Here is a 71,117-nt window from a genome sequence, read left to right as displayed (position 1 = left end):
GTTTCCAGAAGTTGCACCAGCCTCCTATTTACGTACTCCTGCCTCTACCTATGCAACTGCAACATGATTAAAGTCTAGATCCAAGGAAATTTTCCCTGGCGTTCTCTTGACACTGTACCTTCACTTTGGGGTAACTAATCAATCAAAAGGAGAAATGAAACAAATTACAAAAAGACATCAAGTTGGTAATTGAATTTTAATGTAAACACTAGATTTGGTGGGAGACAGATATCTAGCTATTGTAGAACAAAGATTTTCCAGCAATCGCTAAATGTTACTCCTCAGTTAACAAAACTGTAAAGGAAGCAAGCCCAGCTGTCCAGAGAGCTATAATTGAAGAAGTATACAATATCTGTTTCACAAAACTTGACAACATCACATCTAGAAAATGCCTATGGTCCTGGTAGCCATTTTATAAAAAGGTGATGGAAGCACTGGAAAGGTTTTACAACAATTACAACAAGCTTGTTGGGGTGTGTGCTTCAGGGCAAGATAAACACTGTATTTGTTTAAGAAACTGAGTGGTTACCTAATTGAGGTCTATAGCATTGTACTTCGCTGTATGCTGGGAGAAGAATGTCAGCCATGTGATTGGATTTTTCAAAGTGTGGGCATGGATGTCATATTAAGTGCTCTTGATGGTGATTTAACAGAGGTCAAGTGTGTTAGCTTCTCTGGTTTCAAAGGTGATATGTTGGTGGTAATTGGTCAGAGACTTCCTCAGTTAGGCTGGGGTTAAATTGGTGGGTTGGTTGGCAGGAAGGGCCTGTTGTGTGCTGTATCTCTAAACAAATAACATAAATACTGTACAGCTGGCCTAGTAGAAGACCCCCGGCATGATCAGGAAGGCATCAGGGTGCACTGTCATGTGAATATGTGCAAAGTCTTTAAAAGCCTTCATTATATCTTGATAGTTACCTAAAGAGGAGGTGTTTTTTGACGAGAAACCTGGAAATTTAGCTGAAAGGCATCATCAAGAAGGTTTTTGCAGGTTTCTACCTTGACAACCAGCATGTTTGGCACACTGGCTACCCCACCAGGTGAAAAGTCTGAAGCACTGGAGCCACAACGAGAAAGAAAACACTCACGTCCTCAGAGTCTCTGTGTGTACATTTGTGTTGAATAAAGGGGTATGGTAGGAAGGGGTGTTGACAGCTGAGTAAGATTAATGTTGCTAATTTTAAATCTAGAAGTAGGCATGTTTTGCATGTTTACTGGACCAGTTGGAAACATTCCTGCTCCTTGTGGCCCACAGACAATATGTAACCGCAATTCAGAACCTGCCCATCTCATTTTATCGACCTTGTTTGATGGAGCAATAAACTCGAGAGAGTTTACAGATGCTGGAAATTCACAGCAGCACACACAAATGCTGGAGAAATCCAATGGGCCAGCCAGCAACTATGAAAATGAATAAACATCTATATTTGGGCTCAGACTCTTCATCAGGACAACCAATCAAATAGGTTAACAAATACTTATCCTCCTTAAAAACTTACAAGTCGATCCATCACCTGACATATTCCTTTTCAGCTTCCGTTAAAACTGAAAATGAGCAGGTTTGAGGTTGGCCGGAAACCTTTAAAATGTTTTTGAAAATTTCTTGCCCTATTCAAATGTACTTGTTCTGAGCGTTAAAATTTGGGAGCTTCATGACAAAGGCTACACAAGTTCATTGAGTAGTAAAGAAGGTATATGACTTGCCTATATTAGGTGAGGCATTGAGCTTTACAAACCCCTTGCTCAGCTACATCTGCAATATTGCACTTGCCACATTATGGGAAGAGTATTGAGGCTTTAGAGAAGGCATAATAGATGTTTACTAGGATGCTGCCTGGATTATAGGGCATATGCTATGAGAAGGTATGGATAACCTAGGTTGTTTGTTCTGAAGCAGTGGAGGCTCAAGTGGAGATCTGATAGAGGTTTATAAGATGATGAGAGGCATATGTGGATTAGACAATCAGTCTTGGTTCCCCAGGTCTGAAATGCCTGATACTAGAAGGCAGACATTTAAGGTGAGAGAGTAGGGTAAATTCAATGGAGCAAGTTATTTTAAATACCCAGAGAATGGTGGGTGCTTGGAATGTGCTTCCAAGGGTGCTAGTGCAGGCAAATAGGATAGGTGCATTGAAGAGGTTCTTAGATAGCAACATGAATATGCAGAGAATGGACGGATGTGGTCAAAAAGGATTATTTAAATTAGGCATTTAATCATTAAAGTGAAGTTCAGCACAACATCATTGCGTGAAGGGCCAGTCCTTGTGCTGTACTCTTTTATGTAAAGTATACTTTAAAAAATTCTGTTTTAACAATATCCATAAGTTTCTTCAAATAACAGACAATTTTACAGAAGTGAAAGCTGCTTCTCAAAAATGGTAATGGTATAAAGGTACTTGTTTATTATAGCATAAAATGTAAGCAAAACTCTTAAAATTACTTTTATATACCCTAAAATCAAATCTTCAATATTTTTTCATCTGTGAAATTTACTTAAGTAACCCATTTCCTTCAATGCTTGCAATGGAAAGTCATCTTACATCCAGTACATACATAATTATCTTTATCCAATATCCTGTCCAATAAGCATGCTTTGAATCATACATGAATAAACATGTGACATGCATACAAGCAAAACACATGCAGCATGCATTCATACATTAGTATAAACTTGTCTTTTTCATTATTCGTAAGAATTCTTGCTCATTCACTTCCCCATCTCCATCTCGATCTGCTTCATCAATCATTTCCTGTGCAGAGAGAGGGAAAAGAGAATTCAAAGTTCAAAGTAATTTTATTATCAAAGTACATATATGTCACCCTATTCAACCCAGAGGCTCATTTTCTTGCAGGCATACTCAATAAATCCAAACAGAATAATAACCATAACAGAATCAATGAAAGACTGCACCAACTTGGCTTGAGAGAGAGAAAGGAAATTATTCAGTTATTGCCAATGGTGCAAGTATAAAACTCTGGTATAAGCTCCTTGGTATAGAACAGGATCCAAGCAAAAAACTTTTCTCTGTGAAAGTGAGGAAGTTTTCTCACGTCTTAAGACTATCTGGTTTTAATTTTAAGGTCTTAAATTCTTCCACCAGGGGTAAAAGGTTCTCTGTATCAATTTCTTTCAAAATCTGAAGGGCTCATTCAAGTCATGACTGAGTATTCTAAAGTTCAGAGTATAAAAGTTTTATGTAAACTCTTTTCATAATCTTAACAGCCTGGTGCATTTCTTCCAAAATCCTAACTAGAAAGTGTAAAAAGGAGCAAAACACTGAAATCCTTCAACTGTTAAAGAGATCGATTAGAGATGTTTCATTCTTTGAGATCAGAAGAAGATATTTAAGTGCATGAAACAAGTGACATTTGTCCCAAAGAAACCAGGATATTTGTCATATGTACATTCTGTCCTTACTCACAGTACAAGAACAGACCAACAAGTTAATCAACTAATTTAATTTTTTATCAGACCTTATTCTTATTGGCCATCATTCTTTCTTGTACACCGCGATCATCTGTTTTACGTCAAGTATGTGACGGATGTCCTAACTTTTATCAAATGTCCAAGAAATTCACCTGTAACTCTTCATCTGTAAGGTTTTCCCCAAGTTCCTTTGCCACACGTTTCAGGTTTTTGAACGAAATTCGTCCAGTTTCATCATCATCAAACAACCTAAAGGCTTTCAGAATTTCCTCCTTTGTATCTTTTTCAGCCTGGAAATGAATAAATGTAAAAATATTCAATTGACAGTTATGATAAAACCAAAAATAATTGTCATGCATCAGTTAAGGTCTGCAGGTATTGTACTATTACATAAATGCGAAGATTCTGTTCAAGTGGTATTAACAACAAATTCAGTTGCAATTCTACATATTGCAGCAAATTTACTGATATTTGAATGTTAGCATAAGCACAGTTTGTCAAAATGAACGCAATTCCAGAGTTACCTGTCCTTTTCTATGTTGCAAAATGGTCCATTACTTAATGACTTGGTTAATCAGCCACCTCAGATTACCTGCCAAAGGGTTTCAGCCCGAAATGTCGACTGTACTGTTTTCCTAAATGCTGCCTGGCCTGCTGAGTTCATCCAGCATTTTGTGTGTGTTGCTCGGATTTCCAGCATCTGCAAGATTTTCTCTAGTTTGTGATCAAATTACCTCCTGTAGCTGAGGAGACCAAGTTACCAAGGATATTCAGTATATCCTAAGGACTCATTGATGGATCTGAACGAATACACCATAGCTGTCATGGACTTTATTAAAACAGTTGCAGTTAAGTATGTCCCCACAGAATCATTTACAGTCTCCCCTAACCAGAAGCCCTGGATGAACCATTAGATCCGCAATCTGCTGAGGTCCAGATCAAAGACATTCAAGTCTGGTGACCAAGAAAGTTACAGCAGGTCCGGGTACAATCTCCAGACAGCTAACTCACGGGCGAAGTGGCAATTTGGACTAAACTTGAATCAATGAAGGATGCTCAAAGGCTGTGGCAGGGCTTGAATGCTATCACCTCTTATAAAGTAAAATCAAGCAACGTAGGAGACAACAGGGCTTTGCTTCCAGTTGAGCTCAATGCCCTCCATGCTCAGTTTGACTGTCAAAACATGGAGGAACCATTATGAACTCCCACTGCCCCAGAAGATCCTGTGATTTGAGTCTCTGAGGCTGATATGCCAGCAGCCTTCAGGAAGGTAAACCCACAAAATGTATTGGGCCCAGAAAGGGTACCTGGTCAAGTACTAAAGACCTGTACTAATCACCTGGCTGGAGTGTTCACTGTGACCTTTAACATCTCACTTCAGCAGCCTGGGGTACCCATCTGCTTCAAGCAGACTTCACTTCTACCGGTGCCTAAGAAGAACGTGGTAACCTGCCTCAATGACTATCATTAAGTAGCACGTACATCCACAGGGATGAAGTGTTTGGGAGGTCGGTGATAAAAAACCATAAACTTGGAACCACTCCAATTTGCCTATCAGTGCAACAATTACACAGCAGATGCCATCTCATTGGCTCTTTACCCAATCATGGAACATCTGGTCAGCAAAAATGCATACATCAAGAAGCTCTTTATTGACTACAGCTTAGTATTCAATACCATTATCCCCTCAAAACTAATCAATAAGCTTCAAGACCTTGGCTTCAATAACTCCTTGTGCAATTGGATCCCCAATTTCTTCACTTGCTGACTCCAGTCAGTTTTGATTGGCAACAACATCTCCTCCACAATCTCCATCAACACAGGTGCACCACAGGATGTGTAGCCCCCTGCTCTACTCACTTTACGCCTATGACTGCGGGACTGAGCACAGCTCCAATGCCATATTCAAGTTTGATGATGACACCACTGGCTGAATCAAAGGTGGTGATGAATCAGCGTCTCGGAGGGAGGATGAAAAGCTGGCTGAGTGATGTCATAACAACCACCTCTCACTCAATTATAGCAAGAGCAAGGAGCTGATTATTGACAGTTCAGGAGAAGCAAATCAAAGGCCTATGAGCTAGTCCTCATCAGAGAATCAGAGGTGGAGAGAGTCAGCGACTTTAAATTCCTCACGTTATCATTTAGGAGAACCTCCCTGGGCACAGCACACAAATCCAATTACAAGGAAAGCACAGCAGTGCCTCTACTTCCTTAGGAGCCTGCAATGGTTCAGCAGGACATCTAAAACTTTGACAAACTTCCATAGATGTGTGGTGGAGAGTGTATTGACTGGCTGCATCGCAGCCTGGCATAGGAACAATAGTGTATACGGCCCAAACCATCACGGGTAACTTGAGCGCATCTAGCTGAAGCGTTGTCACAGAAAAGCAGCATGCATCATCAGGGATCCCACCACCCAGGCCCTGCTCTCTTCTCACTGCTGCCATCAGGAAGTTACAGGAGCCTCAGGACTCACATCACCAAGTACAGGAACAGTTATTACTCCTCAACCATCAGGCTCATGAACAAAAGGGGATAACTTCACCCAACTTCACTCACCCCATCAATGACAACCACACTGACTCATTTTCAAGGAATCTTCATCTCCTGTTCTCAATATTTATTGCTTATTTGTTTATTATATTATTTCTTGCTTTCTAAATTTGCAGAGTTTGTTGTCTTTTTCACACTGGTTGAACACCTAAGTTGGTGTGGGCTTCCATTGATTCTGTTATAGTTATTATTTTGTTATGGATTTATTCAGTATACTGCAAGAAAATGAATCTTAGGGTCATATTTTATTTACATTATATATATAAAAATTTACTTTCAACTTTTTAAAGTACAAGGGGTGATTGATAAGTTTGTGGCCTGAGGTAGAAGGAGTCCATTTTAGAAAACCTAACACATTTATTTTTCAACATAGTCCCCTCCTACATTCACACACTTAGTCCAGTGGTGTTGGGGCATATGGATCCCTTCTTTATAGAAGTCGGCGTCTTGGACCTCCAGAAAGAGGTCCACAGGGGGTGATTGATAAGTTCGTGGCCTACAGTAGAAGGAGATGAGTTATTAACTTCGAACTTTCTGCATAATCACTCAAAAAGTTGAACTGCAAGTGCCTGTAACGAGAGCTGTATAACTCACCTCAGGCCACGAACGTATCAATCACCGCTGCTGCGAACCATTTTCTGGAGGTCCAAGACGCCGACTTCTACAAAGAAGGGATCCGTATGCTCCACGACCGCTGGACTAAGTGTGTAAACGTAGGAGGGGATTATGTTGAAAAATAAATGTGCTAGGTTTTCTAAAATTGACTCCTTCTACCTTAGGCTTCGAACTTATCAATCACCCCTCTGTTTAGTTGCTTGCTTTTATTGTTTGCACAATTTGTGGGGTTTTTTCTCTCTGTGCATTGACTGTTTGTTAGTCTTTTTTTTAAATGGGTTCTTTTGGGTTTCTTGTTTCGTGGCTGCCTGTAAGGAGACAAATTTCAAGGTTGCATAATTTATACATACTTTGATAATAATAGTAAATTGAAATTTGAGTATACAGAATTCAGAATAAAGGGAAAGTAAGGGTCATGAGAGCACCTGAGAGTTGTTGAGGCTAAAATCTAATCAGTCATTATTTTACTGGTTGGAAGAGGTTTCAGGGCTAAAAGACCTGCTCCTGCTTCTTTCTGTAGGTTCTCATATTTGCTAAAGCGAAATCCAAATTTACAGATCGGACTTTAATTCTTTCTTGTCATGGAAGTGTTTTCTTTTTAGGAAGGATACAATAAAGCTTTCTTCGTGTTATAAGTTACCATTTTTTGTGTGATTGCAGCCAAAAATTCATTAAAGTCAATCTTCCCAGTGCCTTCCTTATCGATTTCTGCAATCATCTTCTTTATTTCTTCTTTCTTGGGTTCAAATCCTAAAGCTCTCATTGCAACCTGGAACATAAATTGGAACAAAAGTCAGTTATTTGTTGTAGTGGAATGAACAGTGCAAAACAATTAGGTGATAGTTGTTTCTTCTCAATCAGCTAAGTGGATTAAATCAAAAATTGAACCTTAATACTTTTTTGAAAATTTGACACAGTAACAAAAAAAAATGCAGCTTCATGTTTATGGGAAAGTTACAGGGCACTGTGTAGAAAAAGAATAGATGTTGCAGTTTTAGTATATTATTGGTGACACTTTCAGGTCAGCAATATATCTTACATGTGCTTCATTGTATTCACCATTAATATTACATCTGCATATTTAAACTGCATTTTTCAATAACAAACCCAGACTTGCTACAGTGATTCACAGGGTGACTAGATGCATCACTGCATAATGTTCAGCTATACAAGGGAAACATAGAAAACAATGACCCGCCAAAGGAAACAAGAAATGATAATTTCTGGACTAAAGAACCAACTGAAGCAGATTTGGAAATATACCTTTAGTTCTTTTACGTCAATAGATCCAATACCATCTGTGTCAAACAAATCAAATGCTTCTCTTATTTCCTGCTTTTGATCTTCAGAAATTTCTGGTTTTGGTCCAGGCTTCTTCCGCTGAACTGTTGCACTCAAAGGAGTTTTTTTATACACAGGGGTCTGCAACATTGCAATGTTATGTCTTTTAAATTAGAAAAATATTTTTAGTCAATGCTTTTCAAGGCAAGCAAATATTTCTGTGAATATCATGAACTGACATTCATAAACTTCATTTCATATAAGACAAACATCCCATGCACCACAAACAAAAAATTGGATACAGGGAGATTAAGAGAGACAATGAGAAGCTCAGTTCAGTGTGGGATTTTAAAGGAAAGTTTTAAAGAAGGATTGAAGAAGTGGGAGTGGATGATTCTGGCACATTGATAGCTCATGAATGGTGGAGCAATGGTGAATAGAGTGTCTAAAACAGAGAGACACCGGTCTGGAGGAAGTCGCGTATTTAAAAAACAAAGATGATAGTTTCAAATGTGAAGCTGTCTCTGTGGAATGGGGCGTTGGGGAGGTGGTTGTGGGGGTCTAAGTAGCTGGAATCAAAGAGTGTGACATCTTTTACAGAAACAAAGAAGTGAAAGCATTTTTCACCCCTTAACTTTTTTCTATCAATTCCCTCTCACTCCATTCACCACAGTGTGGAGTTTTACCTACACCAGTTACATTCTTGTACATGCCTGTTATCCATAGAGTCACAAAGAAAGGAGCTGTGACATAATCCTTGCATGATCCTTGATTTAGGGATATTGTTAGTAAAATAGAAAATGGGCTCTTCTAGCCTACAGTAAACTTCTACTCATTTCATGTGAAGCACGGAAATGAATGCATGAATTCTCTAACAAATACTTAGCTGGCAATATTTATCCTTTTATTATAAGAAGTATCATGAAAATAATTGTCTATAAAATGACCTGAAAGAGACAAGTAACATAAGAAACAAGCCAAGTTTAAGCAAACGAGACAAAATTAAGCAGCACAGTGATGGTGATAATGTACGTCTAAGGCCTGTGTCATGTAACATCTGTCACGCCAATGAAAATATGAAAGACAAACAAAAACTTCTGGAAACAAAGCAGATCAGGTTGCACTGTGGAAAGAGAATTGGAGTTGACGCTTAGGGATGACGAACGTTCATCAACCTTTGGACAACTCTAATGACCTTGTGCTGCCTGGGTGGAGTTTGTGTGTTCTTTCCCTGACCACATTAACTTCTTCTGGGTGCTCTGGTCTCCTTCAGCATTTAATAAAAACCATGCAAAGCAATAAGTTTAAACTGTCCCTGGTGTGCATGAGTGAGTGATAGAGTCAAGAAGGAGATGAAGGAAGTGTGGAGGGAATAAAACAGGATTAGTGAAAATGGGTGTTTGAATATCCAAAGAGTCCTGTTCCTGTGTTCTATCATTCTATGTCTATATTAAACTGTGTGGTAAAACCTTCAAAGACAGTTCACACAACTTCTCTACAAAAAAAAATGGATATCACATCATAAAAGATGAAATTCTCTTGATTAATTGTGACTAAATCCAGCGCTAAGTAACAGTACATTTGTCTCCTAAAATTACAGAAGAAACAGAATAAATGATAAAGGTTTGTTAGTGTTGCATCTTGGTCCTTAAATAAAACATATCTGCAACGTAACACACACAAAAAATGCTGGTGAACGCAGCAGGCCAGGCAGCATCTATAGGAAGTAGTACAGTTGACATTTTGGGCCAAGACCCTTTGTCAGGACTAACAGAAAGAAGAGATAGTAAGAGATTTGAAAGTGGGAGGGGGAGGGGGAGGGGGAGGGGGAGATCTGAAATGATAGGAGAAGACAGGAGGGGGAGGGATGGAGCTGAGAGCTGGAAAGTTGATTGGCAAAAGGGATACCAGGCTGGAGAAGGGAGAGGACTATGGGACGGGAAGCCTAGGGAGAAAGAAAGGGGGAGGGGAGCCCAAAGGATGGAGAGCAGGGAAGGAGTTATAGTGAGAGGGACAGAGGGAGAAAAAAAGGGGAAAAAATAATAATAAATACATAACAGATGGTGTACGAAGGGGAGGAGGGGCATCAACGGAAGTTAGAGAAGTCAGTGTTCATGCCATCAGGTTGGCATTCACGTCCCATTCCCATTCTGATATGTCTATCCACGGCCTCCTCTACTGTCAGATGAAGCCACACTCAGGTTGGAGGAACAACACCTTATATTCCTTCTGGGTAGCCTCCAACCTGATGGCATGAACATTGACTTCTCTAACTTTTGTTAATGCCCCTTGTTCCCTTCGTACCCCATCCCTTATTTATTTTTTCCCCTTTTTTCTCCCTCCGTCCCTCTCACTATAACTCCTTGCCTGGTCTCCATCCTCTGGGCTCCCCTCCCCTTTCTTTCTCCCTAGGCCTCCTGTCCCATGATCCTCTCCCTTCCCCAGCCTTGTATCCTTTTTGCCAACCAACTTTCCATCTCTTAGCTCCATCCCTCCCCCTCCCGTCTTCTCCTATCATTTCGGATCTCCCCCTCCCACTTTCAAATCTCTTCTTTCAGTTAGTCCTGACGAAGGGTCTTGGCTGGAAATATTGTCTGTACTTCTTCTTATAGATGCTGCCTGGCCTGCTGCATTCACCAGTATTTTTTTGTGTGCGTTGCTTGAATTTCCAGCATTTGCAGATTTCCTAGTGTTTACCCACAATGTAATTTATTCTTGAACACCTGTCAATTTATCCAGTGTACCATTTATCCACAAATAAATATGCTACCCCTCTTAAATTACTTGGACAATGAAAGAAATATGGCACAATAAATATACCTGAAGAATATATGCTTGCTGTGTTACTGATTAACTTCCAATAATAGTTAGCTATCAAACTCTTGGTACATATTTAGCCTAATCCTATAAATGACTGCCGCAAAGTTCAATATTTATAAGAAATAAAAGCAAAGAAATACTGAAGGTACTCAGTGCCTCAATCAGTTAGCTGAAAGAGAAACAGTGGTAACATTTCTCGTCCATGGCCTTTCATCAAAGCAAAGAGATTCTGAAGAATTATCATATACCCTGAACATTAATTATTTATTTTATTTTTTTTTTACAGGTGCTGACTTATCTGCTGAGACCCCATACATCTCCAGAAACTGTGGGAGTTTTTGTTTTGATTTTCAATCTGTATTAATATGATTACTTGAGGCTCCCCTTTGGGGTGAGATGTTTAATCGTCCCTACATGTTTCTTATTGGTTGAGACAAGGGGTCCCGTAACATTCAAAGAATAAGGGCAGATATCCTTGTCAACGTTATGTCCCTCAACAAATGATTAACCATTTTCTTTCCTGGTATTGTTCAGTGGCGAGTCTAAGCTTCGTCTGGTAAGCTGAGACTCTCACAGCAATTCAACCAGTGTGGGGCCATGCCGCTGCCAATAGCAGATCAGTAGTTTAACTGTTACTTATTTTATGTGAGATGATTTCAATGCCAGTGAACTGTTCTATGCAACAATAAATTCTATTAGCATATCAGCTTAAAACTTTCTACCTGCCCATTTTTCCTCAATATGTCTATGTGCTGAGGGTGAGTGGGTCGGGGGAGAAGGAAATGCAGAATCATATTCAAGGACCTTATAGCTAATATTAAATTGGCTCGGATGCTTGCATTGATCCAGTGTTTGTCTTTTTTAATACTCAATATTCACCTCCTCCCGCCGCCCGAAAATTGTGCAGTTTCCGTTATCATCTCTTGATTTACAGTTTTTATGAAAATCCTCCATTCTCAGTCTCAACACCATTCTCCCTTTCTATTATTCACCTGCTACCGCTGCCAGGTGTCCAGTGACCCCCTGACAGAAGGCTTCGGCCGTCCTCTCAATGCAGTGATACACGCGGGCTAAAACACAGGAGCAGAAAGGCCGCCACTCACCTTTGCAGCCATTTCGCACCCTCTAAGCAATGTATTGAGAATTAGATTCCAACGCCTGCGAGGGCGGTCGTTTCATCAGACACCACAACTAAAGCGAACTACCATAACAACCGCTCCGCCAATCACAGTACAATAATTCCGGCAGCCGCTCTGTACTTCCGCCAATATAATGGCACGCAGACGCCAATCATCTACGTCGACGGCAAGTTGTCAAAAGTGTTTGCCATTCACACCCCACATTCCGCCTCTAACAGCATCCGATGATTCTGATTGGCTGAAATCTCCCCTCATCTCAGCTTGGTTGGCCAGATTTGTATGCACCAATTAATAACTCCAACTCCAACCCCAACTCCAGCTATCGTTTTAAAGGCGATATTAAAACTGATGATGAAAAGAGAAAAAAAAGGTATACGGAACTTTGTAGAAAGCACAGGTAAAACAATAGAATGTGATAAGATGGATAAAAGCAGTATGGTGTTTCACAATAATCTCTTCACTTGTCACACCAGCTTGTTAGAACTTTTTTTTTGCTTTTAGATTTCTTGACCTGGCTAATTATTTGCTTCAGATAACTTCACATCTCTGCCTGTACCAATCGCCTATCTGTGATATTGGTTCACAATTCCAACCCCCCACCACCACTTTCTTCCTCTGAAAATGAAGGACAAGTTCAGTTTGACATTTGACATATTAGCCATGTTTTCCTGCTCTGCATTTTACATTGTCTCTACATTGTCTTCTCAATCTCTAACTGCTCCTGTTGACTCATTGATCAGATGACCCTGTTTACAGCTTATCAGCTGGTCATGATCAGCCTGGTTTTAGTATCAGAGATTTCCCCATCTCCCTGTGGTATAATGTATTTATTTTATCTTCAGCAGTTCAGAAGAATAATCATTAATTTAAAACATTAGTTCTGTTCCTCTTCCCACGAATGTGACCTGACTTGATATTTTGATTTGTTTTTGTAGTTTGAATAGATTGATTCCAATTGTTATAATTTGAGACAGTAATTATAATGTTTCAAAATATTAACAAAAGGTTGTGAGACATCCTAGGATCATTGAATCTCATAGGAGACCAATTTGGCCTATTGCATCCATGCCTGTTAAAAACAAAACCTGTCTAGCCTAATCTTATATTATAGCATTTAGTCTTTAGCTTTAGCGGGACATGGCTCTTCATATTAAATTACAAATACTTCTTATGAGATGAGAATTTGTCAGGCAATGATTTTTCAGGCTCTGAGAGTTAAGAACCTTCCTAATCTCACATTGTGGTGGATATTTACTGCCCAGGGGGCATTTTTCTTTTTTGCCAAGGTCAGCTTTCTAAACACTAGCTGACACTTCTAAACATAAGACCATAAGACATAGGAGCAGAATTAGGCAATTTGGCCTATCGAGTCTGCTCTGCCATTCAATCATGGTTGATCCTTTTTCCCGTCCTCAGCGCCACTCCCCAGCCTTCTCCCCATAACCATCCAATCAAGAACCTATTAAGCCCTGCCTCAAATAAACCCAATGACATGCCCCCCCAAACAGTTTCCTGTGGTAAAAAAAAATTCCGCAAATTCAGCACCCTCTGGCTAAAGAAATTTCTCTGCATCTCTATTTCGAATGGATGCCCCTCTATCCTGAGGCTGTGCCCTCTTGTCCTAGACTCTCCCAACAATGGGAAATATCCTTTCCACATCTACTCTGTCTAGGCCTTTCAACATTCAGAAAGTTTCAATGAGATCCCCCTCTCATCCTTCTAAATTTCAGCATGTACAGATTCAGAGCTATCAATCGTTCCTCGTGTCATAACCCTTTCATTCCTGGAATCATCCTTGTGAATCTCCTCTGGATCCTCTCCAATGCCAGCACATCTTTTCTTAGATGATGAACCCGAAACTGTTCACAATACTCAAGCTGAGGCCTCAACAATGCTTATCACATCCCTGCTCTTGTATTCTACACCTCTTGAAATGAATGCTAACATTGCATTTACCCTCCTCAACATTAACTCTACCTGCAAGTTAACCTTTAGGGTGTTCTGCACAAGGACTCCCAAGTCCCTTTGCATCTCAGATTTTTGGATTTTCTCTCCGTTTAGAAAATAGTCTGCACATTTATTTTTACTACCAAAGTGCATGACCATGCATTTTCTAACATTTTATTTCATTTGCCACATTCTTGCCCATTCTCCTAATCTGTCTAAGTCCTTCTGCAGCCTACCTGTTTCCTCAACACTACCTGCCCCTCCACCAATCTTCATATCATCTGCAAACTTGGCAACAAAGCCACCTATTCCATCATCAAAATCATTGACATACGGCATAAAAAGCAGTCCCAACGCTGACCCCTGCGGAACACCACTAGTCACTGGCAGCCAACCAGAAATGGATCCTTTTATTCCCACTCGCTGCCTCCTACCAATCAGCCAATGCTCTAACCATGCCAGTAACTTTCCTGTAATACCATGGACTGCTTGATAAGCAGCCTCACGTGTGGCACCTTGTCAAAAGCCTTCTGGAAATCCTAATATACAACATCTATTGCCTCACATTTATCTATCCTACTTGTAATTTCCTCAAGGAATTTGAAAAGGTTCATCAAGCAAGATTTTCCTTTAAGGAAACCGTGCTGACATTGTCCTATCTTGTTCTGTGTCACCAAGTACTTCATAACCTTATTCTTAGCAGTTGAATCCAACATTTTCCCAACCACTGAGGTCAGGCCAACTGGTCTATAATTTCCTTTCTGCTGTCTTCCTCCTTTCTTAAAGAGTGGAGTAACATTTTCAATTTTCCAGTCCTCCAGCACCATGCCAGAGCCCAATGATTTTTGAACGATCATTATTAATGCCTCCACAGTCTCTTACGCTAATTTTTTCAGGACTCTAGGGTGCAGTTCATTTGGTCCAGATGGCTTATGTACCCTTGGGTCTTTCAGCTTTGAGCACCTTCTCCCTTTTAATAGTAACTACACTCACTTCTCTTCCCTCGCACCCTTCAACACCTGGCACACTGCTAGAATCTTGCACAGTGAAGACTGATGCAAAATACTCATTTAGTATTACAATACTCGTTAATCTCTTGTTCCCTGTTATTATTTCTCTGGCCTTATTTTCTAAAGGTCCTGTATCCACTCTCATCTCTCTTATTTTTTATGTACTTGAAAAAGCTTTTACTATCCACTTTGATATTGTTTGCTACCTTGTTTTCATATTCATCTTTCCCTCCTAATAATTCTTCTAGTTACTCTCTGTAGGTTTTTAAAAGCTTCCCAATCTTTTATCTTCCTGCCAGTTTTTGCTTTGTTGTATGCCCTCTCTTTTGCTTTTACATTAGCTTTGACTTCCTTGTCAGCCATGGTTGTGCTACTTTGCCATTTGAGTATTTCTTTGTTTTTGGAATGCATCTATTCTGCACTTTCCTCATTTTCCCAGAAACTCATGCCACTGCTGCTCTGCTGTCATCTCTGCCGGCATCTCCTTCTAATTTACTTTGGCCAATTCCTCTCTCAAACCATGGTAATTTCATTTACTCCACTGAAATACTGCTACATCAGACTTTGCTTACTCTCAAGCTGAACTCAATCATTAGAAATGAACTCGATTTCATTGCCTGCTCAGGGTTTTTTTTACCTTAAGCTCCTTGTAGGTTTTTAAAAGCTTCCCAATCCTTTGTCTTCCTGTTAGTTATTGCTTTGTTGTATTGTATGTCCTCTCATTTGCTTTTACATTAGCTTTTTCCTTTGTCAGCTACGGATGCACGACTTTGTTTTTGGAATACATCTATCCCGCACCTTCCTAATTTTTTCCAGAAACTCATGCCATTGCTGCTCTGCTGTCATCCCTGCCAGCATCTCCTTCCAACTCCTTTGGCCAACTCCTCTCTCATACCACTGTAATTTCCTTTACCCCACTGAAATACTGCTACATCAGACTTTACTTTCTCATTATCAAATTTCAAGTTGAACTCAATCATATTGTGATCACTGCCTCCTAAGGGTTCTGTTACCTTCAGCTCCCTAATCACCTCTGGGTCATTACATAACACCCAATCCAGTACAGCTGACCCCCTAGTTGGCTCATTGAAAAACTGCTCTAAAAAGCCATCTGGTAGGCATTCAACAAACTCACTCTCTTGAGACCCATTACCAACCTGATTTTCCCAATCGACCTGCATGTTCAAATCTCCCATGACTATTATCACGTTACCCTTTTGACATGCCTTTTCTATTTCCCATTGTAATCTGTGGTCCACATCTCAGCCACTGTTGGGAGGCCTGTATATAACTGCCATCATGGTCCTCTTACCCTTGCAGTTTCTTAACTCTACCCACAAGGATTCAACATCTTCCAATCCGATGTCACATGTCCGTACTGTTGTGATGCCATTCTTCACCAGCAGAGCATGCCATTCCCTCCACCTACCTTCCTATCCCTCTGATACAAGACATAACCTTGGACATTCAGCCCCCAACTACAACTATCCTTCAGCTGCAATTCAGTGATGGCCACAACATCATACCAGACAATCTGTAATAGTGCAACAAGATCATCTGCCTTATTTTTTATAATCCGTGCATTGAGATATATCACTTTGAGCACTGTATCTGCTGCCCTGATTATTCTGTATTCCTAATGCACTGATACTCAACCTACTGGCTGTAATTTTGTCCTAGCATTTGACTGCCCTTCCTGATGGTCTGACTGCATGCTATCTTTGCTTTTTTACCATCTGTCCTATCCTGAGCCCCTTCACTCTACACTATCCGAGTGTCCTGTTTACGTCCACAGAATCTCCTGTCTGTTCCCCTGACTAGGGAGTCCCCTATCACTACTGCTCCCCTCTTCTCCCTCTTTTCCTTCTGCGCTATGGACCCATGCTCAGTGCCAGTAACCTGGTCCCAGTGGCATTCCTCTGGGAGGTCACCCCCCACAACAGTATCCAAAATGGTATACCTGCTATTGAGGGGATGGCCACAGGGGTGCTCTGTGCTAACTGGCTATTCACATTTCCATTTCTCCTGACAGTCACTCAGCTATTCACCTCCTGTAACATAGAAGTGACTACTCCCCTGTAACTGTGATTGATTATCTCCTCACTCTCTCCAGCTGCTGCTCCAGATCCCTAACACGGTCTTCGAGGAGCTGCAGCTGGATGAACTTCATGCAGACGTAGTTCCCTGGGAGACTCTTTAGAGCCAAATCCTCCTCTGAGCCAAAGCCTGACACTCCTACTTTCAGCACTGGCCTACTCCCAACAATGTTCCTTCTGTACTTTTAAACAAGCATTATCGACCTGCAAGAAATCACGTTGCTATAGCCTGCTCCAGCCAATGATTGGACTGTCAAAATAAACCTGAACACCCACGAAACTCTCCTTTTAAACAAGCATTGCTGACTTGCAAGAAACCTCGTCACTGTGGCCGGCAACAGCTACTGATTGGGCCACCGGAATCAGCCCAAACGCCCACAAAGGTCTCCTCTTAAACAACATCTATGAGGTTCTTGAGTAAGTTAAACTTCCAACTAATATTCTTTGTTTACCTACTTGTCGTACATGGGGTCAGTCTTCAATTCTTAATGTAAATTGCAATCAGTAATCAGTTTGAAGTTAAAATGACAGCTTTGCAAACAAGTGCTGTCCATAGCACAGATTTACTGGCCCCACAGAACCTGGACTAACAGCTGAAGAGTTGCAATAATGGGTTATTTAATTTGGCTTGTTCAAAATAGACAATGCTGGCTAAGCTGCTTAGTTCAAGGAAGCTTGCTGACCAGATTGATATTATCACTTAGCATATCAATAGCTGATCTACAAATAGTTGGAAGGTTTGTACACTCAAAAGAGCCAGCTTCACAGCATTTACTATGGGTACCTGGGAACCGTGTAGCTTTGTTAGCTGGAAGTATCTCCTCCTTGGAAGGGAGGGGGATCCCTTCACTCAAAAAGTGGGTATTGGTAGCTATACTCAATGTGGAGAAGTAGCTTTTGAAGTTTGGATAGTTATGGTTTTACTCCCTTTAGTGAGGGTACTTATAGCCATCCATATCAGATGGGTCTTAAGGACTTCGTCTGAGTTTAGAATTTCACAGTCAGCAAACCCATTACCATCATAACTTTAGATTCTTTCCCCAATTAATTGAAATCTTTGCCCCTGTTTTCTAATTAACTCAAGTCCTTTCTATCTTCTCTATCTGAGCCCCCTGTAAATTTATACTCTTGCTTAAGTTTCTCTGTAGCCTTAACAATTCCAAAGAAAATAAAGCTACATTATCCAATCTTTCCTTGCTGTTACAACTTTATAATCCTGGCAATATCATCCTAAATGTCCTCTGTCCACTCTTCAGTGTACTTCCATCTTTCTCATGGCATCGGGGCCAGATCTCTGAAGTAGTCGAGCTCCTTTCTGTTATTCAGGCTTACTTTTTCAACTTTGTTCGGCTGATGAAGGAAACCACCGCATTTGACACTGTAACCCCCTTAGTAACTTGGCTGGCCACCTTTAAGCATTTGTGGATATATGTATACTTCCAGATCTCTCTCTATCTTTCCACATCGTGCAAACCCTTGACTAATTCCTCTTTGGTGAGCACATGGAACTAAATGGGAATATTAGTAGTGGTGAGGATGCTAAGGGCAATGGAGAAGCTGAGTGGATGATCTCTGATGGATATTTACATCCAGGGTCAGGAGGCATTTTGCTAAACTCTGTTTCTTTAACTCCATAGAAGAAACTGTTCAAGGTCAAGAAGTTTATAATTATTTTTAACTAGCATTATTTAGCCAACCCCTTCAGAAGCACTATTGTCCAGGCTCAGGGAGCCTATTGTTGACGTGACTGAGACTGCAGCCTATTCAGAAAATAAGAACATTTCCCATTCACCCACAGCTCCTGACATCTGTCAGATCAAAACACTTCTGGAAACATAACATGCAGGTGAAGCTGTCACTAGATGACTGGCAAAAAAAATCTAAATGTTATAAGGCAGTAGTGGGGTGGGGGGGGGGGCAGTTGCAGAGATAAAGACGTAGAATCACTTCTCAGCCTTGACCTGAGCAGGAATTCTTCCAAGAGCTGCCATTTTGTTTGTCTGCAGCTCATTGGTATGGTTTTCTAGTTTGTAAGAATTATACTTGTGTTTGGAAATACTTTGTAGAATTATAATCTGTTGGAATTATTCCCCAAAATAGAGTTCCATTTAAAACATCTATTTAATTTGTTTCATTAGCTGGAATTTTTTTTACCTGTTTATCTGTCTATTTATTTGTTTGTTTGTTTGTTTATTTAGCGATACAGCAGAGAGTAGGCCCTTCCAGCTTTTCTTGTCAGGCTGCCCCAGCAACCCCCACAATCCTGATTGAGGTAACCCAATTACAGGGCAGTTTGCAATGACCAATGAACTTACACGGTACATCTTTGGACTGTGGGAAGAAACTGGAGCACGCGATGATGGGTAGGACGTACAGAGATTCCTTCCAAAGTGGGAGTGGAATTGAACTCTGAACTCCAGAACACCCTGAGTTGTAATCGTGTCATGCTAACCGCTAGACTACTGTTTCTCCTCCTTGGTTGGGACCCTCCACTTGAAATGGTGACAGCTAATCCCCTTCAGAAAATAAGCTAAAGTAGTTAAGTACATTAGATTTTTTTTGAATTATAGATTGATATAGAATAATCCTCCTGAAGTGAGGGTGCTCAGAGACACTAGAATGGGAGCACTCAATATCAACATGGAGCCAAATTATGGCACTCAGAATATGATATAGAAAGTTGAGAAGTTATCCACGTGAGTAGAAAAAAAAACTGAGCTTTTTTGAAAATATGAGCTATTGGAAAATGTTGCTGTTAAAAAGAACTAGGCTGCTCTTGTAAATCAGTCACTAAAAGTGAACATGTAGATACAAGAGTAAAGATGGAGACACAGGAGAGACTGCAGATACCGGAAATCTAGAGCAAAACACACAAAATGCCCCTATCTCTGGCTCCATTATACCCTCTGCATCACCCAGCCCCGCCCCGCTCACCCAACCTGCCTTCTCCTTCTTCCTTCTGGTCCCTCCACCCCATCCCTTCCTTTTATTCCATAGTCTATTGTCCTCTCCTATCAGATTCTTTCTTCAGCCCTTTGCCTTCCCCAATTATCACCTCCCAGTTTCTCATATTATTCCCTTTTCCCCACTTTCCCCATCCTCCTGCCTTCCCTCTCTCACCTGGATTCATGTATCACCTGCTATCTCCTGCTACTCTCCATCCCCCTCTTCCCCCAACCCCCCCCCCCCAAGCCAAACGCTTTTACTCTGGTTTCTGCCCACTTCCTTTCCAGTCCTGATGAAAGGTATTAGCCCAAAATGTCAACTGCTTATTTTCCTCTATAGGTGCTGCCTGACCCACTGAGTCTTTCCAACCTTCTAAGTATTGCTACAAGAGTAAAGATGTCTTATTTACATCAAGTAGAGTCTTGCTAAAACCATACCTGAAAAATTATAGTCTTGATTTACTTATCTAGGAAGATGTATTTGTTACGGAGTAAATATTCACCAACCTGGTTGATGAGGTGGCGGGCCTGTCACCTTAGGAGAAATTGAGTAGGTTAGAACGTTCAGACTTGTTGAGAGAAACATTTATAGAGCTAAATGTTGGATGGTTTCCAAGGCTTGAGAGTCTAGTACTGTACTGGAGCTCAAAATATGCGTAGGTTATTTAAGATTGAAATGGGACGGTATCTGTAGAGCACGTGCGTCTTTGGAAGGCTGTTATTAATTGCTTTTGAGCATAGAACGTCACACAGTACAGAACAGAACAATCCCTTCAGCGGACAGTATTGTACTGACTTTTTAACCTGTTCTAAGATGAGTCCAATATTTCCCTTCTGTATAGCTTGCATTTTTCTTTCATTGAGGCGCTCATCGAAGAGTCTCTGAAATGTCTCTAATCTTGCAGCTGCCTATCCGTCCTCACAGTCTCTCTCCCCACTGTATCTACCTTTACACCAACTGCCTCATCCTCTGATCTATCACATTGGTGCCCATCTCCCTGCCAACCTAGTTTAAATCATTCCCAAAAGCTCCCGTAAACCTGCCCGCTAGGAGATTAGTCCCCCTTAAGTTCAGTGTAACTCGTCCCTTTTGTACAGATCATACCTTCCCCAGAAGAGATCCCAATGACCTACAAATCTGAAACTTTACCTCCTGCACCTATTCTTCAGCCGTCACCCATTTATCTGCCGTATCATCCAGTCTTACCCTCACTATGGGTAGAATCCAGAAGTTACTACCCTTGAGGTGCTGCTTTTCAGTTTTCTACCTAACTCCTTTTATTCAGTCTTCAGGACCTCTTTGTTTTTCCTGTTTATAACGTTGTGTACCATTATGTACCATGAACTCTAGCTGCTAACCCCCTGCCTTAAGAATGTTGAGACGTCCCTAACCTGGGCATCTTGGAGTCTCTTTCATGTCCATAGGGTCTCCTGTCTGACCCCGAACTATTGAATCCCCTCTCACCACCGCTCTCCTCTCCCCGCCCCAGCTCCACCCTTTCTGAGCGAAACTGTCAGACTCGGCGCCAGAGGGTTTTTGCTTGGTAGATTGGGGATGGAGTCAGAAAATGGAGAGGTGGACGATCAGTCATGATATTGTTGAATGGCAGAGTGTCAGAGTAGGCTGGGTGGGTTCCTCTTGCTTGATATATTCTCGTGTTTGTATCAGTTGAAAAGAGATCAGCTGAAAAATCCTCAACATAAAACTAGAAGCATGTTTCTATCTTCACCTCCAGCATTTTCTGTTTTTAATTGGTATTATAGCTGACTTCTGTCGCAAAGTAATCATTTCAAAGGCGCCGCACAGCCTATTAACCAGAATTATATTCCTCGAACATTTCTTTTGACTGTCCCTCCAACCTGATGGCATGAACGTCGACTTCTCTAACTTCCGCTAAAGTCCCACCTCCCCCTCGTACCCCATCTGTTACTTATTTTTATACACACATTCTTTCTCTCATTCTCCTTTTTCTCCCTCTGTCCCTCTGAATATACCTCTTGCTCATCCTCTGGGTCCCCCCCCCCCCGTTGTCTTTCTTCCCGGACCTCCTGTCCCATGATCCTCTCGTATCCCTTTTGCCTTTCACCTGTCCAGCTCTTGGCTCTATCCCTCCCCCTCCTGTCTTCTCCTATCATTTTGGATCTCCCCCTCCCCCTCCAACTTTCAAATCCCTTACTCACTCTTCCTTCAGTTAGTCCTGACGAAGGGTCTCGGCCTGAAACGTCGACTGCACCTCTTCCTACAGATGCTGCCTGGCCTGCTGCGTTCACCAACAACTTTGATGTGTGTTGTTTTGACTGTCCCTGACATTTTAAAAAAGTAAGTTTCAGTAATGTTAGCATTCCATTATAAATATTTAACAATCGATACACGAATCGATTTTATTTGACGCTTATTCACAACATAAAGGTTCAGCATCAATTTATCTTGTGAATGGGTTCCAGGGGAACATTGAACCTGGTCACAACCGGCGAGTGGAGCTCAGCCCAATTTCAATTGGTTACTGTTATACGTCATCACGGCCCATGATCACTCGATAATTTGATTGGTTTATAGACCAGTCACCAGAGCAACGACGCGCCGCTTTCCAATCAGAAGGGAGAGAACCTCCGTGGGCCAATGAGGATTGCGGTCGCACTGATACCTTTCCGTCCCAGGTGGGCTGAGAGTTTTGGTGAAGTACTGTGTACATTGTGCTGTGCCGCGGGAGAGATGGCTACACGTTTGCGAGTGAGTATTCAATTGGCAATGTTTGCGCCGGGAAATGGAGATGCGCCTGATATAGAATGAATGAAGTGGGTAGGGTAGGGAATGGGGGCGGGGACATTTTTGGTGAAGAAAACCATGCATTCGTGGGGCAGCCTTTGTACCTTGGATGACAATCACCTGTTTGGCCAAGAGCTGGTAAGAATCAATCTTTCCTATCCTGTTAGCAGCACAACAAATGCACTGTTATCGGGGGCTCCGGCTTTTTGGGCCAACGTCTGGTGACAAAGCTTCTGGAGAAAGGGTACCGTGTTAATATTTTGGATATCCGAAAACCATCCGCGAGTGAAGGAGTTCCGTTTTTTAGTGCGGATCTCTGCTGTAAAGAGGTCAGTATAAATAAATAGAGTTCTACTTTTTTAAACTATGAAAAAAATGACTGCATTGAACTTTTATAGCTCTTTGGTTTTAATGCGGTTTCGTTAAAAGAAGAGGATGGACTGGAAATTAAGGTTTTGAAATGGAATCAGAATCGGGTTTAATTATCATCGGCATATGTCATGAAAGCTATTAACTTAGCCGCAGCAATACAATGCAATACGTGATAAATATAGGAAAAATAAATCGATTACAGTAATATATGTATATTAAATAGTTAAAATAGAGCAAAGACTGTAAAAAGTGGGATACTGTTCATGGGTTCACTGTCTATTTGGAAATCGGATGGCAGAGGGGAAGAAGCTGTTCCTGAAACTTTGAGTGTGTGCCTTCAGACTTCTGTACCTCTTTCCTGATGGTAACAATGAGAAGAGGGCATGTCCTGGGTGCTGCAGGTCCTTAATAATGGACGCTGCCTTTCTGAGGCACCGCTACTTCAAGATGTCTTGGATACTGCGGAGGCTAGTACCCATGATGGAGCTGACTAACTTTACAACTTTCTGTAGCGTCTTACAATCCTGTGCAGTAGCGCCCCCATACCAGACAGTGATGCAGCCAGTTAGAATGCTGACCACGGTACATCTGAGGAAGGCTGATGTCAATCTGATAAAACAGAACCTTACAAAAGTAGATTGGGAACAGTTAGTCTTGCAGATAATTCTGTGTCTGACCAATGGAAATAATTCGAAAGTGAAATAGTGATAGTTCAAACCCAATATGTTTCCACTGTGGTAGGGTCAATAAGTCAATGAATCCATGGATGACCATGGGTATGATAGGTAGCATAAAGAAAGGAAATTATTGAAAACTGAAAGCAGGAGAGATCCAATAGGCATAGGGGAAAGTAAATGGGTTACTGAAATGCCATTAGGGAATGTAAAAGGAGGAACATCTCCAAACATCTTGTAACATCTTGTACTTGGCTGAAGTACTGTGCAGTCTGGTTGCCACTCAGTGAGAAGGATGTCATTATACTGAAGTGGAGCAGGGGAAGTTCATCAGGATGTTGTCTGGGACAGAACGTTTCATATCAGCGACTGGGCAGGCTGGAATAGAGAAGACTCCGGAGTTACCTGATTGACGTATATAAATTTTCAGGAGCAAAGTTAGTGGAAAAACTTTACCCCTTGTAGCAGTATCTTTAAGAAAGGGAATAGGAGGCAAGGGATCTGAGGAAGAATGTTTTCTCCAGTGCAGGGGATGCTGAAATCTGGAACTTGCTGTTTCAAGAGATGGTGGAGCCATATCATAGTCATACTTTATTGATCCCGGGGGAAATTGGTTTTCGTTACAGTTGCACCATAAATAATAAATAGTAATAGAACCATAAATAGTTAAATAGTAATATGTAAATTATGAAAGAAGTCCAGGACCAGCCTATTGGCTCAGGGTGTCTGACCCTCCAAGGGAGGAGTTGTAAAGTTTGATGGCCACAGGCAGGAATGACTTCCTATGACGCTCTGTGCTGCATCTCAGTGGAATACGTCTCTGGCTGAATGTACTCCTGTGCCCAACCAGTACATTATGTAGTGGGTGGGAGACATTGACCAAGACGGCATGCAACTTAGACAGCATCCTCTTTTCAAACACCACCATGAGAGAGTCCAGTTCCATCCCCACAACATCACTGGCCTTACAAATGAGTTTGTTGATTCTGTTGGTGTCTGCTACCCTCAGCCTGCTGCCCCAGCACCCGACAGCAAACATGATAGCACTGGCCACCACAGACTCGTAGAACATCCTCAGCATCGTCTGGCAGATGTTAAAGGACCTCAGTCTCCTCAGGAAATAGAGATGGCTCTGACCCTTCTTGTAGACAGCCTCAGTGTTCTTTGACCAGTCCAGTTTATTGTCAATTGGTATCCTCCACCATGTCCACACTGACCTCCTGGATGGAAACAGGGGTCACCGGTACCTTAGCTCCCCTCAGGTCTACCACCAGCTCCTTTTTCACATTAAGCTGCAGATAATTCTGCTCACACCATGTGACAAAGTTTCCTACCGTAGCCCTGTACTCAGCCTCATCTCCCTTGCTGATGCATCCAACTATGGCAGAGTCATCAGAAAACTTCTGAAGATGACAAGACTCTGTGCAGTAGTTGAAGTCTGAGGTGTAAATGGTGAAGAGAAAGAGAGACAAGACAGTCCCCTGTGGAGCCCCAGTGCTGCTGATCACTCTGTCGGACACACAGTGTTGCAAGCACACGTACTGTGGTCTGCCAGTCAGGTAATCAAGAATTCATGATACCAGGGAAGCATCCACCTGCATCGCTGTCAGCTTCTCCCCCAGCAGAGCAGGGCGGATGGTGTTGAACGCACTGGAGAAGTCAAAAAACATGACCCTCACAGTGCTCACTGGCTTGTCCAGGTGGGCATAGACACGGTTCAGCAGGTAGACAATGACATCCTCAACCCCTAGTCGGGGCTGGTCGGCGAGCTGGAGGAGATCTAAGTGTGGCCTGACCATAGGCCGGAGCAGCTCCAGAACAAGTCTCTCCAGGGTCTTCATGATGTGGGAGGTCAATGCCACCGGTCTGTAGTCACTGAGGCCGCTGGGGCGCGGCGTCTTCCGCACAGGGACGAGGCAGGACATCTTCCACAGCACAGGAACCCTCCGGAGCCTCAGGCTCAGGTTGAATACATGGCGAAGTACTCCACATAGCTGAGGGGCACAGGCTTTGAGCACCCTGGTACTGACACCATCCGGTCCTGCAGCCTTGCTTGGGTTGAGATGTTTCAGCTGTCTTCTCACCTGTTCAGCTGTGAAGCCCACCGTGGTGGCTTCATGTGGGGATGGGGTATAGTCATGAGAGCAGGGTGGGGGACTGTGAGGAGGGGTAGGAGGGGAGAGTGGAATATTTGTTGGTTGGGGGCCGACAACAGATGGCTCATGTGGGGGATGGACAGGGGCCACAATGTCAAATCTGTTAAAGAACAGGTTAAGTTCATTGGCCCTGTCTACACTGCCTTCAGCTCCTCTGTTGCTAGTTTGCGGAAACTCAGTGATGGTCCTCATCCCCCTCCAGATCTCTCTCATGTTGTTCTGCTGGAGTTTCCACTCAAGCTTCCTCCTGTACCTGTCTTTAGCCTCCCTGATCCTGGCTTTCAGGTCCCTCTGTATTGCCCTCAGCTCCTTCCTATTTCCACCTCTAAATGCCACAGTGAAGTATTAATTAGATAAGCACAATGTTGTTTCATAGAAATTTCTGCAGTGAGCTGGAAGTGGGATTGGTAGAGTTCAGAGACTTGATGTTTGTCATTGTGGTTGGACAAGGGGTCTGTTTCCATTGGTATGTCTGGTGAAATCACAGGACCACAAGCTGTTCATTGAAACTTACAGGGATTAACAGGCTGGGTGTAGGGAGATTTTGTTCTCCCATTTTGAAGAGTCTAGACTTCGAGGTCACCATATTAGTATAAGAGGTAAGCTGTTATGAATGAAATGAAGAATAATTTATGTGGATAGTGCTGAATTGTAATCCTGTACCTAAGAGGGTTCTAGTTGTCCAGTCATAGAGTTTGTTCAAATCCAAGGTTTCTGGAATTTTATGGCATAGTGCAGAAAAGTGTATTGCAGAAGTACATTCTGTAGCCACTTCATTTAGTACGCCTGCTCATTAATACAAATATCTAATCAGCCAATCATGTGGCAGCAACTCGATGCATAAAAGCATGCAGACATGGTCAAGAGGTTCAGTTATTGTTCAGACCAAACATCAGAATGGGGAAGAAATTTGATTAAGTGACTTTGACTGTCAGACGGGATGGTTTGAGTATCTCAAAAACTGCTGATCTCCTGGGATTTTCACACACAGCAGTGTGTGTAAAAAAAAAAAAAAAAAAAAAAAAAAAAAAAAATTCAGTGAGTGGCAGTTCTGTGGATGCAACCATCTTGTAAATGAGATATTCCAAAGTTACTGACCAAGCAATACACACAAAATGCTGGAGGAACTCAGCAGGCTAGGCAGCATCGATGGAAAAGAGTACAGTCAACATTTCAGGCGAGTCTTGGCCTGAAACATCGACTGTACTCTTTTCCATAGATGCTGCCCAGCCTGCTGAGTTTCTCCAGCATTTTGTGCGTGTTGCTTGGTTTTCCGGCGTCTGCAGATTTTTCTCTTGTTTGTGATTTCAGACTTCTCTAGTAACATTTATGTCCTTGACTTTTGAGGAAAAAACTTTCTGCTTGTTGGTTAAATTAGCTTTTTAATTTGTCACATGTACGTTGAAACATACAGTGAAATGCATTGTTTGGATCAAATCAAATCGGTGAGGATTGTGCTGCACGGCCTGCAAATGTCGCCACACTTCTGACACCAGCGTAGCATACGCACAACTCACTAACACTAACCTAGGGAGGAATCTGGAGCACCTGGAGTAAATTCGTGTGGTCGCACAGAGAACGTACAAACTCCTTGCAGGCACCGGTGAGAACTGAACCCCAATCTGTGATTGCTGGTCTGTAAAGCAACGCGGTGACCACTATGCTACCATGCTGCCACACATCAATATCAAAGTGATTCAAGTTGAAGCCTTTAAATTAATGCCACAGTCATTAAGAAACTAGTGTTGAATTCTTTCATAAGAATGTTTCAATTCTCACCTGTTTAAAAGAAATATTTTCATTTTCAAACTGCCACATGTAAACATGTGAGGAACTTATTTTGATATTGTGTATCCTAAGCTTATTTAATAAAGGTATTTAAAAGAAAGAAATCGGCAGTAGAATTACAAATAAATTAATTATGATTTTTTAGGATATACTGCCAGCAATTCAAGATGTGAATATCGTATTTCATTGTGCTTCTCCACCACCTTCCAGCGACGACAGAGAACTGTTCTACAAGGTCAATTACACAGGGACCAAAACAATAATTGAGGCATGCCAGGAAGCTGGTGTTCAAGTAAGAATCAGTTCACCTGACACTTTAATGTCAGCACCCCAAACAAAAATCTTTCGTGGCTTAATTGTACTGTCTTCTTGCACACAGAAACTGGTGCTGACTAGTAGTGCAAGTGTTGTATTTGAAGGCAGAGACCTAAAGAATGGTTCTGAGGACCTACCATATGCTAAAAAACCCGTTGACTACTATTCACAAACAAAGATCTTGCAGGAAATGGTAAGTTTTGTAACTTTTGAATCACAAATTTGAAAGTAATGATTATTACTTTTATTCTTGGAAACTAACTTTGTGGGGAATCGAAATATGAAACAACATTTTAATTTGGTGGTAAAGATGAAGATATGTGTTTTATAAAGAACATCATCTCCACATGGAAGGGTCTATTTGTACCTTATCCCATTTAGCACACCAATGTGTGTCTCCTGTACAGTTTTGGGAGATCATCCCTGTTCACTGTTGTAAATATTTTTATTTTCCATTTTGCCTGTGATTATAGCCTTGCAGAGATTGCCTATTTGTCCCACTTTGTGTTGTTACATTATCCATCAAATGACAACCAGCAACCAATGGAAAATGTTAGATGCTTTATCTACTTTACACAGAGATGCTCTTAATCATTGTGACAATCTTGTGTGCCATTCAGTTTCTTTAATCTCCCTTCTAAAAATTATAGTCCTAACTTTCACCTGTCGGTCAACCGCTTTGATTTTTTTTTAACCTGTCTTTGAGGGCAATTTCATTCTTATCCTGTCAATTGAAACTTACTTATACGTTGCCCATCCTAAACTGAAAAGGCTTTTTCCCTCAATGCTTTCATCAGTAAACGGTGTAATACTTGCATATTTAATCTCCCGATGACATGACTAGTATTAAGGAGAAACATTGCTGAGCATTTGCCTCCAATGTAAATTTCTTGTTTCCTTACTTCGTAAGTTTTACTGTCTTATTCTTCAGAGGAAGTTTTTTTTCTGGTTTTGAGCTTGTTCAGTGACATTTCTAAAAACTGTTTATGAATCTATCCAAATTCCTACTGTGCTGTTTTAGCTGTTGCACAAGAATTGTAAACAAATGTGCATTAGTTACAATACTGTACTCATTCAGTTTGGTACTTCTAAAATGATTTCATATGATAAGTTGATTAACCTTTAAGTGAATTTGACGCCATTTATTGTTAAATTTGATTTTGTTCAAAAGTGGTTATAGTTATTGTTATAATTTATGTACTCTTTTAATACATTTATATCCCCTTTGACTGTTACAGTATTTTTGAACATCCAGTAATTGTAAAAGGTTCGAGGTGATTTGGCAACTGCGTTAGTTGTTCATCAATTTATGTCACAGTGGGCTAAGGATTATTGCCTCTTGTGAAAACGGAAATACTTTTATTTTCTTCTACACATATCCATGATTTTTGTATGTATTTTATCTTGCAGGAAGTTCTCAATGCTAATGATCCGGAAAAAAACTTCATGACAATTGCAATTCGTCCTCATGGCATATTTGGACCACAAGATCCACACTTAGTACCTGTCCTTGTACAAGCTGCAAGGAGTGGCAAGATGAAGTTTGTGATTGGGTTGGTAATATATGGATGTAGTAATGCATACAGAATAAATATTTGCTCCTTTTGGGAAAGGTCAGAAGTTAGGATTATCTTATTTATAAAATGTGGATTAGAAGTGAGATGGGAAAGTAGTAAACAATACAGCAATTTGTTTGAGATTAGTTGTCATCAAAATACTGAAATCTGTTGTTAAGTATGTGATTACATCCATTTAGATGGCACTGATTAGAGTGCTTTTATGAAAGGGAAATTGTTTGGCAAATAATATCCTGTTAGTCTGAGGGTGTAACTTGCAGGCTCATTAATAATGGGTGGAGGACAATTGAATGAGGTATTTCTGGATTTTAAGATATCACATGAGGTTTTGCATAAATCAAAGGATCACAGTGACAGATTCACTAGGCAGAATTCCTGGTGTAACTCCGAGGAACAGCAGGAATCAGTTACTCCACCTTTGTACACCTTTTGATGTCCAGTATTGGGGTGTAGTTGGGAAATTGCAGGCAAGCATTCTTCAGAATGTTTGGGATTCTGTGTCTTTGTATACTTGAGTAGAAATTTTTTAAAAATCATGACAATTGCAGAGTGAAATGCCAACAGCTTCTTGCACTATTGTAGAGAAAAATTGAGGATAACATTCTGTTTTCAATGGTGAGAGGCTTCTTGATGTTGGTGCACAGATGGATCTTATTGTGTGGTTTTATAACATGCATAAAGTAAATGGGAATGGTATTGCATAAGGGTGGGGGTACAAAGGTAGAGGTTTCAGCATCTCGGCAGGGTCTTATTTAAAACACACTTGGAGGCCTGAGCCTAGATTTGATCTCCATACCTAAAGGAAGTGTGTTTTTGTCTTGGAAGTTGTGCAGTGCTAATTCACTGGACTGATTGCTGTAATGGAAAGGGGTTTTCTTTTGTGATAGGATTGGGATCAACCTAATCCTGATTGTTATTTAAAAGGACAGATAATGTCCTCAAGATATTCAAGTTTCTCAGAGGGCATTGATGGGACATTTGTCATTGGTAATATAGCTGTCACTAATGCTACTTTGCGTGTGTAAGTAGTGTTGTGTTTGTTGTTATTTCATGGTCTGGTAACTGCTTGTTTCTTTTACAGTAATGGTAAGAACCTGGTAGATTTTACCTATGTTGATAACGTCGTACATGGGCTAATCCTAGCAGCAGAAAATCTTCACTCAAATTCACACATCTGTGGAAAGGTAATGACTAATATTGTGAGTCTACATAATTATTTCCAAAACCAAACTACAGTAATATTGCTTTAAAGGCTTCACTGTAATTGGTTGAGTTGCTCTATTGCTACAGTAGCCTTATGTCAGTTTGTCACTGCCTTTTTTAATAATAGATGCAATCTGTATAATTGGAGACCTACTGTAATGGCCACTTAAACAAACCAACACCACATAGAGATTAAGAGGGGGCCGGGGTGGGGGTTGATTCTGTATGACTTGCTTTCCAATCCAATCCAGTAACACAGCTCAACTCCAAAGTCTGATCTTTAATTAAGAAATTAGGAATACAAACAATCTTGATGTGATTAAAATTAGTGAAACTAAACTAGCAATATAACAAAATAGTCTCAGCGTATTAAACATACTTGAGCTTTATTTAATGTAATTAAGCATAATTAATCAAACTTAAAGGATTTTAAATGTAGTTAAGCAGTCAACTAAAAAGATGTCATTACCTAGCTCACTCCCTGAGCTGTACTGGCACCAAGGCTTTGGATACTTCCAGAAACACTAGATAATGGGTAATACCTCAGGGATAATGACCAGAATATTGACAGAATTCTTTGGCTCCTTATTCAACATAGTGCTGTGAAATATTTATCCTGAGATGATAGAAATGGCAACTTCATAACTTAAACAAAAGTAATTATCTCTAACAATGTACTGCATTCTTCGTTTGTAATCAGATCTTTGGAATAGGACTTAAACTTATCTCCTGGCTCAGACAAGAGTACCACCATCAATCTAAGGCCAACGTTTAAAAACAAAATCCTATAATATTAAAACTAGTTTGGCCATCATAAAAATTTCCCACTTTCTTATTCTTCCCTCTCCCCCGTTAACTTTCCTATTTGTCATTGTGGACACAGGAAGAAGGGAAGTATTATAGCAACTTGGCATTTAGCAGTATTGTTGTCATGATGATTAGTTGATTTAGAAAAGTTTTTAAATGTCTTCATTGATTTCAACTCTCTTTTATTCCAATAGGCTTATCATATCACAAACGATGAACCAATTCCCTTCTGGACTTTCTTGTCGGAGCTATTGGTTGGATTAAATTATGATCGTCCAAAGTATCACATACCTTACCTGTTTGCATATTACCTGGCTGCCTTGCTCTCAATTTTATTATTCCTGCTGAAGCCATTTTTAACCCTTAAACCTACCTTCACTCCCATGAGAGTGGCATTAGCAGGAACATTCCATTATTACAGTTGTGAAAGAGCAAAGAGAGATCTGGGGTATAAACCTGTCATCTGTCTGAGTGAAGGAATAAAGTTTACAATTCAAAGTTTTGCATACCTCAAAAGATTAAAAGAATGATAGTTTCAGTCAGCCAAATATCTGATGTATTACCTATTTGACAGTCAAGTTGTAAATAGATTTAATTATTTGAAATAACCATTGCTATGATTGGTGCCCTATTTGAAAAATTCTTTACTCTTGAGTGAATCCATGCATGATCTGACTGGTGTCCTTTTGGGATGTAGACCCAATATGAAAGTACACTATTGGTTGTAAAAGAGCCATTGGTTACAAACCAAACCATGTATATTCTGTGATATCCAGATAGAGGATGTTTGCTGGTGCAGTGTTTTGATGAATTCTCGAACTACAACTGGTATACTGAAACAAGTTAATGAAAAGCTCAACTCCTAAACTGTAAAACTACATTGCTGCTTGTATTGGTCTTGTAAACTTTGGTAGAAAGTCTTCCATGTTGGGGCAGGGGTTAGGGTGAGGAGGAACTGATTGTCTTATTGTGATCCTTTAACTTTTTTAAATTAAAATACTTCCAAAGGACAATTTGTGGTTTCGGTGCATTAAGTTTTAAAATAATTAACCTCCCCGAATGACTCACCTGAATTTTATTTTGAAACATTAGCATTATTGAACTGGCAATTAATGTATTATTTCTGATCTTTTAAATAAAATATTCACAAAAATTATTTCTGCCAAATTTGTTTACTATCTAAATATCTTGGACCAGATTAATGATATTGCACCTGTTCTGAGGTTTTGTGCAGGCATTATGTGTTAATTATTCCATTTAAGATGTTGCACAATTTCTTCATTTCATGTTTTTTTAATAAATTGTTTAACAATGGATTTATAAATAAAACATTATGGATGGGATCTCATTGAAATGGGAACAAAACAGCTGGAATAATAAGGTGGTAAATGTTACCCTTTCCATTAGAACACTTCTGAATAATATCTGGAAAAGTTTGTGTCTGCCAAACCATTCTCATTACATTACGTATTTCAAATGATCACCAAATGCACAAATACAAAGTGTAATTATTATCCATGACTACTCTCTTCACACTTTTGTTATAAGCAAATACTATTATGAAATTTTCATAGAGTTTGCTACCTAAGCAGTAAAATGGGTGGATATATTGCACTTCTCAGGCTAAAACATGCCCGTGTTACAGAATTTTTATTTTGCAAGCTATGTGTTGAGGCTGTTACATAAAATGGTTGTTTGATAAGCATCTTCTAAATTAAATGTGAGATGTAACAGCCTTCCATTTATATTTTCAAGTAACAATAGAAAGGGTTCTCAATTTGGGAGTATGCCATTAAATCTTTACCTTCATAATTTCCTTAAGACAATGCAAGACACAAAGAAGAAATGTAAAATGAAGACTTCATTTGGCATAAAATTTGTTGAGAATTTGTATTTTACTTTTCATTTGGAAATGCACCTCAGTAACAGGCCTATCTGGCCCAATGAACATTCCTGACAAGAATCCAACCAGTTTTGTTTTGTTATGATCTGAAAATGAAATGGAAATTTAATATAGCATACAGTAATGGGCAGTAAATGAATATATACAGCATTAAGTGTTTTTCCCTTTTAGTTCATTTATTTTGAGTAATCCTTGTCAAGAAATACTGGAGAGACCAAGATGGAGATCTAACTGTCCTTTACATTACAGTAATGTGTGCCTGTGTACTTTCAGTGAATTAAGTATTGGGTCAGAAAGTCTTCCAGTTTGATGGTAAACTTGCATATCAAAGAAGTTCAATTTTGTTTCCAAATTCAGTGCATAGTGTATCTTAAAGGCGCCATGACGCCAAACTCACTGTTGCTCAATCCTCTTTTATTCTCCTTATCGTAACTCCACCATCATTGCACATTAAAAACCTGATGTTGTTTGGCTATTTGAATATATTAATATATATTTTGCAGTCAGCGCTACTTATCAACGATAATAGATCAATATCACTATGCCAACATGTGCCTTGCCCCATTTTAAAACTGGTTGCTTTCAGGAGTGAATTTATGCAAATTACATGATCATATCTGAATCCTTCCAGCAATGATCATCTGTTGTGTACCCTCCTTTATCCAAGTGACTTTTCTTCAAGTTAGTTTAGAAATTATGGCCAGTGAAAGCATATACCTTTTCTAGTAGTTTGTTGATGGTGTGGTTTGAAAATGGCAAATTTGTTGGGACAATGCCTAAAGTGGCCTAGAAATCATAATGGTTTGATCACCAGTTTCTTTCCACTTAACCTGAGTGGACCATGACAAGGACCATTCCTGTCTGGCGAATAGTCACATGTGCTATAGATATGTCATCCGTATCAAATGAAGAAAGGTGTTATTCCTCATCCTATGCTTCATTAATGTTTCTGGATGAAAAACCAGTTATGTTCATCAGTCACAACTCACCCATGTTTTTATATCGCATGCTGGTATTGTAGTAAATCCCACGAAAGGACGTGGATTCAGCCCGGTGCATCATGGGTAAAGCCCCACCACCACTGGGCACATCTACATGAAATGGTAACAGAAAGCAGCATCCATCATCAAAGATCCTCACCACCCAGGCCATGCTCTTTTCTCACTGTTGCAGTCAGGTAGCAGGTACAAGAGCCTCAGGACTCGCACCACCAGGTCCAACAACAGTTACTACCCCTCAAACATCAGGCTCTTGAACAAAAGGGGATAATTACACTCATCTATTGAGATGCTCCCACAACCAATGATCTCACTCTAAGGACTCTTTATCCTGTTATTTCATGCTCTCGTTATTTATTGCTATTTACTTATAATTGTATTTCATCAGTTTGTTGTCTTCTATGCTCTTGCTCTTACATTGATCCTGTTTACAGTTACTGTTCTATAGACTTGTTGAGTATGCCTACAAAAGAAGAATTTTGGGGTTGTATGTGGTGACATGTATGTACACAGATAATAAATCTTACTTTGAACTTTGAACTGTGATTTAGAGGCCCACTTACACTCAAAGATTTAACCATGTTCTGCTGCGGACTGAGTGTTCTTTAAGAAATTGATTCTATTGATCCTAAGACTGCTGAGCCCCACTGCTGTACTACTATTTAGAAACTATACCGGAACCAGTGGCTGCATGTTTGGACTGGAGCTTTAAGTTAGGCGTTACCGGTATATAACACGGTCAATAATCACAGCAGAGAAGGCCTTCAAGTGTGAATAGTTTTACAATGATATTAGTGGAGATCATTGTATTGAAAATTTCTGCAGGCTTCATGTAGTAGTAGGCCAACTGTCGATCCCAGGGGATCATGGGTTTGTGCCTCTGGTGGACTGTGTCCTCTCCAGGGTGCAAGCCTGGGCAGGAAAATTTGTAGAACCGGCTGTTGCCCAAGCTGTGGCTTTCCCCTCTCCGCATCCAAGGGAAGGGCAAGTGTCGATACAGCTTAACACCAGTGTTGTCGCAGAGGTTGCCAGAGTGAAGCTGTAAACAACATCAAACTGCCTTAGGGACCCCGGCTCTGGATTTCTTCCTTGAGGTTTACTCCCGAAGCCTTTCCCATGGGTGGGTGTGGCCACAAGGAAACGGAGGTTTAAAATCAGAGTTTTCCTTCTCCTAGGTGGGGTGCCGTCCAAGGCTGAGAGCCCCACCTGCCCAAAGCAACTGGTTTTGAGGTGCCGGTGGTACGCCGTTGCCCTTTCTCTTGTCAGTAGAAACAGTTCCACTGGGCCTAATAGCTAAGCCACACATGAAGGCCAAGAGTTGGACTTGGTTGTCAGAGGCTGTTAGAGACACACACTGGAACCTTAGGAATGTATGCTTCGGCTATAACTGAATCTTTCAAACGATTATCAAAGGACCACATTATCATTTGCTCACATCACCACTTAACACCACACAGCAAGGTTTCAAACATAAATGATTTTTAAACTGTTACAAAGATGTTAAATAAATCAGCATTTAATGACAATACTACAGCCAGTTGTTCAGTGGTTCCTAGCATGATGCCGGTCTTCAGCCAATTCAAAGTCAAGGTCAAATTTAAATTTATTATCAGAGTACATAGATATCACCACGTACAACCCTGAGATTCTTTTTCTGCTTGGGTACTTAGCAAATCTATAGAAAAGTAGCTGTGAACACGATCTGTAAACTGTAAACAAGAACAGTTACTACCCCTCAACCATCAGTCTCTTGAACAAAAGAGGATAACTACAACATTCTACTTCTGGTATTTCCACAACCAATGATCTCACTTTAAGGACTCTTTATCTTGTCTTTTCATGCTCTCATTATTTATTGCTATTTATGTATATTTGCATTTGCACAGTTTGTTGTTCATTGATCCTGTTTACAGTTACTGTTCTATAGATTTGTTGAGTATGCGCGCAGGAAAAAGAATCTCAGAGTTGTATGTGGTGACATATACGTACTTTGATAAAAAGTTTTACTTTGAACTTTGAACTCCCCCCAGCTCAATCAAGAAGGAGGTGCTTCCAAATTAATCATATTAATCACTGTTTTATTATTTTAAATGAAGCACATTTTAATCTAAGGAATAAATTCTTAACAGAGATTATAAATCTGCAAAGGATTTTCAAGACACCAGTACAATTCTTACAAACTAGAAAAGCACATCAATTAATTGCAGCCAAAAAAGGCTTTTGGAAGAGATCCACCTTAAACTGAGGTCAAGGTGTGAAATCTGGGGTTTCTCCATAATTCCCAACAACCCTCATTGTTTTCTAATAATTATACCATTCTGTTGGTAATGACATCAACTCTGGGTGATATTTTGTAATTGTATTAAACAGATCAAGTGGTTAGAATGCCTTAATGAAGTCAACACTGTTTCTCTTGATCAGGTCAGTCTTAATTAGGTTAACACGAACCTACCCTGTTACTTTGGTAAGGACAAGAGGATGGGCAAATGGCATTGTTTCAAAGTTTAAACATGTACTTATTAATGGAATGATCTGGATGGTATAACAAACAAAAGCTTTTCATTGTACCTTGGTACACGCAACAACAATAAACGAATTCTTTTGAGTATTTAACAACAAGCATCTTGAATCCTGTGCTTTTAGACTATAATGTGAGCAATTTCTTCACTAAGAGGGAGGAAAATCTCTGGAATTCTCAAACCAAAACTGCCGCGAAAGTTCAGATATCGATTACATTCAAGACTGAGATCAAAAGATTTCTGCATTTTTGAGTAATCAAAAAATATGGAGATTGGGCAGGAAGATAGCATTGAGGTAGAAATTTACCCAACATTTTTTTGAATGAATTGCCTCCTCCTGGATCAGTAATAATAACAAGACACTAAGATTTCATAAAGGAAGAAATTAATTTCATAAAATTTGAAATACCCTTTAAGTGTCAGTTATGAAAATTAACACCTTTAAGTGTCCTTTGTTGCATTTGAACCATCCACTAAACTCCATAGGTTATCTTAGGGTTAAAAAGTAGTATCCAGAGGTTATCCTTGTTTTAATAGCATTTCTGAAGTTGTGCTACTAATTGATTCTAAGGATCCAATAGTTCAATGTTCCATTTAATATCAGAGAATGCATACAATAAACAACCTGAAATTCTTGTCCTTCACAGACATCCATGAAAACAGATGGGTACCCCAAAAGAGCGAGTGACAGTAAAAATGATAGAACCCTTAAAGCCCCCCTATTCCCCCTCCCATGCACAAGCAACAGCAAGCATCAACCCACCCTCTCCCCTCCCTCACTACAGCAAATAGCATCAACACCCACCACCCTCCAAGCAAGCAGTAGCAAAGCCCTCAAGAGACAACAAAAGCTAGTCATTCACCCAACAATTTGCCATGCTACAGGCTCTCTATCTCTCTCTCTCTCTCTCTCTCTCTCTCTCTATCTCTATCTCTCTCTCTAATAAAGAGCTACATGTAATATTGATGTGACTCAGACACCGCTGTAAATTGAACAACCACGTTTATTCACCAGACTTCCATTTTTTACTTCTCCACATCCTGACGTCATACGCACTCTGACACTACGAATACTCACACAATACATTACATCCCCCTTCTCAAGATTTTTTTTACAACACTGTGAATTACCAAAACAATGCCTCTAGGTATGCCCTTCTCACAGTGCAACAACCATGACATAAGCTAAAACATCTTAACTTCTTGTACTGTATTCTGCATTGTATCTTACAATACTAACAGCAGTGTATTTTCTTTTACTAACATAGACTAATAAACCTTTTATTTCACACCTTGGAACTTATGACATGTGTGACTTTGCCTCAAACTGTATGTCTAGTCTCTGTATCTAGCTGGAAGTTTGACTTGTCTCCCAGACCGTGTGTGATACAACTGTGACTGTGCTTGTCCTTCATCAGTGTCAGTCTCTCGAGTGACCTCTGTGTCTTTGGGGTCTGCATCACTCTTGGTGTCATTTGTTTCCATGTCTGTATATGTGGAAATGTCCTGTGCATCTGTATGTGGAAACTCCCTCTCGCCTGTCTTCAGTAGATACTTCCTGTTCCTCCTGTAGACTCTTCCATCCGACGTGCGAACTATGAAGGATCTCGGTTGCTGATGTCTGTTCACAACCACAGTTGGTTGCCAAATGTCTCCTCTTTGTATTCTGACATTTTCACCTGTATGCAGATCTGGCAACTGTCTTGTATGTCTGTCATAGTAACTCTCTTGCTTTATTTGCTTGTACTTTTGCTTGTCATATACTTGAGGATTACCTTCAGGAGTCAGTAGAGTTGTGGATGTTGGCAGTTTGGACTTCGGATGACGTCCCATCAACAGCTGTACAGGAGAGAACCCCACACCCTCAATCAGTGTGTTGCGGTATTCAAGCAGAGCAATGTAAGGGTCACCGTTGCTGCTTTGTGCCATCTTGAGCATGTTCTTGACAGCTTGTACAGTTCTCTCTGCTTGTCCATTAGACTGAGAGTGCCCTGGACTGGAAGTAACATGTTGAAATTCCCAGCTTTCTGAGAACCCTCTGAACTCACCACTGGCATATTGTGGACCATTGTCACTAACGACAATATCTGGAATACCATGTCTTGCGAATGTCGACTTTATTGCGGTAATGACACCTCGACTGGACGTGTCACTTAACTTCGCAAGCACGAGGAATTCTGCAGATGCTGGAAATTCAAGCAACACACATCAAAGTTGCTGGTGAACGCAGCAGGCCAGGCAGCATCTCTAGGAAGAGGTACAGTCGACGTTTCGGGCCGCGACCCTTCGTCAGGACTAACTGAAGGAAGAGTTAGTAAGAGATTTGAAAGTGGGAGGGGGAGGGGGAGATCCAAAATGATAGGAGAAGACAGGAGGGGGAGGGATGGAGCCAAGAGCTGGACAGTTGATTGGCAAAAGGGATATGAGAGGATCATGGGACAGGAGGCCCAGGGAGAAGGAAAAGGGGGAGGGGTTAAAAACCCGGAGGATGGGCAAGGGGTATAGTGAGAAGGACAGAGGGAGAAAAGGGAGAGGGAGAAAAAGAATCTATGTATATAAATAAATAACGGATGGGGTACGAGGGGGATGTGGGGCATTAGCGGAAGTTAGAGAAGTCAATGTTCATGCCATCAGGTTGGAGGCTACACAGATGGAATATAAGGAGTTGTTCCTCCAACCTGAGTGTGGCTTCATCTTTACAGTAGAGGAGGCCGTGGATAGACATATCAGAATGGGAATGGGATGTGGAATTAAAATGTGTGGCCACTGGGAGATCCTGCAGACTGGGAGATTGTTTTGCTGAACACCTACGTTCCATCCACCAGAGAAAGCAGGATCTCCCAGTGGCCACATATTTTAATTCCACATCCCATTCCCATTCTGATATGTCTATCCACGGCCTCCTCTACTGTAAAGGTGAAGCCACATTCAGGTTGGAGGAACAACACCTTAAATTCCGTCTGGGTAGCCTCCAAACTGATGGCATGAACATTGACTTCTCTAACTTTTGCTAATGCCCCACCTCCCCCTCATACCCCATCCGTTATTTATTTATATACACACGTTCTTTCTCTCTCTCTCCTTTTTCTCCCTCTGTCCCTCTGACTATACCCCTTGCCCACCCTCTGGGTTCCCCCCCCTTTTCCTTCTCCCTGGGCCTCCTGTCCCATGATCCTCTCATATCCCTTTTGCCTATCACCTGTCCAGCTCTTGGCTCCATCCCTCCCCCTCCTGTCTTCTCCTATCATTTTGGATCTCCCCCTCCCCCTTTCAAATCTCTTACTAGCTCTTCCTTCAGTTAGTCCTGACGAAGGGTCTCGGCCCGAAACGACAACTGTATCTCTTCCTAGAGATGCTGCCTGGCCTGCTGCGTTCACCAGCAACTTCGATGTGTGTCACTTAACTTGGTGATCTCCGGATATTTTGAATAGTAGTCCACACAAAGCAGATATTCTGTACCAGATATTCTGGTTGAGATCTTGTGGGTCCATGCAAATCCTCGTCTTTTTTTCTGTGACCACTGTCACCATACTATTCACCCAGTCGGTCGGTTCTATTTGTCTTGTTATGACTCCCATCTGTTCCATTCTGTGTAGCTCCTCCACTACTTGATCCCTGAGAGCTACTGGAATCTTTCTCGGGGCATGAATGACTGGTGCAATAGTTGGATCAATCTGGATATGGTGTGTCCCTGGTAAACATCTTAATCCGGAAAACAAGTCATCAAAGTCTTTGAGAATGTCATTTTCTTTTTCAACACCACAGATTCATTTTACCAGGCCTAGCTTTGTGCATGTTGCTTTGCCCAGTATTGCTGGAACATGTTGCTATATTATTTCAAACTCGATCTTGTATTTTGACCTTTGTACACACAGGTGAGCGCTTTTTTCCCAGTGGCGCCATCTTGTGGCCAAAATATGCAACAAGCTTGCAGGTGGATTTTCTCAGTTTTCCTCTGATGTCCAGTGAGTTGAATGTTTCTGCCGACATTACATTGCACTTTGCCCCAGTGTCAAGCTTAAATGTTACTTTCCTCCTGATTATTATCAGATCTTGAGTCCAATCATCTTCATCTCCATCTCTGCATTGTCAATATTCTTGATGTTCCACTTCAAACTGTGCCAATGAACATGTCACTGTTGCCCTCACTCTGTTCTACAGCATGCACTTTCCTTGCGGTCTCCTTCGATCTGCACATCTTTGCAAAGTGATTTCTTTTCTGGCATAACTTGCATGTCTGACCAAAGGCTGGCCATGTTCTGTATCCATGTTTATAACCACATCTGTTGCAGTTAACTTCCTTTTGATCATCCTGTGGAGCTGGCTTTGTCCTACTCTTGTTAGTTTTCACAGGTTTTATTTTGTGCACTTCCATCTCTTCATTGAGCACTTTAACCTGACTTGACGTGATCTCGCTGGCACGGCAAACATCAATCGCCTTTTCTAATGTAAGATCTCCCTCTCTTATTAGCCTGCCTCTCACTTGATCATCTCGTATGCTGCATACAATCCTGTCACGTATTAAAGAGTCATGCAGTTGTCTGAACTCACAGTCTTTTGCCTTGTTCTTCAAATCTGTTACATAGACATCTATGGTCTCTATTGGTCCTTGAGCCCACATAAAGAACGTGTCGGATGTACGGTAGGTTTTTTCTCGGTTCGCAGTAATCTTGAAACTTTTTCTTCATCATTTCAATTTTATCTTGCTCATCATCTTGGAAGACAAACGTGTTGCAAACTTTTATTGCCTCTTCTCCCGCCACATGCAGAAACGTAGCACACTGCACTTTCCCCGTCTTTACAGCTACGCCGCTAGCGGTGCAAAACAGCCCAAACTTCTGGATCCATATTTTCCAGTTCTCAGCAAGATTACCCTGTAGGCTTAAACTTGACGTTGGCTGTAACTGTGACATCTTTTATGTGTCTTCTCTTCCTTTTTTTTCGCGATTTCTTCTGACACCATGTAATATTGATGTGACTCAGACACCGCTGTAGATTGAACAACCACGTTTATTCACCAGACTTCCATTTTTTACTTCTCTACGTCCTGACGTCATATGCACTCTGACGCTACGAATACTCACACAATCCATTACACTACACAGAATTTCTCCATCATTATACAGTTTACTTTTTAACTTGTGTTGTAAATGCACCTTATTATGTGCTAACATCACTTTATGTGTTGTCTATCAGTTGTATGTACTGCACACCTTAGTCCAGAAGAAATATTTGTGTAATTGGGCAGTAAATGACAACAAACAACCTTGAACTTGATTTCCCACCATGGTCCTGAATGTTGGAAGTGATAAGGTCAGACATCCCACCTCTCCCGGAAGTTCCGGGAGTCTCCCGCATATTGGTAGTGGCTCCCTGATGCCCACAAGTTATATACAATATCCTGGAAATCGATTTTTTTTTAGAGAGCAAGCGAGCGAGAGACAGCAAAAGAGAGCACGCGCATGTGCGTGCGCGTGCGAGAGAGAGAGAGAGAGAGAGAACGAGAGAACAAGTGCCATGGCAGAGTGTTCCAAATAAAAGAAAATATAAATCGTACGTCACCCCAGACTACACCAAAGTGTACCCCTGCCCAGTAGGGGTCAAAAATAATGACAGTGTTGCTCGCTGCACTGTTTGCGACAGTGACTTTTCTATTGCCCTTGGTGGGTTAAGACTCTAAAGGACATGTGGAGGTGAGTTTGGTGTCATTCGTTCATTAGCATAGCTAACGTTATTAAAACTAGCTGGCTAGCTGCTAAGGAGCTACTCTATTGCAGACATCCCACCTCCCCCGGAAGTTGATGGAGCTACCTCCCTGAAAAGAGTTTTTGCAGGGTGGGATGCGTGTAAGGTGCTAGAATTTTTGCAAAGTGGGTCTGCATCACATCTGCAGCCGGATTGGCCGTTGTCGATTTCTCATTCATTTTTGAAACCAGTGGCGCCAGAGCCGGGCGGCGGGTTGTGCGCAGGCGCAGACGGCGCGTTCGGGCTGTGCGCATGTCAGCGGGCCGCTGGGGGTCAGAGGTAGTCTTTATCTACAATGGTGAGGCGAAGCCAGTGACTGCAGGTGGCGGATGCGACCAATGGTGGGATCCAACGCGGTTGAGCCCGACAGGGTAGGCGATGCCGGCTTGCCCGTCCTCCCGGGCAGCTCTGGCGCCATGGTGAGCGCGCTGCCCGATGCGGACAAGGAGGTGAAGAAGCTGCAGGATCTGGTGAGGAAGCTGGAGCTGCAAAACGAGCAGCTGCGGATCCGGAGCGGCCGCGGAGCCAAGGCGGGGATCGACATCGGGCAGCTTCCTCCGCCCGGCCGGGCAGCGGCGCCCACTGGCTGCGTCGGCGACGGGCTTGATGTGCCGCTGAGCCCGGGCGATCCTTTGCTGAACGAGTACGAGGCCTTGTTCGCCGGAGACGGCACGGTGACCGGCTGCTGGCTGCGCTCTCCGGATGGCGCCGACGAGCAGCAGCAGTCCGTGTTCCTGGAGGAGGATGTCCTCGACCTCGACCCGGATCCGTCCGCCGTGGAGGAGGATAGCTGGTGAGAGCTTCTGGTGCACGGCCGTAAGGGTTAACTCCAGTTAGTCTGCAACTCGCTCTGTTCTCTGCCATCATTTTAAATTGTGTTATTTCATCCCTGTTGTCCGGTTCAGGAAAGTTGCTGCTATGAACTACCACGTTAGTTATGGAGCATTTCTCCGGTATCCGGATTGTATTGGTCAGATATGGAGAGTAGTTTGGGGTAGTTGATTCTCGAAATACCCTGCATATTTATCCTTCCGCAATTTAGAATTCCCTTCTTTTGAGTAAATACGGGTGTCGAAACTAATAGAGGAATGGGCCTTGAAAAGGGTGCTACTTTAATGTTAAGTTGTAAGCTGTAAAGTTAAAGGCAATGATGAAAATCAGGTTACCGTAATTAAAAATCAATGGATCTGCAAAGTGGTAGAAGTTTTTTTTGATTCATTGGGTAGTCTCTTTTCAAAATAATGCCGGAAGGGTTTATTTTCTTCCATCTATTTAAGGTTACAACGAGCTTATTGTGCCAGAATGTTTGTGTTATCTGATTAGTTCTCATTTTCATGGACAATATTAACAGTTCTTTTGTTCGAGTATGCCCCTTTTCCTTTGAATCTTCAACATACACCCCCTCCCAAAAAAAAAACAAGTTAATGCCTTGGCTTTATTTTTCCTTCCGGTATTCTAGTGCATGTTGTAGCCTCCCAAATGCATATCTAACTCAATCTCCAAAGATTTTTGATGCCTCCCACCATTATTAAAAGAACCCCTTCCCCCACTTTTTCAGCAGTGCACATCAAAATTCTACTTCAATTCTCCAATTGTATTTTTGACATCCAGCTCAACTTCTGGACTTCTGTATTTTATCATTCTTGCAGCTGAGCTCCCTCACTTTTTTTCCTCCTCAATAAACTTAGTCATCCAAAACTGCCCACATCCTCACCTTCATCCATCATCCCAGAGCTTGATGACCGACTTAGCCTTTTGTTAAAGCAATTCCTTGATATTTGAAATTTGAACCATTCCCTCCCCTAATTTGTGTAATATTTTCTGTCCCAAATCTTGGGTTAGTTGTGCTGTCATTCTTGAATTTAGTTGTCCACCATTTGTCTTGAATATCTATTGACACTGAGTTTTCAATTTTGCTTGTTAATGCTCTTGTGAATGACTTGGGCTCTTTATATGATTATAAATTGCTGTTTGATTATGGCTGTGTGTATTTTTCCAGAGATGTCACTTTTAAAATGGTTTTCATTTGATATCTGGCATTCATCTGGCAGATTATGTATTCCAATTCTGGTCACTTCATCTGTTGGCTGTTTATTAGATCTTTATGTGTGCAAATTATTATTTGAATTGCAAAGTGGTGACTGCTCAGAAGTTATTGATTTGCTGGCTGTATTGTAGAGAATGTGAAGGGTATTGGGTCTCATCAGCAAGAACGATGAGTCAGCACACAGAGAGGAGGTGCAGCGGCTAACGGACTGGTGCAGAGCCAACAACCTGATTCTGAATGTGAATAAAACAAGAGGTGGTTGTTGACTTCAGGAAGACACGGAATGACCACTCGCCACTGAACATCGACCACTCCTCAGTAGAGATCATTAAGAGCACCAAATTTCTTGGTGTTCACCTGGCAGAGAATCTCACCTGGTCCCTCACCACCAGCTCCGTAGCAAAGAAAGCCCAGCAGCGTCTCTACTTTCTGCGAAGTCTGAGAAAAGTCTATCTCCCACCCTCCCATCCTCACCACGTTCTGCAGAGGTTGTATTGAGAGCATCCTGAGCAGCTGCATCACTGCCTGGTTGGGAAATTGCACCATCTTGGATCGCAAGACCCTGCAGCGGATAGTGAGGTCAGCTGAGAAGATCATCGGGGTCTCTCTTCTCGCCATTAGAGACATTTACACCACATGCTGCATCCGTAAAGCAAACAGCGTTATGAAGGACCCCACGCACCCCTCTTACAAACTCTTCTCCCTCCTGCCATCTGGCAAAAGGCACTGAAGTATTCAGACACTCACGACCAGACTATGTAACAGTTTCTTCCCCAAAGTCATCAGACTCCTCAATAGCCAGAGCCTGGATTGACACCAACTTACTGCCCTCTACTGTGCCTATTGTCTTGTTTGTTATTTATTGTAATGCCTGCACTGTTTTGTGCATTTTATGCAGTCCTGAGTAGGTCTGTAGTCTAGTGTAGTTTTGGTGTTGTCTTACGTAGTTCAGTATAGTTTTTGTATCGTTCATGTAGCACCATGGTCCTGAAAAACGTTGTCTCGTTTTTACTGTGTACTGTACCAACAGTTATGGTCGAAACGACAATAAAAAAGTGACTTGACTTGAAAGATTCTTTACCTGGTGCTATAATACTGTTAATCATATTCTGTATTTTGCAATCAGTCTTCCTTTGATGGTTGAGCTTCCAAGTTTAGGCATGCTGTTATCGGAATACCTGGGGCATGTTATCTTTTGTGTCTGTGAGCAGGATAAAAATCAGCAATGCTCAGCCTGATGCACAAGCAGAATCAGGTTTATTATCACTGGCATGTGTCCTGCAATTTGTTAACGTAGCAGCAGCAGTTCAATGCAATACATAATATAGAAGAAGAGGAAAAATAATAAATCAATTACAATATATGTATATTGAATAGATTAAGATTGTCAAAAATGGAAATAATATATATTAAAGTGAAGTAGTGTTCATGGGTTCAATGTCCATATAGGAATCAGATGGCAGGGGGAAGAAGCTGTTCCTGAATCGCTGAGTGTGTGCCTTCAGGATTCTGGACCTCCTACTTGATGGCAACAGTGAGAAAAGGGCATGCCCTGGGTGCTAGGGTCCATAATAATGGATGCTGCCTTTCTGAGACTCCCCTCCTTGAAGATGTCCTGGGCACTTTGAGGCTAGTACCCAAGATGGAGCTGACTAAATTTACGACCCTCTGCAGCTTCTTTCGGTCCTGTGCAGTAGCACCCCCCCCCCCCCCCAAGACAGTGATACAGCCTGTCATTGTTCACCACGGTACATCTATAGAAGTTTTTGAGTGTTTTTGTTGACATACCAAATCTCTTCAAACTCCTAATGAAGTATAGTCGCTGTACTGCCTTTATAGCTGCATCGATATGTAGGGACCAGGTTAGGTGCTCAGAGATCTTGACACCCAAGGACTTGAAACTACTCACTCTCTCCACTTCTGATCTCTCTGAGGATTGGTATGTGTTCCTTCGTCTTACCCTTCCTGAAGTCCACAAACAGCTCTTTTGTCTTACTGATGTTGAATGCCAGGTTGTTGATGCAACACCACTCCGCTAGTTGGCTTATCTCGCTCCCGTACGCCCTCTCATCACCATCTGAGATTCTACTAACAATGGTCGTTTCATCAGCAAATTTATTTATTTGACCTATGTCTAGCCACACAGTCATGGGTCCAGAGGATGAAGCGCACACCCCTGAGGTGCACCAGTGTTGATCATCAGCGAGCAGGAGATATTATCACCAAGCCGCACAGATTGTGGTCTTCCAACCAGGAGCTATTTTATAAAAATTTAAGTAACTGGTGGAAAGAATGATGTACGAGAGAAAACTAACACGATAGGCTACACAGAACATTTTATGTGCTCAGGTGGTTGTTACATATTAATACAACAAATCAGATAAAAATTCACCAGTGCATGACTGCACTAAGCTGCCTTCAGTGTTTTGTAAATAACTGCGGCAATCAGTGACCTTGTGTACCTCGTAAATCAACATCCCATTTTTGTTCACCTGTTAAAAGTCCCAATATGTCAATCTGTCTGTCTGCTCCTGCTGTTTCCATTTAAGGTGTCTTGACATCAATGACCTCATAAATCTTCAAACATTGTAAAGGTGATTTTACTTTTCTTTGGATTAATACATACACCTGATAAAACGTTCTGGGCTTGCATTCCCACCCCACCCATCCATTGAATACTCTGATCCAATCAACCATAGCACGGAGTATTGTTGACAGCTCATATTGATGGTTTAAGAGGTTCTGAAGCATCAACAAAAGAATGTAGAGCTGTCCAAATTTCATTGTTAGTCTCTGATAGAATGGTAATTGGGAAAGTCGTATAAATTGCAAGGGGAATTGAAAACAATGCCAAGGAAATTAAGCTTCTATTACAGGGCATTGTTGAGAGTACAATTGAAGTACTGTGCAGAATATTAATGTTCCTATTTAAGAAAGGATGTGAATGCATTGAAAGAAGTTTGGTAAAGGTTTACAGGATTATTATCTAGAATGGTGGGTTATGTGACTAACTTCCTCTCATGAGACGAGGTTTGTAGAGTTTAGAAGAGTGAGAGGGACTTGATTGAATTAAGATCCCGAAGGATCTTCACAGGTGGCTGTAGGGAGGATCTTTCCATTTGTGGAAGAATCTGGAACTATTTTTTAAAAGATGAGTGAAGTTTAGTTTTCAGAAAGTCTTTGGAATTCCATTCCCTGACTAGGTGGTGGAAGTAGAAGTTATGAATACTTTTCATTCATTGGGGTTTGATAGTTTACTGGGGTAGGGGGGGAAATGGGTAGTTTGGGTCACAGCAAGACCTACTGCAACTTAATTTTATAGCTGATTCAAGGGCTTGCTGCTAATTATGTTTGTATTTGATTCAAAATAAATACCATCAATGATTGTTCGTTAAATGTCCTAAATTTTGTATTGAATATAATAGTTCACTTCACTTCACTTTCTATCATGCCTCCAACTGAAGCTAGAAAAAGCTTTGTCAAGCAAATTCTTGTTTAAAGGAAAGCAATGGGGCTGAATGCATTACTAATCTGATGAAAAGAAATATATTTTCATTTAGTTTGCCGTTATGCTTTGGCAGAAGAAAATAAAGTTGGGAGATTGGTTTGAGCTCTAAAGTCAGTTAGAACAGGCAACTCACAGCTGTTTGACGCTTTGAGCAGTGGCCTGAGAAGACGTAGCTCACTCAGGTTCGCTGAGGGAATTGAAAAGGCAGAGACTCCCGGTGGTTTGGTGTACTGAGCAGCAGCCAATTGGCATTTGGGATTGATTGGCAAGAACAAATTAAAGTAAGGCAGGGGCAAGTGGGGCAGCCATAGTTGGAGTGGTAAGATTTTTAAGCATCGAGGCTTCAGTCAAAGAAAGCAAAAAAGCTGTAGATAATTTTTTTCCCCCTCCCCTCGTAGTTTATTGTTCTTCCTCCTTTTATATTTGCTGAGTTAGAACAGTAGAGATGCCGGGCAGGATATTGGAATGCTTCTCTTGCGGAATGTGGGAAGACTGGGAGTCCTCCGGTGCCCTTGACGACTGGAGCTGGATGAAATCTGGATCATTCAGGAGGCTGAAGGGGTAATGGATGAAACATTGAGAGGTAATTACACCCAGGATGCAGGGCACAGGAAACTGGGTGACAGGAAGGGGAAATGAGTTAAACAGCCAGTGCAGGGTACCCCTGTGGTCATCCCCCTCAACAACAGGTATACCATTTTGGATACTGTTGGGGGGGCGGGGGGTGGTATGGGAACGGCCTAGCAGAAGAAACAGGAAAGTCACAGTGGTTGGGTCTCTGGTACTGAATCTGTGACTCAGAAGGGAAGGGAGAAGAAAAGGCGAGCTGTGGTGATAGGGACTAGAAAGGAGGTTCTGTAGGGGAGAACATGATTTCCACATGGTATGTTGTTTTCTGAGTGCCAGAGTCCGGGATAACCTAGGTTGAGTCCTCGACATTCTGAAGTGGGAGGGTGAACAGACAGAGGTCATGATCCATGTAGGTACGAATGACTTGGGTAGGATGGGTGATGAAGTTCTGCATGGGGAGTTCAGGGAGTTGGGTGCTAAGTTAAAGGGCAGGACCTCCAAGGTTGTGATCTCAGGATTGTTACCCATGCCATATGCTAATGAGACCAGAAATGGGAAGATTATACAGTTTAACACATGACTAAGGAGTTGGTGTAGGTGGGAGGGTATCAGATTTTTAGCTTTCTAGGCTCTCTTCCAGGAAAGGTGGGACCTGTATAGAAGTGATAGTCTGCACCAGAACTGGAAGGGGACTAATATCCTAGAGGGAAGATTTACTGATGCTGTATGGGGGTGGGGGGGGTGTTTAGGGTTAGAGTATGGGAACCAGGGTGTCAGAATAGATGATGAAGCTGTGGAGATGTTGTTAAGACCTCAGACAAGGTCAGGAATCAAAGGTTGAACATGTGTAACTAATGTCCTAAACTGTGTATATTTCAATGCAAGAAGTATCGTAGGAAAGGCGGATGAGCAGTTTTGGGCCCCTTATCCAAGAAAGGAATGCTGACATTGGAGAGGGTTCAATGGAGGTACACGAACCCTCCGGGATTGAAAGGCTTGTCATGTGAAGAGTGTTTGATGGCTCTGGGCCTCTACTCACTGGAATTCAGAAGAATGAGGGGTGAACTCATTGAAACCTATTGAATGTTGAAAGGCCTTGATAGACTGGATGTAGACCGGTGGACACAGCCTCAGAATAGAGGGGTGCCCTTTTAGACAGATGACGAGGAATTTCTTTAGCCAGAGAGTGGTGAATCTGTGGATTTTGTTGCCATAGGCGGCTATGGAGGTCAAGTCACTGTGTATTTTTAAGGCAGAGGTTGATAGGTTCTTGATTAGTCAGGGCACGAAGGGATATGGGGAGAAGGCAGAAAATTGGGTCTGAGAGAGAAAATGGATCAGCCGTGATGAAATGGTGGTGCAGAATTGATGGGCCAAATGGCCTAATTCTGCTCCGATCTCTTATGGTCTTATGAGCTCAGGGCATGGATCAACACCTGGAAATATTATAATTGTAACCATTAATGAGACTTGGTCACAGGACTGGCAGCTCAGTATTATGGGGTTCCATTGTTTTAGATGCAACAGAGCAGGAGGGATTAAAGGAGTCTGAGAAAGTATCATGGCGATGCTCTGTGAGGACAGACTGGAGAACTCATCTAGTGAGGCATCATGGTTGGAACTCAGTAACAAGAAATGTATGACCAAGTTAATGGGGCTATGTTGCAGGCCACCCAACAGTTCAAGGGATTTGTAGGAAATAATTTGTAGACAGTTCGCAGACTGTTGCAAGAAACTTAAGGTTATTATAGTAGGTTCTTTTAACTTTCCATATATTGACTGGGATTCCCATTATGTAAAAGGACTAGATGGGATAGAATTTGACAGATGTGTTCAAGGGAAAGTTTCCTTAATCAGTATGTGGAAGACCCGCTGAGAGTGTGTGATACTTGATCTGCTATTAGGGAATGAGACAGGGAAGGTGATAGAAGTTTGTGTAGAGGATCCAGTGATCACAATGCCATTAGGGTCAAAGTAAATATGCAAAGAGATAGAATCTCAATCCGCAAACCAGACCTAAATCTGAGAGGCCAATTTTGATGGAGTCAGAAAGGATCTGGTAAGTGTGGTTTGGGACAGGCTGTTTTCTGACAAAATTGTAAGTGGGAGGCCTTCAAAAGTGAAATTTTGAGAGTATGAAGCTTATATGAGCCTATCAGAATAAAAGGTAAAGATAACAGGTTCAGGGAATCTTGGTTTTCAAGAGATACTGAAGCCCTGAATAAGTGGGGGGTGGAAAGGAGATGCATTGCAGGTATAGGCAGGTAGGAACAAATATGGTACTTATGGAGTGTAAGAAATGCAGGAGAGGACTTGAGAGATAAACAGAAGGCTAAAAGGAGGCATGAGGTTGTCCTAGCAAAGAAAGTAAAGGGGAATCCTAAGGGATTGTACAGATATGTTAAGGGCAAAAAGATTGTAAAGAACAAAATTGGTCCTCTGGAAGGTAAGGCAGTGGATGCTCTCCACATGGACTTTAGCGAGGCATTTGACAATGTCCTTCATGAGAAGCTGGTCAAGAAGGTTCAGTTACTTGGCATTCAAGATGAGGTAGTTAATTGGATTAGACATTGGCTTTGTTGAAGAAGCCAGAGAGTGGTAGTAGATGGTTGCCTCTCTGACTGGAGGCCTGTGGCTAGTGGATTTGCTACAGGCACTGGTGCTGGGTGCATTGTTGTTTGTCATCTATATCAATAAGCTGGATGATGATGTGGTTAACAGGATCAGCAAATTTGAGGATGACCCCAAGATTGTGGGTGTAGTGGACAGTGAGGAAGACTATCATGGCTTGCAGGGGATCTGACCAGCTGGAAATATGGGCTGAAAAGTGGCAGATGAAAGTACATGCAGTCAAGTGTGAGGTTTTGCACTTTGGTAGCACCAACCAGGGTAAGTCTTAAGGCTGATTTATACTTGAGCGTACTAGCTTGTGCTGTAGCTTACGCAAGTGGGCTGTGCTGTTGTGAGCATTTATACTTGTGCATTGGTGTGTCAGCGTCTCTCTGCAATTCACTGCCAAAACACTAGTTGGTGGTGGGGTTTCTGTGCCATGAGTTTCTTCGTGTTGAAACGCAACACGATGAAATTGAAACTTCAAACAATGGCAACTGAAACTGAAGGAGGGTGAATTTTCTGTGCTTGTCCTGCCACTGAGAGACACGCACGAGGAAATGCATTTCAAATATTTTCAGATGTCGACAGGTAGATTTGACGATTTGGTTCATCGTCTCCAACCATTTATTTCACATCAGTGTACCCACAGTATACTCAGAGACTAGCAATCACCATTCGTGTTTTAGCTTCAGGTGGAAGTCAACAGGCTGTAGCAGCTAGCTACAAACTGGCGTCAAGCACAGGGTCCTCCATAATTTCGGAGTTCTGTAAAGCTTTACGGAAAGCATTGCAGCCAGAGGTCCTTCCCTGCCCTTCATTTGCCCAATGGGAAGCTACTACGGCGTAGGAGGAAATGCGATGCTACCAAGCGGACCAATCACAGTTGTTCGGTCTGCGTCGTCGCGACGCGTAGTTACATTTTGGGAGAGATGCACGTTAGGCTGCGGTGTAGGGTTGGCGTAGAGTACAGCGTAGGGTACGTGGCTACGCCGTACCTGTGGTGTACATTTGATGCACAAGTATAAGTCAACCTTTAGACAGTGAACAGTTTGGGCACAGAAGTGTGGTATAACAAAGAGATCAGGGAATTTAGGTTCATAGTTTATTGAAAGTGGCTTCACATGTAGATAGGGTCATAAAGGAAGTTTTCCTAGGTCAAAGTATTCAGTACAGGAGTTGAAACATTGTGTTGAAGATGTACAAGACATTGGTGAGGCCTAATTTGGAATATTGTGTGCAGTTTTGTTCACCTGTAAATAAGGCTGAAAAAGTACTGAGAAAATACACAAGGATGTTGCCGGGTCTTGAGTACTTGAGTTAAAAGACATTGGGACTCTGTTTCCTGGAATGTTCAAGATTGAGAGGACATTTGATAGAGGTATACAAAATTATGAGGGGTATAGATTGGGTGGGACTACAACCAGAGGTCATGGGTTAAGGGTGAAAAGTTTAAGGGAAACGTGAGGGGAAACTTTATTCGGAAGCTGGTGAGAGTGGAACCAGCTGCCAACGCAAGTGGTGGATGCAATTTCAACATTTAAGAGGAGTTTGGATCGGGACATGGATGGGAGGGGTATGGAGGCCTTTGGTTCAGCTGCAGGCTGATGGGACTACAGTTAAAATAGTTCTGGATGTGCTGAAGGTTTCTATGACTCTATTACGACGAGCTTGCATTGTATTGTACAATACTGCTAATAATGCTTGTAATCACGGTATTTAAACGCCACACATTTTAAAATCAAAATCCATTTTTGTATTCAACTTTAAATCTACCTTCAATTTTTGATACCTATGGTAGTTCTGATCTGTATCAGCTGTCATCTATTCTAAACTTAAACTTGTAGTATTATCTTGAAATATTCCTGATGGCATTTTGCTACTTTGAGCAGTTTTTTAAAATACAAAATATACATGTAGTTTCTAAAATCTACTGCAGGAAAGAAAATTAAGCAACATTTTTGATTGTTTTTATAGGGATGGTGGTGTTGGAATGTAAATAACCAGTACATACTTGTGCTATTACCCTCAAACAAGAGAAAATCTACAGGTGCTGGAAATCTGAGCAACACACAATGCTGAATCATCTGTGGGGAAAAAAGTACAGTCGGTGTTCTGGGCTGAAACTCTTTGGCAGGACTGAAGGAAAAAGCTGAGGAGTAGATTCAAAAGGTGGGACGAGGGAGAGAGAAACACAAGGTGATAGGTGAAACCTGAAGGGAAGGGAATAAAGTATAGCGCTGTGAAGTAAATTGGTAAAAGAGACAGAAGGCCATGGAAGAAAGGAAAGAGAGGAGGAACACTAGAAGGTGGGTGAGGAGATGAGGCGAGAGGGAAAAGGGGATGGGAAATGGAGAAAGGTGGGGGGCATTACTGGAAGTTTGAGAAAATTGATGTTCATGCCATCAGGTTGGAGGTTACCCAAATGGAATACAAGATGTTGTTCCTGAGTGTGGCCTCCTCACGACAGCGGAGGAGGCAATGGATGGACATATGGGAATGGGAAGTGGAATTAAAATGTGTGGCCACTGGGAGATCCCAGTTGTTCTGGCAGACGGAGCGTAGATGCTTGGTGAAGCAGTATCCCAATCTATGTTGGGTCTCACCAATGTACAGGAGCCCACACTGGGAGCACCGAAATGACTCCAACAGACTCGCAGGTGAAGTGTTGCCTCACTTGGTAGGACAGTTTAGGGTCCTGAATGGCAGTGAGGGAGGAGCTGTAGGGGCAGGTATAGGACTTGTTCTGCTTGCAAGCATAAGTGCCAGGAGGGAGATCAATGGGGAGGCAGAAATGGACAAGGGAGCCGCATAGGAAAGCAGAAAGTTGGGGAGAGGGAAAGATGTGTTTGGTGGTGGGATCTAGTTGGAGGTGGCAGAAGTTTTTGGAGAATTACGTGCTGGACATGAAAGCTGTTGGGGTGGTAGATGAGGACAAGAGGAACCCTGGTAGCGTGGCGGGAGGATGGTGAAAGAGCAGACGTGCAAGAAATGGAGGAGATGTGGTTGAGGGCAGTGTTGAGGGTTTAGGAAGGAAGCCCCTTTCTTTGAAAACGGAGGACATCTCCTTCATTCTAGAATGAAAAACCTCATCCTGAGAGCAGATGCAGTGGAGACGGAGGAATTGGGAAAAGGGAATGGCATTTTTACAAGTAGTGGGGTGGGGTGATGTACAGTCCAGGTAGCTGTGAGAGTCCGTTGGTTTATAATAGACGTTGGTTTATAATAGACATTGGTGGATAAGCTGTCTCCAGAGATAGAGAAAATGAGATTGAGAAAGGGAAGGAAGGTGTTGGAAATGGACCAGGTGAATTTGAAGTCAGAGTTCAAATTCAAGTTGGAGGCAGAGTGAATGAAGTTGATGAGTTCAGTATGGGCGCAGGAAGCAGCACCAATGCAGTCATTGATGTAGCGTACGAAAAGTGCGTGATGGTCACCAGTATAGACTTGAAACATAGATTTTTCCATGTAACTGACTAGCCAGGTATAGCTGGGACCCATGCGAGTGCCCATGGCTACCCCTTTTTGTTTGAAGGAGGTGGGAGGAGCCTATGGGGAAATTGAGAGCAAGAGCAAGTTCTGCTGGGTGGAGGGGAGCTGGTGTCCAGAAAAAATGGAGAGCTTTGAAGCCTTTCTGGTGGGGGGTAGAGGTGTGTGGGGACTGGATAGTAAAAATATGGTGATGGGGGCCAGGGAACTTGAAATCCTAGAAAAGATCAAGAGCGTGTGAGGTGTCAGGGATGTAGGTAGAAAGGGACAGAACTAGGGGGATAAAACAGAGTCGAGGTATGCCAATATGAGTTCAGTGGGGCAGGAACAAGCTGAAACAATGCATCTACCTTGACAGGTGGGTTTGTGTATCTTGGGTAGGAGGTAGAAACAGGTTGGGGGGGGCGCTGGGTGCGAGAACTATGAGGTTGGTGGCAGTGGATGGGAGATCTCCAGAGTCAGTAAGGTTGGTGATGGTGTGGGAGACAATGGCCTGGTGTTCCTTAGTGTGGCCCTTTCTGAGGGGTAAGTAAGAGGTGGTGTCTGAGAGTTGGCCTCGGCAAGGTAGAGGTCAGTACGCCAGGCTACTACAGCATCTCCCTTATCTGCGGGTTTGATGATGAGATTAGGATTAGTGCGGAGGGAATGGAGGGCAGAGCATTCAGAAGGAGTGAGGCTGGAATAGGAGAGAGGAGTGTTAAAGTGTAGGTTGTTAATGTCCCATAGGCAGTTGGTAATGAAAAGGTTCAGAGCAGGCAGAAGACCAGGGCGGGGTGTCCAGGAAGAGCAGGAGGCTTGAAGATGGAAGAAGGGTCATCGGTGCGGTGTGGGGAGTCCTTGCCAAAGAAATGGGCTTGGAGATGGCAGCAGCTGAAGAAGAGCTCAGTGTCATGGCAGGTGCGGAACTCTGGTTCCTGCAGCATTTTGTGTGTGTTGCCAAGCCAGTACTCTACACGGTCCAACATCATTTACTAGAGTGCCTGCATTCTTCATGTTGATGGAGATACAAGGGTATTGGGTATCAGAATTAAATCCCATTCCTTTCCTTGTTTAATACTAGCTGCTGCAAAAGTAAACTTTCTTCCAAAGTTGATGGACTGAGAGAAAGAGCTTTCACTTTGTTTTTATGAAGGTTATATGTTTCACCAAAGAAGACAGCAACAACAGACCGAGATCATAAGGTGCAAAATCCTCTGAAATGGTGCAGACAGGTGCTCGATCATCCTAGCCCAGAAACTGAAGCTGCTTGCCGCAGTCTTATGTGCCGACTTGATCAAGGTAGGTTATGTGTGCAGGATGGATAAGCTCCATAAGCAATTGTTACAAATTTGTAATTTTGACTGGATTTACTCCAATAAGGGAGAATTTTATCTTGGTCGTAAATGTCTGGTTTTGTGAAATCATGATGAATGTCTATTAACCTCTGTATTGTTGGTGGTAAGTAATTCAGGATAATTTTGCCCTCCAAAGAGCACTTCAGGTGCCCTCTGTGATTAAAATTTGAAGGAGCACTGAATAATGGCACCATTACAAAATTGAACTCCTTTAGCACTGCACTGAAGTATTGGCCTGATAATATGCTTAACTCCCAAAAATAATCCTAATAAAACCGTCGAAAGCCAAACAGTATTCAAAGAAGTGTGGATCCACACTTCTCTCATACCTAACTGAAGACAGGACTTGATTACTGAACTGCAGAAATGGATGAAGAAGTCGAAGTTCAGCACTAGTGCGCAGAGCAAAAGTAAGGAGTTGTGCAGGAGATTGGTTGAAAACATGGGTTGAAAGATAATATTAGAAAGAACATGATTGATGGGCAAGCATTAGAGAACCATTCAAAACCTTATGCCAGGTCTGATTTTTTTTTGATTTAGAGTAATAAGGTGATTACTTAGCTATCCAGTTGTTAATCCTATATCCTAAACAATCCAGAACACTTCAGTTGGTATCTGTAACTTGTTGCAGTGCTATTAGTTGACCATTAACCCTGGTGTTAAAGGATGCTAATGTATTTTCTTGTCATTCCTAACTAACTAGCTCAACTTTTTAATTACTGATTTACTCTATGCCTTTTCTTCCAGATTTCTCGAATGCTGGGTTTTTCATTGTTGCCAGCTTCAAATATGATATGCCTTGTATGCACTGCAGGTTGTAACCACTGCAAAAGCAATCTAATCCATAGCTTGCAATAATGAAATGGTATTAAGGTGGAACATCGCTGCCTGCATGTTGTCAATCTTGTCATTGATGCTAACTCAACATGTAGAGCCCTTGGTGAACGGGTTCTTCATGGGTTATTCTTGACACAAGATAATCTTGCAAGAGCAGTAATGTTATTAAGCCGGTAGGGAATTACTATTACTCTAATAGTGTTTGTGGTAAGTATTGCTGAATGCTTTAATTTTGTTATATTCAATTTGGGGAAGGTTTTAACTTGCAGTAAGTATGGTGTGGTGTAGATTGATGGTGCTTAAGCAGACCTGTGATATGGGTGAGATTAATCTACTTGTATTTGACAGTTTCTGACTATAGCCATTTTTGCTAAATGCTTCAAAATTATAAGGAACAACACGAGATTCTCATTGGTGTAAAATTTGGGGCAAAAAAAAAACCCAAACTGGTTCATTTCCTTTTAGAAGCCAATGTGAGTATCTCCACTGTCGTCTAAATGTGGATCCAAGCCTAAGCAAGTTTTTTTTTAAAGTATCGTGCCAATATTACTTCATGCATTTTGCATTTGTATCTAACTGTGCATGCATTTGTGCTTTTCCACTCTAGCCAACAGATGGAGAAACATCTATTGCACTTCGTTTCCCTCATCCTCTGCTTATAGCTCCAATACAGATGTCACTTCGTGTAGCAATCTCTTAAACTCTACTGGTTTCCTCAAAGCATCTACTAAAACAGTACTAACCTATGGCAGTTCAGGTACAGTATACCTGTCCGTTCATGAAATATAGTTTTTTATGGACCATTTGCAATTATTAATGTTGCTCTTCCCTTTATGCAGAATGATGCATGTTGTGTTGGACCTTCTTCCAGGTTTTGTCAGTGTAAGATTTGAGATTAATTGCATGGAAATTTGCTTTTTGGTTAGTTTGCATGGCTTTTATCAAAAAAAACTTGCTGGTATGGTACAGTTAAACACTTCTTTCAAAATAGAATATTTGAATCTTGAGCTGGAAACTTAAGGCCAAATTATATGTACAAGTTATCAGTGTTGTGGGTTTAATTGGAATTTTAGTATTTAAGAATATAGGATTAGCCACTTACCCCTTGTGCCTTCTGCACCAGTCAACAAAATAAAGGCTAAATTTTTTTACCTGTGTCACGTTCCCCTGAACTGTCCTCATTTCTCTTGATACTCTCTATCCGAAAATCTTATCAGTCTTGAATATATTCAATGACTGGTCTTCTGTTTTCCTCTTTGAAGAAATTTCTTCTGTCATGAATGGTCAGTTCTGTGGGGAAAAAACAGAAATTTTGCAACAACTCAATTAGTCAATTAGTCAAGCAGCATCTATGGAAAGAGAAGCCAGTTGACGTTTAGGATCATAGAGTTTTCATCAGATGTAGTTTTTCTTTGTACAGATACTGCTGGACTGGCTGAGTTCTTACAGTAACACACACAAAATGCTGGAGGAACTCAGCAGGCCCAGAAGCATCTATGGAAAAGAGTAAATAGTTCATGTTTCAGGCCAAGATACTTCAGGACTGGAAAAAAGAGATTAGAAGTCAGAGTAAAAATGCTATCCCCTTCTCACAACTCCTTTGTTCCTGCCACATCTACACTCAGGATAAGGCTTTTCATTCCTGAACTAATGAGATTTCCTTCAAAGAAATGGGCTTTCCCTCCTCCACCATCAATGCTGCCCTCACCTGCATCTCTTCCATTTCACACACGTCCACCCACCACCCCATCAGGGACAGGGTTCCTCTTGTCCTCGCCTGCCACCCCATCATCCTGTGTGTCCAGCATATAATTCTCAGTAACTTCTGCCATCTCCAATGCAATCCCTTCAAGCACATCTGGGTAGCCTCCAACCTGATGGCATGATCATCGATTTTTCGTTCTTTGGTAATTGCCCTCAAACTACCCCCCCCCCCACTTCACCATTCCCATTTCCCCCTCTCACCTTATCCATGGTCTTCTATCCCATCAGATTCCTCCTCCAGCCCTTTATCTCATTCAACCAATCGACTTCCCAGCTCTTTATTTCACCCCCTACCCCTCTCCCAGTTTCACCTATCACCTACTACCTTGTACCTCTTTCTCTCCTGCAGCCACTTTCTGATTAGGGAGACTAGACTTACACGTAGTTTTGTCAGTAGGGTCTCACCAGGGTCCCATATAATTGCAGTAAGATGTTTTTATTCTGTGCATAAATCTTTAAAGGCCAGCATGCTCTTTTCTAATAGTATATTAGCTTTGATTCATCTGCATGGTCATCCAAGTCTCTCAGAAGTTTATCACTTTTTAAAACCTTTTTTCTACTGGAATGTTCAAACTCTCAATTTTCCACATTGTATTCCATCTGTTATGTCTGATCCAGTCACCAGTCTGTCTGTGTTTTCCCTGGATTCTTCAGTAACCTGCATTGCCACCTAGCTTTGTGCCACCTGTGAATTTGTGTATATTATACTTGTCTCCCCACCCCCCACCTCAGCCCAGTCACTGAGATTGTAAGCAGCTACTGCTCCAACACAAACCCCTTTATCACTAGTAAGTGTAGTCATCAACCTGAAAAATGATTTGTTTATTCCTGTTGTTTTGTCTGCTAACTTATCAGTCCATGCAAGTTCATTACCACTTAATAACATGAACTTAAATTTAGTTTCTTTAACCTCTGTCCTGGAGAGATTACAGCAAATTCAAATAATCTAGGTATACAAAATGGCTGCACTGGTTGATAAGGTGGTTAAGAAGACATCTGGCATGCTTGCCTTTATTAGTTTAGTTATTGAGTTCAAACATCAGGAGGTTATGTTGCAGCTTTATAAAAATTTAGTTTGGCTGCATCTGGAGTATTGCATACAATTCTGGTTAACCCACTTAGGAAGAATATTGAGGCTTTGGAGCTGGTGCGGAAGAGGTTTACAGGGATGCTGCCTGGATTAGACTGACGTGCTATAATGCGAGTTCGGGCAGACTTGGGTGGTTTTCTGTGGAGTGGTGGAGGCGGAGGAGTGATCAGATGGAGGTTTATAAGATTGAGAGATAAAGGCAGACATTATCTTTTTCCCTGGGTTGAATTATCTGATACTGGGGGCATGCATTTAAGGTGAGACGGGGTAAGTTCAAATGAGATGTGAGGAGCATGTTTTTTTTTTTACAGAGTGATGGGTACCTGGAATGTGCTGTCTGGGGTGGTGGTAGAGACAGATGCATTAGAATCAGAATCACAGACATTTAGATGGGCACATGAATGTTAGGAAAATGGAAGAATATGGACTTAGTGGAGGCAAAAGAGATTAGTTTAATTGGCCATTTGATTACTAATTTAATTGGTTCTGCACAGCATTGTGAGCAGAAGGGCCTGTTCTTGTGCTGTACCTGTACCTATACGTGATGCATTTGTTATTCACTCCTGATCTGTCAAACATTCTAAAATATATCAATTTGTTAAAGAATGTTCTGTGGAGCACAGGTTAATTTAATTTGCATGTTAAATCAACTTCCTGATGTAGTACTTGGGTCCTGAGTCTTTTTTTGGTAATAATTACTTACCTTCCTTTCTTGAAGTCCTAATTCTTATTGGATTATGGTCCCATGATCATTTTTAAATACTGAATCCATGTAGTACAGATGCCGGAAGTCGAGGCTGTTAGCTTCACACATCAAAGTTGCTGGTGAACGCAGCAGGCTAGGCAGCATCTCTAGGAAGAGGTACAGTCGACGTTTCGGGCCGAGACCCTTCATCAGGACTAACTGAAAGAAGAGCTAGTTAGAGATTTGAAAGTGGGAGGGGGAGATCCAAAATGATAGGGGAAGACAGGAGGGGGAGGGATGGAGCCAAGAGGGGAGGGGAAAGCCCAGAGGATGGGCAAGGGGTATAGTGAGAGGGACAGAGGGAGAAAAAGGAGAGAGAGAAGGCTTTTAGCTTTCTGTTTTTGATAGGTGACTCGTGGTAGGAAACTATCGCAGTGTGCTACATTATTGTTCTGTCCTGGAATCAGTTGAGTCCTGTCAATATCTAGAACAAAGAACTGAATGTAGTTTGTGCAACCAAGAACCCAATTGTCTGATTACCATAAAGCAACAGAAAAATTACACATTGCAGATTGGCTATTTTAATTAAGGCCTTGTTCAAAGGTTTGTACGTTAAGGATGAAATGGGATGAATTGTAAGGGCTTGTATAGAAATTTTAAAGCACTTGATGTTTGTTCTTTGAAAGCAGTTTACTCTCTCTCCTTTATGCAATTATTATAGAATAACCTTTCTTCACCTGTTGCGTGGTCTTTCTGATACTGACAATTGAGTAAAAGCCACTTCTTATCTTTCTTTAGATATTTTACCAAGGATTTAAAATCTTTGACTTCCAGTTTTTTCCTCTGTCTGAAGGAATAAATCCTATCTATTAACTCTAGCAGCAGCTTTTCGATACACTATTCCACAGACTCAAAAGCTGGTGTGTTCTCCATAGACATGTCGACTAATTTGGTAGATTTTTTGCTGATGTCCGAGCATAGTGCAGAGGGTGTGCTACACTGTCTTGGCCTTTCTTCCATAAAGAACCTAAGTCATACAGCCCAGGAATTGGCACGTCTGACCCCTCATCCAAGTTGATGGTAATGCTTATCTATGCTAATCTGATTTACCAGCATTAGGCCTGTATCTCTCTGCATTTCATATCTAAGTACCTGTCCGAATGCTGTAAATATTACAACTGTTTCCACTGGCAGCTGGTTTTTGATACCTTTTGTATGGGGAGGTGGGACGCATGTACTTTTAGATTTCTCCCCCACACCTTAAACCTGTGCATTCTTGTTCCAGACCTGCCTGCCCTGGGGGAAAATACTACCTTTCTATGTTCCATGTAACTTTATAAACCTGTAAGTTTGGCCTTCTACATTCCATTAAGAAGTTAGATAGATGCTGTACACTCCTGGGTGGGTTGATGCTACTTAAGCTGGAGAGTTATTCATGGTGCTTTGCTCTGTAGCCCCCCCACCCAAAAAAAAAGTTTCCTTGATAAATTATTTGGTCATTATCTCATTGTTATCTGTGGGCATGTGTGACTTGGCTGCCAAATTTCCTACATTCCTACATCAATTCCACTTCAAAAGGTACTACTTCAGGTTTTATGCATTTTTTTTGTATTGGGCTATGGTTGTAGAAGGCATTATGAAAGTCACTTTCTTTCCTATTGTATGAAAGTCTCTGAGCTCTGTTGGATTACTTAGTAGTATATTGTTTAAAAAGGCTAATATAGGTTTAAGGCTGGGGGATGGAGAAGTAGTCATTATTAAACAAGTATAGGAATGCCAAACCAGTGAATGAAATAAAGGAAAGAAAAATGGTAACTTGGTTATCCCAAAATAGTTTACAGCTAATGAAGTAAAGTGTAGTTGCTGTAACGTAGCAACACAAATCAATTTGAATTCAGTAATGTTTTCAAATGGCAGTGAGCAGATTTTTTTTTTAATTTGAAATAAATAACACCCCTGCTGCTCTTCAAAAGAGTTGTTGCAGAGTCCCTGTGCTCACTTGGCAGGGTAGCTTAACATTCAAAGGTCAGAAACTGTTCAGTGCAGCAACGAGGAATACTGCAGTGGGTGTCAACCTAGAGCTTGGAGCACTGATTTCTGGCATGAGGTTTGAACTCTCTCAAGCAGTGATTTATTAGATCATTGAGGGACTATTGTAGGCTTAAACAAAACAGTATTTCAACTTTGATATAGTTGCTTTGTGTTTTTTTGCATGTCTGGCTGATGAAGTGATGTTGAGAGTTCAATAGCTGACTGTTCTAGTACGGTCCAAGTATTTGTTGTTCTTTCATATGCAGTCAATGGTAGTTGGCTACCTTTGTATCCTTTCCTGTAATGCTGCCTTTGGAAATCTTCTTTCTCTGTTCTTCATTTATCTTTTTTGGTCCTAAAGGTTATCCATCCATTCACTCGGCACTAAGTTCCCAGTCATCCATTGATAGTGAACTAAGCACTTCTGATGACTCTATTTCCATGGGTTACAAATTGCAAGATTTGACAGATGTCCAGATCATGGCTCGTTTGCAAGAAGAAAGTAAGTAGAATTATATTACATGGTGACATTTAATATATATTCTATTGTGGTGCAACCCAGTTGCAACAGTGAATTAATAACAGATATTGGTAATAGATATTGATAGAACTTTGGTGTGGCCAGATACTGGTTTTCTACTCAAATTGCAAATGTTTTGCCTCTATGCATGCTGTCTGACCCAGCAGTTTCGTTTTTGCACTACATTCCAGCAATTGTAGTCTTTTGTGTTTGAAGTTCATTGAGGTTTGAAACTGAAGGTAATCGAGAGGGGGAGGAATAGGCTGGCATTGGAGATCTTGTGCATTGATTTTTTTTTTGTTTTATTTTTTGTTTTTAGGTCTTCGTCAGGACTACGCCTCCAGTTCAGCATCAGCTTCTCGCCGTAGTTCCAGTGCCTCTCTAAATTCCTTGAGAAGAGGTACCTATAGTGATCAGGAGTTTGACACTTATAGTCTAGATGATGAAGATGAGTATGATTACTCTTTATCTCAGCGCAGCATGCACAGATACTCACCTTCGCCACGAAATTCACCTCGATCACAATCTCCAGTTAGAGGAGCAGCAATCCCAGGAAGAGTTCGGCCGTCGCGACGCTGTTTGCAGGGTCGTGTATCTGAACTGATGAATTATACAAAAAACCAAGGTACGATATCAATTTTAATCATTGGGTAAATGGAATGAGGGGCTCCAAGAGCTTTTATTTAAGAGTACAAAATGAGCATGGATATAATCTTTGTGAATATAATTTCTGTCGAGGTTGGAGAGTGCTATTCTGCCCAAGTGCTCTTGCATTTTTGTTTTTGCTTTGTATATGCAATATCAATATTTGCATTCCAATAAGGTATAATATATTGTTTATCCTTAGCTACTCTAAGAGCATTTGAGTTGACCACAGGAATGTGAGAGTGGAATTGTATGTAGGTCTGTTTGGTTTAAACTCTTGTCTTGTTACTTTCCCTGACAGAGGAAATGCGTCGTAGTATGCCTAATCTGGCCAAAACTGGAATTCGATGCTCTGATTCTGGTAGAAGCAGTCGAAGCTTTGAATCTAATTTGCAAATGCCCAACAGTCGAATCTCAAGGTTGCAACAGTCTCCGGCAGGTATGTGGCATTGGACCTTGCGTATCTAACTGTCCACATGTATCCATTGTACCCATCTCAACCACTTCCTCTGGCAGTTGGTTTCCTATCTACCACCTGCTGTTTCTTTTGGGGGAGGGAAAAGAAAGTTACCTCATGTTTTTATTGAACCTTGTAACTCCAACCTTGTAATTATGTACTCAGTTTTGGATTCCATAACTCCTGGGGAGAGGGAAGACCACTGTGCCCTCAGATTTTATATAGCTGGTTGACACTGTAATGGAAATTAGTTTGAAAAAACTTTGAGGTGGATGTTTCGCCAAGCTCAATCACAAGTAACTAATGTGGAAATCATGAAAAAGATCATAGAGCATGCAGTTATAATATGCAAATGTAGACTTGATCAAATTCTGAGCCTTCAACCATTTGTGTAACTGAGAGCAATGAAGTGCTAAGAGACTTAGCCACCTGAACCAGCTCAGACAGTAACATGGATTTCTGTGGCAAATTGGAAAAATCCAAGCCTGAGCTCCATGTTGTAATGAAAGGTGGAAAAAGTGCTGATACTACTTTCAAAGGTCAAATTTAATGTCAGAAATGTATACAATATACATCCTGAAATGCTTTTTCTTCGCAAATATCCATGAAAACAGAAGTGCCCCAAAGAATGAGCAACAGTTAAATGTCAGAACCCCAAAGTCACCCCCCCCCCCCACCAGCTCCCCCCTCCCACACGTAAGTGGCAGCGAGCAACAATCTCCCTCCTTCCACCCCCCACCACCGGCAAAAAAAAGCGCACCCACTACCGAGCCCAGGCGTGAGCTAAGTGATAGCAAAGACACAGACCAAAGTTACCCCAAAGGCATCGCATTTCATCCGAAATTCGACAAACCGCAGGTTCTCTCTCTCCCTGGCAAGGGAGAGGGGGGTGTCCCCCATTTTCACAGCGAGCGGGAGACATAATGACAACCCGCTGGTTCATGATGTTAAAAGTCCATATCGTCGCTTTTTCTGAGCTCTGTGTCCGAAAATCGCAAAGACCTCAGGTCTTCAGGCCCATAGTGAAAGATTTTCCGGCCTCCCTGGCGATATGAGTCTCCTGACGTGACACTGACCCTTGATCCACTCGTCTCCAGAGTCCCAAGATCTTAGGCTTCTGAACGTGATTGAAACTCTCAGGCCAAACCTTTGGCATGTTGAATAGCGGCCTGAGAGCAGGTCCCATTCCCGCAAAGAACCGAAGCTTGTGTGTAACTCCAGGTCAGGGTCTTCAAAATAACATGAAAGGGAAAAATGAAGATATTAAAGGTAGAAATAGAGCTGTTTCTGAAGATGTAAGCAAAGGAGTCGCCGTTCGGCACTATCATTCCTTCTAAGCCTCACTCTAGTTGAACAGAAGAATGACAGATGTATAAGTGGATTTATCATTTTTCTATTTAGAGATGTGTTTTTTCAAAAGTAGACATTAGCTTGCAGTGGTCTAGTGAGGTCATGGATTGTATATTTTCAAAAAGAAAGGTGAGTGGAAGAAGACACTGTTTTCTGGTTTTGACCAAGGTTATTCAAAAAGGAAACTGCTCAAATTGAGAGGTTTTAAATTGTGCTGCAGCACTGCAAGCTACTTATTGGTAGACTAAATAGATTTTCAATGGAATTTTATTTGTAGTATAAAATGGATTTGGCTGTGCTTGGGGCTTAGTAAACTTAAGGTAATACTGTTCATTTTATTGAAAAATTACTAGTTTTTCAAATATAACTTGTGGTCAGAATTTGTTTACATAGAAACTGTACCTTGGGGATGGTAGGGAGAGAGAATAACTAGTGCCTTATTCATTTCTACTATTGCTTCATCTAGGTCCACCTGCTGGAAAGCTCAGGTTTACTGGTAATGGCAATCAGACTTCGTTCTCTAACAGACAGCCAGTGAAAGCAATTGCTAATAGTAACTCTCCCTTAACGACAAGGCATTCAGTGAAACCAACAGGATACCCAGGCTCTGCCAGTACTGTTCGTCGAATCCAGTCTCCCACTTGTTCAGGCACTTCAACCAGTATTGCCTCCACTGGAAGATCCTCCAGCTCAGCACCTGTACCAAGGAGCATCCCAACCAGATCACGAGTTACTTGCACTGCCACAACCACTGTCTCCAAGAGCAAACTCTTGCAGCCTGCTAGGAGGCAAGTCTAATGTATCATTGATTTTTGAATTAAGGGGATAACTTGACAGTGCATGCTTATTCTTTGTATCACTTTATTGGCAGACTTTGCGGGTCTTGGGTGAAATTAAATAGTGGTAAAGGATTGGTTATGGTTAAGATGGATGTAGTGTGACTAGATGAGATACTGGATCTAGGAACATGGGTGAAAGAGTCCTTAAATGTGGTTTGGACATTTTTTATGGATGGTGGGATTATGAGAGGATAGAAAGTAAGGGTGAACATGAATTGTGAAGGAGATTGAAATCATCACATTGGAGGAAAGATTTGAAAATGTGTAGTTTTATGGAACTTGCACTGACAGATGAGTGCTAGCATGTTGAGTAACTAGTTTATTAATGTCATATGTACTGAGATGCAGTGAAAAAACCTTGTTTGTCGTGCCTACCACACAGATCATTTCAAGCCATAAAGTACATTAAGGTAGTGCATAGGGAAAAGCAATAATGATTCAGAATAGTGTTACAGTTACAAGAAAAGTGCAAAAGCCATGACAAAATAAATTAAGATCGAGTTCATCTTTGTTATATTGAACAGAATGGTGAGAACATTGCCCCCCCCCACCAATAAAGTATGCTGTATGTGAGACTGAGATGGGATGTGGTAGTTAGAGGTATTCCTATTGTGAAAGCAGCATCAAGGACCCTCAAATTGATCCATTAGAGAACACTGACTCTTTCCACCTCCGATCCTCAATGAGGACTGGCTCATGGACCTCGGTTTCCTTCTCCTGAAGTCAATAATCAGCTTTGCTGACATCCCCACTAACGTGTTTGGAAGAAAGTATAAAGTTATGCCCTCTCATTGGCGATTGTCATCCTGGGGTAAAAGATGCTAGCTGTCTATTTTATCAATGTCTCTTATAATTCTATACACCTAATGTTTTGGATTGAGCATCAATTGTCAAAACAATGAAAGAAAAAGAATAGCTTTAAGTTGTCGAGCTGAGGGGTGGATTGGGACAAATCCATTCTTTTCCCGACCTTGTCTTCAATTTAGCAAATCTTTCTCTTCCACGGTTCTAATATTATAATCTTCACCTGACAAGCAGAGTATTTCTAGTTTGTTTAAGATTTCCAGCAGTTTTTGGCTTTCATTTACTGAGGGTATGTGGGGATGGTTAAGGTTATCTTTACACTTGTGCTGAACACTCATTTAAGCAAACAAAATGATTTGCAGACTACAACTTCTTTCTAAATGTTAAATTACTAAATTAATATTTTTATTATCAGAACTCTGCAACTACCGAAGGCGCACAGCACTGTGACGGAAGAGAAATGGAAAGAAGGCTGTTACTGAAGAAGGCACAAAGTTTTGCAAACTTCTGGCATTTGAAAGCCCAGCTGGCTGGGCCAACTTCAAATAAACAGGAGAGCAAAGTCCAGTTTCTGAAAATGGAACTATTTTGTAAAGATAGGTTTTAAATATTAGTGGCAATCTGTTCCAGGGTTTTGATTCCAGGGTTCGTGTTGATTGTATCGTCAGCCCAGTTGTGTAAAGCCAGGTTGTGCCATTAGGTACCTTAAATTTACTAGTTTACGTATTTATGCATTGCAACCCCAAACTGACATAGAACATGAAGGTGGAATTATGTAAAAGATCTTTAAATAGTAAAAGCAATCACATTTTGCCTTGATGTTTTTGTTGTCTTAAAACCTTTTTACATTCCTATTTTAAATGAGTATCACAAAATGGGAACAATGCTTGGAGTATTTTGAAGATTCCTTTGCTTGACTATATTCCTAAGTTTATAATTAATGTAAAGTTTTCAATAAAGCGACATTTTGTGTTAATGTTGCCATCAGGATAAACTGCATGGACAGCTTGACTCCTGTGCCCCACAAGCGGCTGTGAAAGCAACCACCACAATGTTCAAGGGTGTTTAATAACATCCTTACAATGTCACAGTGCTGAGAAAGCTGTTGACTACATTTCTAAGTACAGAGATTTAGCTGTGAAGTGAAATCTTGAAAGACAGCACTCATTAGGAGAAATGTGATGTCGTATTTCCTAGTGTTACATAAACGTTAATCAGCTGTAACTGTACCACAGGCTTCCAAACTCACAGCATGACTGAACTGTGGAGTGTCTGCTTAAAATGATTTTGTTCTGAATTTAGGGGACCAAACTGTCTGGGCCATTATTTCTCACTTCCAGGCTGTTAACTATTTTGTTAGAGCAGAAGTTAAATTTGTCAGCAGTTTTACTACTGTAGGCATGCATTGTATATAGAGCAAAAAGTGGCTTTGTATCACATTCTGAATTTTCAACTCAAGGGCAAATTGCGCCAGGATCACTTGCTATCTCGAACCAACTTGAGGGCTGACCAACAAATTCAATTTATCGGTCTTATTGTTTCAGAATGAAATTGAAGTTAAATTTAATTCATTTAGTCCTTATTGTTTACTATGGCAGACTGAAGTAGCATGCTTAAATGTTTTACTGTTTACTTGAGGTGAACAGTATCAATCATCATTTGAGTCTGTTGGAATTGTGCTAATTTGGCTCATCTGAATTATTCAGTTTAGTTAGAAAATTTCCCTGCCATTTTCACTTCCTTGTACCACTCTACGTGCTGTCATGTTTTACTTAAAGGTTTTGCAGAACAGTCCCTTAATCAAAGCCCTACTCATCTTTCTTCCTCCTGCAGCCATAGGCTTATTTGTTCAACCTCTTTAAAATTAATGAATATTAAAAAGTTACATTATTTTATGAAAAGCACTGTAGGTATGTACAAGACAGCAAGCCATTGCTGCAGGCAAACATTTCTGCATTTTGCTTCAGATTTTTATTCAGCTTTAGGGCGAGGAAGATGTATGTTGTAGGAGTATATAGTTTGATGCAATGAGTGATTTTTATTTAATCAGCATGACATGTTCACACTCAATTCCCCTAGTTGGATTTGGAGGGTAGAGCACCCCAATTGCACCATCTTGGGTTAAAGAAAGAAATTTCAGATGTAGAAAGGTTAGTTGCAAACTGATAGGATTGTATGATTCAGTCTTCAAATGTTTCATGTACAACAACACTGAGTTAGTGTTAGTCTGTGCTGTGTTGTGGGTTTTACTATTACTGTCTTCAAGCAGCTGATTTACATGACCAATTTTTACTTTATTTTAGTTCTTACAGGACGTTACTGAAGGATCTTTGAATTTGTGTATCGCGGAGTCTTTATAAGATGGTGTTAAGTCTGATTTTTATTCAGTTGTACACCAGCATGAAGTCGTGTTTTTCTTTCTTTACTTTGCTTGCAATAATGGGGTAATAAATGTAAAAGGCATTCAATGAATATTTCAGTTAAATGAAGTTTTTTTTTATATTCTGTGCAAGTTCTTAACCACTTGATTTGTAGCAATGTCTTTTTAATCTCAAAGTCAACTTCAAGCTCACCACCTTTTCATCTTTTTAATAATGTTACTTAAATCTACTTTGCTTAACCAAGCTTTGTGATGATTTATGTGGCTCTGTATTAAAATTTGTTCATATTGCTGTGAAACGTGCTTTACTCCCATCAGCAATGTATTAAAAGAAAATTAGGGTAATTAGGTTATTTCCCTCAAATCACAGACCATCGTGCAAGAGTAGGATGTGACAGTGTCCAAGGCCCAGCTATTTCCTTTTGCTTCAATGACTTTATCACCAGGTCAAAAGTGAGTATATTCATTTATTGGTTGCATGCTGTACAGTTCTGTACTCATTTCTTAGCAAATGAAGCAGTCCATGTGTACTTGTAGCAGACCTTGACAATATTCAAGTCAGGACTGACAATTGGGAAGAAACACTTGGGCCATAAGTGCAAGGCCATCTCAATAGAGAATTTAATCATTTACCCTTTATCTGTAAAGAGTTCCATACTGTCAGTTGATGAGAGGTAACCCACAAAATGCTGGAGGAACTCAGCAGGCCAGGCAACATCTATGGAAAAGAGAATAGTGGATGTTTCAGGCTGAGACCCTTCAGTGAGTCCTGCTGAAGGGTCTTGGCCCAAAACGTCTACTGTATTGTTCTCTATGGATATTGCCTGACCTGCTGAGTTCCTCCAGCATTTTGTGTGTGTTGCTTGTATTTCCAGCATCCGCAGGTTTTCTTTTGTTTGTAATAGACTGGAGGTAACCATTGTAAATAAACTCACCTGGACTAACTACATTAATAGTGTGCATAAGGGAAGGTCATAGGCATTGGGAGCTGAATTAGGTGGTTTGGCCCATCAAGTCTGTTCTTCCATTTCATTATGGCTGGTCCATTTTCCTTCAACCTCATCCTCCTGCCTTCACCCTGTAACCTTTCATGTTGTGACTAATCAAGAACCTATCAAGCAACGCCTTAAATACACCTACTGACTTGGCCTCCTGGCAAAGAATTCCACAAATTCACCACCCTTTGGCTAAAGAAATTCCTCCTCATCTTCATTCTAAATGGATGTCTCTCTATTCTGAGGCTTTGCCATCTGGTCCTAGACTCCCTCTCTAGGAAACATGCTGTCTATGCCTTTCAACGTTGATTAGGTTTCAGAGAGATTCCCCCGCATTCTAAATTCCAGTGTGTATAGGCCTTCACATAAACCTCTTCTGAACCCTCTCCAACATCCTTTCTTAGATAAGAGGCCCAATACTGCTCACAATACTCCAAGTGAGGCCTCACTAGTGCCTTATAAAGCCTTAGCAATACATCCTTGTATTCTAGGCCTCTGGAAA

At 41.4% G+C, this 71,117-nt stretch overlaps 3 protein-coding genes across 8 annotated transcripts; 2 read left to right on the top strand and 1 right to left on the bottom strand.

The window, feature by feature from the left end:
• Positions 1–177: 177 nt before the first annotated feature.
• LOC140204169 (centrin-2-like) lies at positions 178–22,267 on the bottom strand. 3 transcript variants are annotated; one of them, XM_072270613.1, is made up of 5 exons: positions 22,018–22,267; positions 7,862–8,020; positions 7,239–7,367; positions 3,580–3,717; positions 178–2,750 (listed from the first exon to the last, which is right to left on the bottom strand). In XM_072270613.1, the coding sequence occupies exons 1-5, from the start codon at positions 22,177–22,179 to the stop codon at positions 2,661–2,663; spliced, it is 678 nt and encodes a 225-aa protein (XP_072126714.1). In that variant the 5' UTR covers positions 22,180–22,267; the 3' UTR covers positions 178–2,660. The 3 variants fall into 3 exon arrangements, with proteins under 3 accessions (XP_072126714.1, XP_072126716.1, XP_072126715.1); XM_072270615.1 differs by lacking the exon at positions 22,018–22,267 and adding an exon at positions 11,803–11,950 and having other exon boundaries at positions 7,862–8,042; XM_072270614.1 differs by lacking the exon at positions 22,018–22,267 and adding an exon at positions 11,803–11,949.
• Positions 12,176–32,651, top strand: nsdhl (NAD(P) dependent 3-beta-hydroxysteroid dehydrogenase NSDHL). Of its 3 annotated transcripts, XM_072270610.1 has the most exons (8): positions 12,176–12,208; positions 22,394–22,494; positions 22,774–22,932; positions 27,739–27,885; positions 27,973–28,101; positions 29,319–29,461; positions 30,567–30,669; positions 31,690–32,651. In XM_072270610.1, the coding sequence occupies exons 1-8, from the start codon at positions 12,187–12,189 to the stop codon at positions 32,023–32,025; spliced, it is 1,140 nt and encodes a 379-aa protein (XP_072126711.1). In that variant the 5' UTR covers positions 12,176–12,186; the 3' UTR covers positions 32,026–32,651. The 3 variants fall into 3 exon arrangements, with proteins under 3 accessions (XP_072126711.1, XP_072126713.1, XP_072126712.1); XM_072270612.1 differs by lacking the exon at positions 12,176–12,208 and having other exon boundaries at positions 22,485–22,567; XM_072270611.1 differs by lacking the exon at positions 12,176–12,208 and having other exon boundaries at positions 22,488–22,567; positions 22,771–22,932.
• A 10,260-nt stretch (positions 32,652–42,911) lies between these two features.
• Positions 42,912–69,712, top strand: LOC140204167 (SLAIN motif-containing protein-like). Of its 2 annotated transcripts, XM_072270607.1 has the most exons (8): positions 42,912–43,453; positions 56,017–56,162; positions 57,663–57,812; positions 62,987–63,127; positions 63,465–63,770; positions 64,092–64,229; positions 66,064–66,385; positions 67,656–69,712. In XM_072270607.1, the coding sequence occupies exons 1-8, from the start codon at positions 42,990–42,992 to the stop codon at positions 67,720–67,722; spliced, it is 1,734 nt and encodes a 577-aa protein (XP_072126708.1). In that variant the 5' UTR covers positions 42,912–42,989; the 3' UTR covers positions 67,723–69,712. The 2 variants fall into 2 exon arrangements, with proteins under 2 accessions (XP_072126708.1, XP_072126710.1); XM_072270609.1 differs by lacking the exon at positions 57,663–57,812.
• Positions 69,713–71,117: the final 1,405 nt, after the last annotated feature.

The sequence above is a fragment of the Mobula birostris genome, chromosome 10 (genome assembly GCF_030028105.1).
Source record: "Mobula birostris isolate sMobBir1 chromosome 10, sMobBir1.hap1, whole genome shotgun sequence".
NCBI lineage: Eukaryota > Metazoa > Chordata > Chondrichthyes > Myliobatiformes > Myliobatidae > Mobula > Mobula birostris.
The sequence above is the reverse complement of the archived record's forward strand: the minus strand, read 5'-3'. Positions and strand labels throughout refer to the sequence as shown.

What these genes read in the sequence shown, in the direction of transcription:
- LOC140204169 (XM_072270613.1), bottom strand. Translation starts at nt 22,179, where the DNA reads ATGCTAACATTACTGAAACTTACTTTTTTAAAATGTCAGGGACAGTCA. An exon ending in CAGGACTAACTGAAGGAAGA is followed by an intron (nt 8,021 to 22,017) that starts GTGAGTAAGGGA and finishes GCAATGTTGCAG; the next exon opens with ACCCCTGTGTATAAAAAAAC. An exon ending in TTACAGATGAAGAGTTACAG is followed by an intron (nt 2,751 to 3,579) that starts GTGAATTTCTTG and finishes CTCTCTGCACAG; the next exon opens with GAAATGATTGATGAAGCAGA.
- nsdhl (XM_072270610.1), top strand. Translation starts at nt 12,187, where the DNA reads ATGATGAAAAGAGAAAAAAAAG. An exon ending in CGGATCTCTGCTGTAAAGAG is followed by an intron (nt 22,933 to 27,738) that starts GTCAGTATAAAT and finishes ATGATTTTTTAG; the next exon opens with GATATACTGCCAGCAATTCA. An exon ending in AAGATGAAGTTTGTGATTGG is followed by an intron (nt 29,462 to 30,566) that starts GTTGGTAATATA and finishes TTTCTTTTACAG; the next exon opens with TAATGGTAAGAACCTGGTAG.
- LOC140204167 (XM_072270607.1), top strand. Translation starts at nt 42,990, where the DNA reads ATGCGACCAATGGTGGGATCCAACGCGGTTGAGCCCGACAGGGTAGGC. An exon ending in GCCGTGGAGGAGGATAGCTG is followed by an intron (nt 43,454 to 56,016) that starts GTGAGAGCTTCT and finishes GTTTTTATGAAG; the next exon opens with GTTATATGTTTCACCAAAGA. An exon ending in TATGTGCCGACTTGATCAAG is followed by an intron (nt 56,163 to 57,662) that starts GTAGGTTATGTG and finishes TTTCCACTCTAG; the next exon opens with CCAACAGATGGAGAAACATC.